Below are 72,089 nucleotides of genomic sequence, written 5' to 3' on the forward strand. Positions count from 1 at the left end.
GACCCCCGCGTGGCCGCGCTGCTGGGCCCGCCCGGCAGCAGCTACTCGCTGTGCGAGCCGCTGGCGCCCGGCGGGGACTGCGCCGCCCGGGTGAGGGCGGCGCGGCTGCACCAGCGCCTGCTGCACCAGCTGCGCCGCGACCCCCTCCGGTGGTGCCAGCTGCGCCGGCTGCTGTGCTACGGCCCCGGCGGCGGGGCGGGCGGCGTGGAGCACGGCTTCCTGCTCCACGACCCTGGCGACAGCCCGGACACCCGGCGCGCGCTCTTCTCCCTGCTCGGCGAGTCCCCGGAGGGCCCGCGTCTGGGCGAGTTCGTGGGCGACGCGCAGCAGCAGGTGTGGCAGCACCTGTGGGAGCTGCGGGACGGCGCGGGCTGGGAGCAGCTCGCGAGCGCGTCGTGGCCGCCCCGGAGCCCGCCCTGCACCCGGTGGTGCCCGACCTGCCCAGCTCCGGGGTCTTCCCGCACCGGGAGGCTGCCCGCGCCGTTTTGGAGGCGTGTATACCCTTCATTCCTGAAGCCCGAGCCGTGCTTGACCTGGTTGACCAGTGCCTGGAGCCGGTCCAGAAAGGGAAGTTCTCGGTCATTGCCATCGAAGGCCTGAATGCCACAGGCAAAACCACTGTGACCCAGTCAGTTTCAGACTCACTCAAGGCTGTGCTCTTAAAGTCGCCACCTGCTTGCATCAGCCAGTGGAGGAAAATCTTTGATGATGAACCGACTATCATTAGAAGAGCTTTTTACTCTTTGGGCAATTACATTGTGGCTTCTGAGATAGCTAAAGAATCTGCCAGATCTCCTGTGATTGTAGACAGGTACTGGCACAGCACGGCCACCTACGCCATAGCCACCGAGGTGACCGGGGGGCTCCAGCACCTGCCCCCGGCCCATCATCCCATCTACCAGTGGCCCAGAGACCTGCTCAAGCCCGACCTGGTCCTGCTACTCACAGTGAGTCCCGAGGAGAGGATGCATCGGATCGAGGGCCGGGGCATGGAGAGGACCAGAGAGGAAGCTGAGCTGGAGGCCAACAGCATATTCCGTCAAAAGGTAGAAGTGTCCTATAGCGGATGGAGAACCCCGGCTGCCATGTGGTTGATGCCAGCCCCTCAAGAGAAAAAGTCCTCCAGACGGTTTTAAGAATAATCCAAAATAATTGTAATTAATTGTAATGACTCCAAAATGTAATTACCCATTTTGCTAGATTTGGTGTTGTTTGATGCATCTAGGCCCATGACTGGTTGCTTGTTTTTCCCAGATTTCTGTTGCATAAACAGAGCGTGTCCTAGAAAAATGGAGACCAGACATTTTGGTTTTACTTAAACCATTATCCTTCCTTCTGACCAATGGACCCATCAAGGCTGAGACTGTCATGTTCCAGCCAGAGATCAGTGGTTGCTTTTTCAAGTATAACAAACTTTTTAAAATATATATATATATTTTAACTACATTCCTACCAAATACTTCCAAGTTTTGTCTTATCCAGAAAGCATGAGGGACACAGAGGCAACCAGGATGATCTCCCAAATCAACAGAAGCCCCTTCAGCCTCTCCCATGCCTACACCTGGGCCACTGATGGGATCTTGATGTAGTAGACTTGCCTTTTTCCCCATATGGCCACACTCCATCAATGGGGACTCTGGCCTGATCCTTGAGCCAAGTGCCCCTGAAGAAAGGGTCCATGTGTCCTGACTGTCTGTGGACACACCCACAGAGCCATCTTTGGGTAGGGGACACTTACAAAGAAGACCTGGGACTTGTGCCCTACTGGCCCTGAGATCATCCTCTTGGTTAGCATCTGTAAGAGCCAACCCAAGATGGCTCTAAGTACAAACACACCAGGCTTCTTTGAATTATGTTCTCTTTATTTATATTTCTTTCCTTCCCCCTGAAAACATGGTTTTGGATATAATGAGTGTTTTGGACTGAGTTGGATGCCTTAAACTTAGCCAATCGAGCAATATAATTGTATTGATATTTACATCATGTTTCTCCTCAGCGTAAGGGCTCTGCTTACTAATTAAAATTGAAGCCAAGAAGCTAAATGCAATGTTTGTTGTGTATTTTCATTACACAGATTTAATTGATCTCACTAAATAAGCACAGTGGATCCTGGAATGAGGTTTCTTAGTAAATTATCTTGCACTTGAATGTCTTACGCTTACGCATGAAATCAGCTTTGAGGTCTGTTTGCCTAGGGAAAAAGAAAAGCTGAGGAAAGAGGAAATTCAATAACTCTGTGGCCTGGTCACTTGACATCAATAGTCCATGTAACTTGATCTAAAAAGTGATAATAATTCTTTATTTGTCCTAAGGAGTTTGCTGAACCAGGTGATGACCTAAAATTCCTTCCAGTTCTAAGACAGGTGAAGTTTGTGAACTGAACATTCCCCCCAAATAATTACATTTAAGGCCTTATCAGGTTTATCATATAGAATTTTAGATTGTAATCAAGTTTAGTATTAATAACTGTATCATACTGTTTTTCAAGAGAATTAGAGGTAATTTTTACATAATATATTTACATATATAAATATGTAATTGGTTTCAGTTGAAAATGTTTCTTAAAGCTAATGAATAGCATCATGAAAGATGGGATATCTAACTACGTCCTTGGTGTTACTTACTTTTAACAGTTTGAAAAGTCTCTGTTGGCAGCCTGGGAAAACAAACACTTTATGCTTTCTTTTTGCACCTTGCAAAGGAATAAAGTTGCTGTGATTTTCTAATTTAAAAAAAAAAAGAAAGAAAGAAAAAAAGAAAAAAGCTTAATGTCACAGGTGACCTCCTCATTCCCTACTTCCTTTCCCAAGATGATAGCAGAACATATCTGGTGTCAGCTGGTATCTTACTGACATGAGACAAAGGTGGAGGGAAACTCTAGTATCACACAGGTCCCAAAAGTACATGGATAGCATCATCAGGCCTCTGGTAGGATGGCTCAGGTCTATTGTTCATTAAATTCCATACTTGCCTTGTGCTCACCCCTGAGAGTGAACAGTTCGATGGGTTTTGGTCAACTCCCTCAGGCTGACTTGGCTTTTTTCCATCCTTGACTGCTGCAGATTCTTGGGCGTCTGCAGCATGACCCATCCAACCTTCCAACTTCATAATCCAACCCTATCCTCTCCTGCAGTTTCAACTCTCCCTGCCTTACTTGTTTGAAGGTGGCATCGCTTCCATCTCTTCATTTTCTCCCTGGAAATTATGATTATTTGATATTAAAGAGATGTTGGAATAAAACAGAATAACATTCAAATATACTTGACACTTGGAAGACTCCAATTTCATTACTTCAAACTTCCGTCACTCATTGCTCATGCTTTCCTGTCTTACCTTTTTTTTTTTTTTTAAAGTGCTATTCTTTCTTTTCTTTTCCTGGAAATTTGAGGATATAAAACCTATTATTACCTATTGTTTAGGTAAAGAGGCAAAAACAGATTGTATCAGTTCTTGTTTTCGCTGCTTCTAGGGCCAAATCACCATGTCAGGATAAACCCAAAAGAGATTTGCCTGCTTGAGTTCTCAGTCTACAATAAGAGGAGAGAGAGCTTTTTGAAGGAAAGTGTATGAAGATAGAGATACAGAAGTTTACCATGTAGTTGACACATGTGGATATTTAAAATTATCTATTTAGACATGGGGTCGGGGTTGATAGTTATTTTCTAAAAATACTATTTTGGAGGGAAGCAGAATTTGTAAAATTGCAACCTAAAATCAAATGGCTATTAGAATTTTCAAGGCTATATTTCCTAAATGCTAAAGAGCAGGGAAAAAAAACCTATATTCCTATGATTATTTATTTATATAATTTAAAATTTAATATTTATAATTAATATAATTAGTATTTATAGTTTAAAATTGAAGTTTCCTAAAAATATCATAATCTTTCATAGAATATAACACTTTTGGCAGAAATGCATTTAAAAAATTTTGGTAAGATAAGTGTATAATTGTGTGTGTGTGTGTGTGTGTGTGTGTGTGTGTGGTGTTTGTAAAGAAAGAGAAGGAATTAATCCTGGCTGAAAATAAGGAAGTTAGACTACAAAATCACTCAATGAGTCAACATCACCGTGCAAATGAAAACTCTTTGCGTATTTGCTTATTTAAAATCACCCCAGGGTGCAGACTCAAGCAGTAAGAATTAATTAGACAACACAAAATAGAACACCAATGACCAAGAACAATTCAAATCAACTAAAGATGAAATTTTAAATATCTCTTACTTGTTATCCTAAAATTGTGTATACAATACATATATCCAACCAGCAAAAGCAACTAATGTCTTTCATTGTACAAGTTCTATAGCCCATGTTTTGTGGCTCTGGTCTATACTTCAATTTCCCCAGCTATAATTTAGAAATCTTAAGAAATCCTTTCTCCCTAGCTCCCTCATTGAACCCACAGTATGGAATTATAAAGATAAGGTTAATACACAATTTGCCTTTGCTCTTTTGCTGATTATATATGGGAGTGCCTAGGTGGCTCAATTGGTTAAATGTCTGCCTTCAGCTCGGGTCATGATCCCATAGTCCTGAGGTTGGGCTCTCTATCAGTGAAAAGTCTGCTTCTCTGTCTCCTTCTGCGGCTCCTCCTGCTTATTCTCTATCAAATTGATAAATAAAATTTTTAAAAAATCATTTTATATAAAATCATTACATAATCATTATATATGATATATAGAATGTTTTATATATGTTCTATATATGTCTTATTATATTTATATACATTATATATATATATATAATTTATGTATATTTTATAAATACAATGTCCACATATTTTTTAATGGCCTGAGTTTGTGAACCTCTTTTTTTTTTTTAAGATTTTTAATTTTATTTATTTGACAGAGAGCGACCACAAGTAGTTAGAGAGGCAGGCAGAGAGAGAGAGAAGGAAGCAGGCTCCCTGCCAAGCAGAGAGCCCAATGCGGAACTCGATTCCAGGACCCTGAGATCATGACCTGAGCCGAAGGCAGAGGCTTAACCCACTGAGCCACCCAGGCACCCATTTGTGAACCTCTTAAAGTGGTTCCCAAATGCCAAAAGTTTGCTTAGCTACATGACGTTCTGGTTTATTTATAGTTCTATGCTAAAAATATATTTTTAAAAATACATAACTGGCTAAAAAAATCTCATGAAGCTACCAAATGTCTCTGTTTATCACTGATAGTGACTTGTATGAAGAATAAGTTGTATTCATTGTAAGACTGTCTTTTGATGTATCCAGCTTCTCTATCATTCACCAGAAACCAACCTTAAGGAAAAGGATTCTGAGGAAAAAAACAAACAAAAAAACAAGAACACACAACTGCAAGATGTACTATTTCCAAATGAGTCCATGGAGTTTCTGGATCATGCTGCCATTTGCCATGTTCTCTGAAAAAGTCACAGAATTATCTATCATCTGCCACCAAACAGGAGATTTAGGTTCAACTTTGTGATAAATGATTCAGTCACCAAGTTGATAAATCTGAGGAGGACTTGAGGGGGGAACCGAAGCAGTTTCTCCAGCCTAAGTGATTAAGTCTGCTCAAGAACATTGAAAGAATGGATTTGGGGATTTGGATAGGTCAGATGTTCCCACTCAGCAGGAGGGAGTGTAAAGACAAGGCCCTGAGGTCCTTTCAACAATGATTTCCCACGATTTTTATTATCTCATTAATTCTGCCAATTTCCTTATGAGGCTGGTATGTGGTATTATTAGATCTATTTTACTGAAGGAAAAGCCCCAGGAAAGATGAAGTGGAATTATGTGTTTACAGTCATATGAGTCATCAGCTAGGCCTGGAATGAGCCACTTACACACCTTTCACATTAATTTTAGTGTGTGTGATCTCTCTGATAATAGAAGTTGCAGGGTGATTGAACTCTAGACCCAGTTCTCTCCAAGTTGATCTACTTTTTTTCAAAAATACTAATGTATTAGAAATTAGTCGCAAATGAGCAAACATCATGCATGGCTCCCTAAACCAATTAACATGTCAGATCTAATTTACTGTTAGACAAATAATTTGAAATATTTGCAAAAGAGCAGCATGAGAATTTATTCTCTGCAATTAGGCAGAGATTTCAGTAAATTCTTGATATTCCTTGAGGGAGCTCACAACCAAGAAAGAACCACCCTGTTTTGCTGCCTCAGGTTGTGTGAGGAGAGGGACAATGCTGGGAAGCTTCACAGATTCCAAGTCTTAGTATTAGGAAACAAACATGTCATTGGGTTGATAAGCAAACTTAGCCAATCAAGAGAAGTATCTAATGTGGTCATAAAGTTCAGCAGAGAGAGAAGTTAAAAATCCTTTAAATGTAGGTTCTAGAGATGGCATAATGTTTTCCTTGGGTCTTAAATTAAGTTTCTTCTACTACAGGTACAGCCTATTTCTTTGAATCTTATGAAATGGAATGCCTAGGGAATCTACAATTTCAGATTCAGTTCCTAAAAATATTAACCAAATTTCTCCCAGCATAAATAATACCAAACTCCTTTTACTTCCTTCACCAATGATATTTACCAATGATTGGTATTTACTAATTATTTTATCATTTTGATGATAGAAGTTCTGGAGATACATTGTAGTCTGTATCTGTATGATTATAGCCTATAGTCTTTCTGCTGTTGACCTACATGTTTTCCTGGTCTGAACAGGTGGTCACCTAAAGGTCAAGTTTAAAAGGAACTGAAAGAACCATCATAAACATAGATCTCCTTCTCACTATTCTCTTATAGTCTAAAATAGCCATTCTATTTATTTTAGGTAAGGTGTAAGAGTATCTTGTTAAAATGAAATTACTATCTAGAATGAATTAAAAGCTCAGATATTACCCAGAAACTATCTATTATTTTGTTAATTAAAGACTTATTATGATTTAGAGATTTTTTTTTACAATATTTAATTAACTCTCATGACATTTTTGGCTCTGAAAGTCTGGGACACTGAACAAGTGTATTTTAAGGGAGGTCAGAGAAGACACAACATGCCCACATGGAAAATTCCTAGGAGTCTTGAATGAGTGTACCTGTACCTACTAGGTGCACTAATAGGACTGACCCAAACGGAGACTAAAAACCAATGAAAAAGGAATGATAAGTTTTTAAAAATAATCTCACTTACTTTATACTTTTGCCTACATTTGGTCATTGGTGTTACATATCCTTAACTGAAAGAGCAAATTACACATTATACACAGTGAAGATGGAATTAATTGTTCTCTGTGATTTTCTTCACTTTAGTTCCAAGGTTTTGAAAATTGTACAGGTAAAACAAAGGCAGCTTGATGCTTTCCCCATTTATTTCTCTCTTCATCCATTTCCTCCATCCCAAAGATTTCCTGTCGTCTCCACTTCCAAGTCCACAATTCCCTTACCAAACACACATGCTTTTTATAACTTTGTTTTCTCTGACACATGTTAATCTAGGAGATTCACACTTATTGTCAGAAAAATAGAATTTACCAACTCTAAAACCTGAACTTCAAGACCCCACACTGAAGAAAAAGAAACATACTTTAAAAAAAAAAAAAAGGGCGCCTGGGTGGCTCAGTGGGTTAAGCCGCTACCTTCAGCTCAGGTCATGATCTCGGGGTCCTGGGATCGAGTCCCGCATCGGGCTCTCTGCTCAGCGAGGAGCCTGCTTCCCTCTCTCTCTCTGCCTGCCTCTCTGTCTACTTGTGATCTCTCTCTGTCAAATAAATAAATAAAATCTTTAAAAAAAAAAAAAAAAGGACCCAGAACAGTATAAATTGGCATCACTCTAGTTTAAACTTCATCCTTTATGTTCCTACTCCTTTCTCTCCTTATTGACAGCCATAAATAGTCACAGAGAGCAGGGTTTTTAGAATGATTTGGACCATAAAACCAGCAGTTTCAAAGGTAAAGGAAGGAACATTTCAAAGCAAACATAGTAAGCTCCCTGTTTCCTATTCTTCAGTCATTTAAGACAATTAGACCCAGGAATCTAAGCCCCAGCCACATGCTTAACCCAAGGTTCAATTATTGTGTACTGAGCAGGGCCACTCATTAACTCGCCTTCCGCTGACCCCTATGGGGAGGGCTTGTGAGGCTGACACTTCGCAGTTCCTTGTTCCCTGATGAAAGTTCACCTCATACATTTCATTAACTACTCCAAAGAATAACACATGAAACAATGATCAGATATACTCAGAATAGAAGCCAAATATGAGTTCTTTTTTCAAGATTTTATTTATTTATTTGGCAGACAGAGATCACAAGTAGGCAGAGCAGCAGGCAGAGAGAGAGGGGGAAGCAGGCTCCCCGCTGAGCAGAGAGCCCAATGTGGGCCCAATCCCAGGACTCTGGGATCACGACCCCAGCCAAAGGCAGAAGCTTAACCCACTGAGCCACCCCTGAGCCCCCAAGTTCTAAATAATGTTGGACTGTTAATGTCAACAATACCCTGAACTTGCTGAGCTCACAGTGAGTGCGTGTGATACTTTCTCCATTGTCTTCTTTGCATTATTTACACTTTATCAAGCATCAAGGCAGTGCTAGCTATGAGTAGACCTTTACATGGAACTGAGTGGCAACCATATAAGAAACTGACATTATTTTAGCATGAAAAATATTTAATAACTAGTTAATGGCCAATTAAGGAAAACATAGAACAAATAAATCATATTGCATCGAAAGATGCACTTTTAAACAATCATTTCTCATTGGTTTTCTTTCACAAATTTAATCTGGAGGGAGGAAAAAAAAAAAAAAAGAAGACGCCTCAGTGACCATCACCAATTTAGTGGATGTCGAATAATGAGAAAAAATTATCCGAAGCAGTTGGCCTCTGTTCCTTCCCCTGCATTTAAGTGTCGAGAGGTTTTAGTTTTACTAGACTGAAGACAGTTTAAGTATGGACATTCCACACTCTCACTTGTTCTGCCAACAGCATAGAGTCATTTTTTAACTTTTTCTCTCAGGCTAGATCCAGTTCATCAAGAGAGTCTGTTGGCTCCATCTTTAGAATATACCCATAATGTGGATATAATATTGATATATTGTGGATATAAATGTGTTATATCCATGTATGGATATGCATGAATATAATGTAGATATATTCTGAACCTGGATTTCTATTTTAATATAGTTGGCTGCCTTTGTAAAAACATTATTCAGAGGAATAGTCCACAGGCTTCACCAGACGGCCCAAGAGATTGACAGCACAAAACATTTTAAGATCCTCTGATTTAGAAGATCTGGAGTCAGTTTCTACGTTGGACCCTACAGAAAGCTAATGTTCAAACAATAATGTTCACCACCTCAGCTATGAAGGAAGACCTTTGTTTTATTAGGATATGAGTTTAATTTTAATTCAAACAATCTCAACCTATTTCACCACTTCCCTAAGACATTCTTTCTCTGTTCTACATTCTTAAATATCCTTAAAATAATTTCTCATTCTGAAAGTTTTCCAGAGTATTATTCATTCTTAATATAGTTAAGACCCTAATCTCAGAACATACGCAAGAACCCAGAACAAACCTTGAATCCAATGCAACTACTTAAATAAAAGGAAAGTAGACATACAATCCCAAGCAAGGAAACTACCCAAAGGTCCCTAATGCTCATAGCTTCAAAGTTGGAAAGAAAATTAAGGTGATTTTGTATATCTTTTGCAGGGGGCCAATCACCAGATTTACTGTGTGTGTATGTGTGTGTGTGTGTGTGTGTGTGTGTGTGTGAGAGAGAGAGAGAGAGAGAGAGAGAAAGAGAGAAAAATTTCTATAAGGGGTGTCTGACCACTCACTGTAGCTACAGAGAACACTTGTTAGCATTCCTTACCAGATATGAACTTCCTATGGCGCATCAATATTCAAAGAAACCTTAAATTTCCTTCAGAAATTTTTGTAAAGCTACTAAAACCAGGGCCTGTTTTCTGTGTGTGTGTGTTGTGTTAACCGTTTTCAGTCCTAGCTTGTTTTCCCACAGCTTACCTCTCTCATCCCTGTCCTCCTTTTTAATTCTGGTGGTATGTTTTTTGCAGCCTGCTTCCTTAAGGGGTCTATTAGTTCAATCTCTTCAGTTTAACTTCTACTTGTAACGTGTATTTTCTACATTTAACTCTTTCCCAATTTTTTTTAAAGATTTTATTTGTTTATTTGACAGAGAAATCATGAGTAGGCAGAGAGGCAGTCAGAGAGAGAGAGGAGGAAGCAGGCTCCCCACCAAGCAGAGAGCCCAATGCAGGGCTCTATTCCAGGACCCTGAGATCATGACCTGAGCCACAGGCAGAGGTTTGACCCACTGAGCCATCCAGGTGCCCCTCCCATATTTTTTGAGCAGCACTCAGCAGGTTGTATGTTTACATGTGTACATTTATATGTTTGAGCTTTAAGGGACTAAGATCTCTGAATAACCTAGGAATTATACATAGTTTAGATGCTACAACTTGGAAAATCATTTCTTGGCCCCCTACAGTGTGAGCAGGAAGATGGCTGCTTTATCTTTTCCATCATGTGGTTTAATCATATAAAAAGTTTCAGTACTATTAGGTACTTTGATTTTAAGTAGCTCCAATTTAGGCATGCATAGATATGACATATTTTTTTTTTTTTTTTTTTGGAATCTAACTTTTTATTTTTTATAAACATATATTTTTATCCCCAGGGGTACAGGTCTGTGAATCACCAGGTTTACACACTTCACAGCACTCACCAAAGCACATACCCTCCCCAATGTCCATAATCCCACCCCATTCTCCCAAACCCCCTCCCCCCAGCAACCCTCAGTTTGTTTTGTGACATTAAGAGTCACTTATGGTTTGTCTCCCTCCCAATCCCATCTTGTTTCATTTATTCTTCTCCTACCCACTTAAGCCTCCATGTTGCATCACCACTTCCTCATATCAGGGAGATCATATGATAGTTGTCTTTCTCTGCTTGACTTATTTCGCTAAGCATGATACGCTCTAGTTCCATCCATGTTGTCGCAAATGGCAAGACTTCATTTCTTTTGATGGCTGCATAGTATTCCATTGTGTATATATACCACATCTTCTTGATCCATTCATCTGTGGATGGACATCTAGGTTCTTTCCATAGTTTGGCTATTGTGGACATTGCTGCTATAAACATTCGGGTGCATGTGCCCCTTTGGATCACGACGTTTGTATCTTTAGGGTAAATACCCAATAGTGCAATTGCTGGGTCATAGGGCAGTTCTATTTTCAACATTCTGAGGAACCTCCATGCTGTTTTCCAGAGTGGCTGCACCAGCTTGCATTCCCACCAACAGTGTAGGAGGGTTCCCCTTTCTCCACATCCTCGCCAGCATCTGTCATTTCCTGACTTGTTGATTTTAGCCATTCTGACTGGTGTGAGGTGATATCTCATTGTGGTTTTGATTTGTATTTCCCTGATGCCGAGTGATATGGAGCACTTTTTCATGTGTCTGTTGGCCATCTGGATGTCTTCTTTGCAGAAATGTCTGTTCATGTCCTCTGCCCATTTCTTGATTGGGTTATTTGTTCTTTGGGTGTTGAGTTTGCTAAGTTCTTTATAGATTCTGGACACTAGTCCTTTATCTGATATGTCGTTTGCAAATATCTTCTCCCATTCTGTCAGTTGTCTTTTGATTTTGTTAACTGTTTCCTTTGCTGTGCAAAAGCTTTTGATCTTGATGAAATCCCAATAGTTCATTTTTTTCCTTGCTTCCCTTGCCTTTTGCGTTGTTCCTAGGAAGATGTTGCTGCGGCAGAGGTCGAAGAGGTTGCTGCCTGTGTTCTCCTCAAGGATTTTGATGGATTCCTTTCGCACATTGAGGTCCTTCATCCATTTTGAGTCTATTTTTGTGTGTGGTGTAAGGAAATGGTCCAATTTCATTTTTCTACATGTGGCTGTCCAATTTTCCTAGCACCATTTATTGAAGAGGCTGTCTTTTTTCCATTGGACATTCTTTCCTGCTTTGTCGAAGATGAGTTGACCATAGATTTGAGGGTCTATTTCTGGGCTCTCTATTCTGTTCCATTGATCTATGTGTCTGTTTTTGTGCCAGTACCATGCTGTCTTGATGATGACAGCTTTGTAATAGAGCTTGAAGTCCGGAATTGTGATGCCACCAATGTTGGCTTTCTTTTTCAATATCCCTTTGGCTATTCGAGGTCTTTTCTGGTTCCATATAAATTTTAGCATTATTTGTTCCATTTCTTTGAAAAAGATGGATGGTACTTTGATAGGAATTGCATTAAATGTGTAGATTGCTTTAGGTAGCATAGACATTTTCACAATATTTATTCTTCCAATCCAGGAGCATGGAACATTTTTCCATTTCTTTGTGTCTTCCTCAATTTCTTTCATGAGTACTTTATAGTTTTCTGAGTATAGATTCTGTGTCTCTTTGGTTAGGTTTATTCCTAGGTATCTTATGGTTTTGGATGCAATTGTAAATGGGATTGACTCCTTAATATCTCTTTCTTCTGTCTTGCTGTTGGTGTAGAGAAATGCAACTGATTTCTGTGCATTGATTTTATATCCTGACACTTTACTGAATTTCTGTATAAGTTCTAGCAGTTTTGGAGTGGAGTCTTTTGGGTTTTCCACATATAGTATCATATCATCTGCGAAGAGTGATAATTTGACTTCTTCTTTGCCGATTTGGATGCCTTTAATTTCCTTTTGTTGTCTGATTGCTGAGGCTAGGACCTCTAGTACTATGTTGAATAGCAGTGGTGATAATGGACATCCCTGCCGTGTTCCTGACCTTAGTGGAAAAGCTTTCAGTTTTTCTCCATTGAGAATGATATTTGCGGTGGGTTTTTCATAGATGGCTTTGATGATATTGAGGTATGTGCCCTCTATCCCTACACTTTGAAGAGTTTTGATCAGGAAGGGATGCTGTACTTTGTCAAATGCTTTTTCAGCATCTATTGAAAGTATCATATGGTTCTTGTTCTTTCTTTTATTGATGTGTTGTATCACATTGACTGATTTGCGGATGTTGAACCAACCTTGCAGCCCTGGAATAAATCCCACTTGGTCGTGGTGAATAATCTTTTTAATGTACTGTTGAATCCTATTGGCTAGTATTTTGTTGAGTATTTTCGCATCTGTGTTCATCAAGGATATCGGTCTATAGCTCTCTTTTTTGGTGGGATCCTTGTCTGGTTTTGGGATCAAGGTGACGCTGGCCTCATAAAATGAGTTTGGAAGTTTTCCTTCCATTTCTATTTTTTGGAACAGTTTCAGGAGAATAGGAATTAGTTCTTCTTTAAATGTTTGGTAGAATTCCCCCGGGAAGCCATCTGGCCCTGGGCTTTTGTTTGTTTGGAGATTTTTAATGACTGTTTCAATCTCCTTACTGGTTATGGGTCTGTTCAGGCTTTCTATTTCTTCCTGGTTCAGTTGTGGTAGTTTATATGTTTCTAGGAATGCATCCATTTCTTCCAGATTGTCAAATTTATTGCCGTAGAGTTGCTCATAGTATGTTCTTATAATAGTTTGTATTTCTTTGGTGTTAGTTGTGATCTCTCCTCTTTCATTCATGATTTTATTTATTTGGGTCCTTTCTCTTTTCTTTTTGATAAGTCGGGCCAGGGGTTTATCAATTTTATTAATTCTTTCAAAGAACCAGCTCCTACTTTCGTTGATTTTTTCTATTGTTTTTTTGGTTTCTATTTCATTGATTTCTGCTCTGATCTTTATGATTTCTCTTCTCCTGCTGGGCTTAGGGTTTCTTTCTTGTTCTTTCTCCAGCTCCTTTAGGTGTAGGGTTAGGTTGTGTACCTGAGACCTTTCTTGTTTCTTGAGAAAGGCTTGTACTGCTATATATTTTCCTCTCAGGACTGCCTTTATTGTGTCCCACAGATTTTGAACTGTTGTATTTTCATTATCATTTGTTTCCATGATTTTTTTCAATTCTTCTTTAATTTCCCGGTTGACCCATTCATTCTTTAGAAGGATACTGTTTAGTCTCCATGTATTTGGGTTCTTTCCAAACTTCCTTTGGTGGTTGAGCTCTAGCTTTAGAGCATTGTGGTCTGAAAATATGCAGGGAATGATCCCAATCTTTTGATACCGGTTGAGTCCTGATTTAGGACCGAGGATGTGATCTATTCTGGAGAATGTTCCATGTGCACTAGAGAAGAATGTGTATTCTGTTGCTTTGGGATGAAATATTCTGAATATATCTGTGATGTCCATCTGGTCCAGTGTGTCGTTTAAGGACTTTATTTCCTTGCTGATCTTTTGCTTGGATGACCTGTCCATTTCAGTGAGGGGAGTGTTAAAGTCCCCTACTATTATTGTATTGTTGTTGATGTGTTTCTTTGATTTTGTTATTAATTGGTTTATATAGTTGGCTGCTCCCACATTGGGGGCATAGATATTTAAAATTGTTAAATATTCTTGTTGGACAGACCCTTTGAGTATGATATAGTGTCCTTCCTCATCTCTTATTATAGTCTTTGGCTTAAAATCTAATTGATCTGCTATAAGGATTGCCACTCCTGCTTTCTTCTGATGTCCATTAGCATGGTAAATTCTTTTCCACCCCCTCACTTTAAATCTGGAGGTGTCTTCGGGCTTAAAATGAGTTTCTTGGAGGCAACATATAGATGGGTTTTGTTTTTTTATCCATTCTGATACCCTGTGTCTTTTGACAGGGGCATTTAGCCCATTCACATTCAGGGTAACTATTGAGAGATATGAATTTAGTGCCATTGTATTGCCTGTAAGGTGACTGTTATTGTATATGGTCTCTGTTCCTTTCTGATCTACCACTTGTAGGCTCTCTCTTTGCTTAGAGGACCCCTTTCAATATTTCCTGTAGAGCTGGTTTGGTATTTGCAAATTCTTTCAGGTGTTGTTTGTCCTGGAAGCTTTTAATCTCTCCTTCTATTTTCAATGATAGCCTAGCTGGATATAGTATTCTGGGCTGCATGTTTTTCTCGTTTAGTGCTCTAAAAATATCATGCCAGCTCTTTCTGGCCTGCCAGGTCTCTGTGGATAAGTCAGCTGCCAATCTAATATTTTTACCATTGTATGTTACAGACTTCTTTTCCCGGGCTGCTTTCAGGATTTTTTCTTTGTCACTGAGACTTGTAAATTTTACTATTAGGTGACGGGGTGTGGGCCTATTCTTATTGATTTTGAGGGGCGTTCTCTGAACCTCCTGAATTTTGATGCTCGTTCCCTTTGCCATATTGGGGAAATTCTCCCCAATAATTCTCTCCAGTATACCTTCTGCTCCCCTCTCTCTTTCTTCTTCTTCTGGAATCCCAATTATTCTAATGTTGTTTCGTCTTATGGTGTCACTTATCTCTCGAATTCTCCCCTCGTGGTCCAGTAGCTGTTTGTCCCTCTTTTGCTCAGCTTCTTTATTCTCTGTCATTTGGTCTTCTATATCACTAATTCTTTCTTCTGCCTCATTTATCCTAGCAGTTAGAGCCTCCATTTTTGATTGCACCTCATTAATAGCTTTTTTGATTTCAACTTGGTTAGATTTTAGTTCTTTTATTTCTCCAGAAAGGGCTTTTATATCTCTCGAGAGGGTTTCTCTAATATCTTCCATGCCTTTTTCGAGCCCGGCTAGAACCTTGAGAATTGTCATTCTGAACTCTAGGTCTGACATATTACCGATGTCTGTATTGATTAGGTCCCTAGCCTTCGGTACTGCCTCTTGTTCTTTTTTTTGCGTTGAATTTTTACGTCTTGTCATTTTGGCCAGATAAGAGTAAATGAAGGGGCAAGTAAAATACTAAAAGGGTGGCAACAACCCCAGAAAAATATGCTTTAACTAAATTAGAAGAGATCCAAAATCGTGAGTGGGGAGAAAGGGGATAAAAAGAGGTTCAAAAAGAAAGAAAGAAAAAAAAACAAAAGAAAAAAAATTTTTTTTTTAAAAAAAAGAAAACACCTGAGAAAAATGTAAAAAAGAAAAAATATATATATTAGATAAACTAGTAAAAAATCGTTAAAAAAGAAAAAGGTAACAGTTAAAAAAAAAATTTTTACCCGAAGGCGAGAAGAAAAAGAAAAAAAAAAAATGAAAAAGAAAAAATTGAATTAACTGCAAGACTGAAAAAAAATCACAGGAAAAAAGCCATGAGTTCCGTGCTTGGCTTTCTCCTCCTCTGGAATTCTGCTGCTCTCCTTGGTATTGAAACCGCACTCCTTGGTAGGTGAACTTGGTCTCGGCTGGATTTCTTGTTGATATTCTGGGGGAGGGGCCTGTTGTAGTGATTCTCACGTGTCTTTGCCCCAGGCGGAATTACACCGCCCTTACCGGGGCCGGGGTGAGTAATCCGCTCGGGTTTGCTTTCAGGAGCTTTTGTTCCCTGAGCGCTTTCCATAGAGTTCCGGAGGACGGGAACACAAATGGCGGCCTCCTGGTCTCCGGCCCGGAGGAGCCTAGAGCCCAGGGCCCCACTCCTCAGTGCGCCCTCAGAGAACAGCGCCCAGTTATTCCCGTCTGCCTGACCTCCGGCCGCGCTCCGAGCTCACCGAGCCTGCGATCGGTTCAAGGTAACACCGAGCTGTGAGCTTACTGTCGGCTCTGTTTCTGTAGCCGGCTTTCCCGTTCCAATATCCGCAAGCTCTGCGACACTCAGACACCCCCGATCCTTCTGTGACCCTGCGGGACCTGAGGCCACGCTGACCCCGCGTGGGCTTCGCCCCGGTTTAGCCTCTGGAGCGATGTCCCTCAGCGGAACAGACTTTTAAAAGTCCTGATTTTGTGCGCTGTTGCTCCGCTGCTTGCCGGGAGCCGGCCCCTCCCCCCGGGGTCTATCTTCCCGTCGCTTTGGATTCACTTCTCCGCCGGTCCTACCTTTCAGAAAGCGGTTGTTTTTCTGTTTCCAGAATTGCTGTTCTTCTTCTCTTCGGTCTGCCGATGGATTTTCAGGTGTTTGCAATCTTTAGATAAGCTATCTAGCTGATCTCCGGCTAGCTGAAGCAGTCTCAGCTTGCTACTTCTCCGCCATCTTGAATGAGTCATATATCTGGGTGGCTCAGTGGGTTAAGCCTCTGCCTTCGGCTCAGGTCATGACCCCGCATCCGGCTCTCTGCTCAGCGGGAAGCCTGCGTCCCTCTCTCTGCCTGCTTCTCTGCCTACTTGTGATGTCTGTCCAGCGCCGGGGACACTTCCACTTCACCCAGAGCCTCCACAGCAGCGGCGGCGCCAGCGAAGCGAGGCGTCTCCGATATGACATATTTTAAATGGAAAATTTAAGTAGAGACTTTCGCCACATCTATGATGAAGATGGCTAAAGTTTTTCATTCTAACCTTTTGTGTTCAGTTAATGACAAACTCTATAAAGAGCTCTAAATTGAAGAAAGATCTTCCTTGTCCTTATCTTGGCTAAGGATGATGACATTTTGAGTTCTTCCTGGGTGTATTTTGTTCTCTTTGTTAGAGAACATTACTTCCCAGAGATACAGGGAAATTAAAACTTATATATATATATGAATAAGGAGAAAAGGACTATATTAAAGCTTACATCTCTATATATCTTTATACAGATATAGATATAAAGAAAAAGGAAAAAGAAAAAAGTATATGTGTGAAAAATTTCAAGTTAAAAAGTTACTATGGAATATGTTGTACTAAGAATCTAGTTGAAATGGTCAGTGTGTAAAAAGAAAAAAAAATGTTGAGAAAGAATTTTAAAAAAAGAAAAGAAAAGTCAAATCTAAGAAATAAACAGGCCATGAGGCAATACCAGGAACTTAATATACTATTTTCCCCTGGTGTTGGGGCTGTACAGTTTTATGATGACCCTTGGGTTGTTGTCTCTTGTTCTTCCAGCTTGTCTTCCAGGGAGAGGGGCCTGATGTATTGTTTCTGAAAAATTTGATGAAAATTTTGATAAAAATTAATTCAGCAAATCTTACAACTGAAGAGAAGCAAAAGCCCATCTTCTGATAGTAAACTCAAGAGCCAGTCAAATGTCAACTGATCCAAACTGCTAAAAATCAAATGTCAGAATTGGTAGCCATTACTGAAAACATGGCACTTTAACGAGCTGTCAGGAACAGGACTCTTAGCAGTGACTGTGGACTTCTGGGTACAGGAAAGCACACTCCAGAAATCAGAGAAGTAGATATATGTTTCTCCTTCTGCAAAGGACAGACTTGCTCAAAAACCACATACCTCTGGGCTTTTTGGTTTCCTCCTTAGAATGGACCATTTTCAGGGCCCATAAACAGGGCGGGCAGACTCCCTGTCATCAAAAGTGTGTGCAGCAAGCTCTGAAACCTGACACCAGTACCAAACACACACACACACACACACACACACACACACACACACACACACGCCCCCAGTCAACATATGCTCTTGTTACTAACTAGATGCAATTTGTTAACTTGTCCTGTACTGTTTTTCTTATTTTTATCTGAGGACAGTTAGTGTTTTCAGCTTTTGTATACTTCAAGTTCAGACTTTCCTTGCTAAACCCCAAAGCCATTTGTTAATTTCAAGTGAAACAGCTCTCTCTTGTGGGTCCCCAAAGTCAATTCTGCTTTTCTCTCTCTCAATTCTTGATTCCCTTGATTCTCCCCAAACCAATTTTAATCAAGTTTCCCTGCTCTAATTTTTTTAAATAGTATCTCAAATAGCAACACTCTGTGGCAAATCTGGCAGAGTAATCTAGTTTGTCCTTGGATGATTCTTTGCTCTTCTTATTTCTACCTTAAAACAAAACAAAACAAAACTCACATGAAAATAAATTGGTTCTGAAAAGGATATTGATTTCTTTCTTCTAGAGCCAGTCACATTTTCATTTTCCCTATATCTTACTTTGGTTTTATAGTTTTTGTAAAAAAAGACCAAATACAGATTTTTCACCTTCATTGTCTTTAAAGCCCAATTAAATCACTGCTATTTTTCTCATACCCAAAGAGTGTTACTTCAATTCATCTAGAATAAGGGCCAATGTGTTCATCAGGCTGCACTACATATGTTCTTAGAAGCTGAAAATTGAGGGTGCCCAGGTGGCTCAGTCACTTAAACGTCTGCCTTTGGCTCAGGTCATGATTCTGGGGTCCTGGGATCAAGTCCTGCATCAGGCTCTCTGTTCAGCCAGAGGTCTGTTTCTCCTTCCCCTACTCCTCTTCTCTCTCACATGCACTCTGTCTTTGTCTCTTTCAAATAAGTAAAATCTTTTTTAAAAAGTTGAAAATGCACTTATAGTTTTGAAAACTAGTCACAGTGCACTTAAAAAGCTCATCAAAGCTGCTTTAAATTTGAATTTTACCACAATTTATCTTCATTGTGAATATTAATAGTAATACATTTGATTATTATAAAGCAAGGCCCAGCTGTACTTAATTTATAAGGACTTTGAGATGCTAACGATAAAGGCATCACTTCCTACTTTGACTCTGCTCTGCTCACTTTGTAAGGTAAGGATTCCCAAATGTTTGGGTCTCAGGATTCCCTAAAATTCTTAAAAATTATGGAGGATCCTAAAGACCTTTTCTTAAAACTCAAAAAATCTAAAAGCATGTATTTACAAATAGCCTAAAATAATAATAAACCTACCACATGTTAATACAAACATATTTTATGAAATATCACTATATTTTCCAAAATATTACTTAAAAATTAATAAGAAGATAGGCACTGTTTTACATTTTTGCAAATTTCTTAATCTCTTTAATGTCTGTTAATAAAAGATAGCTGGAATCTAATATCTGCTTCTAATCTTTTAAATGAATAAATTAATTAAAATTATCAATGAACTCATTAAAATCAATTTTAAAAATCTATGGAACACTTCATATTGCTTTTGGAAAACTCTACTGCACATATATAAGAGGATAAGAGTAGAAAAGACAAATAACATTACAAAATCATAGGTCTGACCATGAGGACCTCCTGACAGGGTCTTGGGGCTCTTCCAAGAGCCCCCACATAACACATTGAAAACTGCTATTTGTTCTAACTAGAAGTAAATAGAATGGGGGAGAGTAGTGCAAACTATCATTACAGAACAGCTTACTGTAGTTGAGAGATGACAAAATTATATTAAGGATGGAACAAATTTGGTGGCGATTGACTGGCAGAGTCATGCTGAGATATTTTTCTTGGGCTCAGTTATAAACAGGGTTGGAAGACCTATTCAATGTAAGGGATGGCTGGTATGGGGTGGTGGGACGCCCTAGGAAGTTGAAGTCTGTCCTTTCTTGTTTCTCTGCATTTCTGTGAGGAAAGATCACCACCTTCTACTGACCGAGGCTATCCTGTCTGAAAGAGTTCCATTTTACCAGATTATAGTACTAGATTATTTTCTTAAGGATATGATGTTCCTTTTTTTTTTTTTTTTCCTTAAGGATATGATGATACTTGTCATCACCAAGCACTACTCTGCCCTTTGTTCCAGACCATGGTGGGAAAAAATACTTCTCTTGCACAGTAAACACAAAAACCAAAGTAACAACACAAAGTGAAGCAAGCAAGGCAATACACTGACACAAAAAGCCCTTTTATAACCTTCTTGTAGAAGAGAAAACTCGGGAGCATCATTAAGTTTCATTAATTTCCATTCAACAAATTCCAGCTTGACATCATAATTTTCTATTGCCTTATTTCTCCAGTTGCTGCTTTCTTTTTCACTATGGAAACAGAGAACACCTAAATAAACCTAAGTGCAACAGAAATCAGATGTTTTCCTGCAACGATGTACCATAGCCTTTTTCTCACCCTTTGATCTTTCTCTTTGTAGGCTTCTGATTTCACAGAGGACAACACCAGTGGGGAGAGTGAAATTTTCCAAATTTGGAGATGAAGGGAGGGCCTCAGTTGTAGAGCAGGTCCTGCCTGGGTCAAATGTGCACACCTCCCTTTCCACAGCTACTCAAAAGTCACAGGAAACATACGCCATGCCCTACAAAGTCCCTCGGTGGGCCTGGTTTTTTAATAATGTATTTAGAAATGAGTTTCTCCACTGACAGGATTACACAGAGGCATTTTTTCCCTACAGTCCTTATAAAGTGAGGAGCAGTAGTTACTTAAAATGTTTAATCGTTAAAATCCTGTATGCATATGTGTGTGGTGTGTGAAAAAGAAAGAGACAATGAGAAAGAGAAGAAAGAAGGATGATTTTGTTGCCAGGATTAAGAAGCTATGTTGAAAAAGATTGACTGGACTAACTTGCCAATGCCATTTATGGCTTGGGCTAAGAAAAGCCAATCTTTTGTTGAATCGCCTAGTGTAATAAATTGCATTTGGAGGGCTACAAAATTCTGTACAAACTTTTCAACGAGATCTAATTCAAAGTGCTACTCACATAGCCAGGAGCATTCTGAAAAAACAGCGCAGTAGATTAACACCATTTTTAAAAGTCAGGAAGTCCTTTCTTCCCTCGAAGGAGGGTTTTCCAGACATTATCTTCAACTTTCAAGTATTCTAAAGAAGGTCTCCAGCTCTCTCTTTCTCCCTTAAGCCTATAGTCTTCCTCCCTCCCTCTCTTCTTCCCCTCTCCTTCTTTCTCTCCATCCCTGCCAGTCCTCCACCCCACTCAAGCCATGAGTGAGTGCTGTATGGGAAGCAAGACTTATATAGTAAGTGACTTATCAATCAGCTGTGTCCTAGATATTGTTGATGAAAGCAGCAGGGATTTCCTTCAACTGGTTTCTTATTCAATTGATTCCCAGTTGAATAACAAATGTTCAAACATGTGTCTGAAGCTTTTGTTAAACTAGATAGTTAGAGGCAAGGATTACTGTATATACAACTACAAAAACATCTTTTCATCCTTTCTCCTAACCTATGAAATTTCCTTATGTAGCAACATTCGGTTTGCCAGTCTATATGCATCATCTGAATAATAGCAAGTAGACATAACCAAACTCAAAATGACCACCTTAGAAAGAGAGATTTAAATGAAGGAGAGCAAAAACTTCTCCAAACTTTCTTCTTATTCTCCCTCATTCCCACCCACCACTACATCCTCGCCAGATACTGGAGTGGATCCAACAAGTGTCTTATGATAATAGGAGCCAGGGTAAGACATCAGCAGTTTCAAGTTAACAAAGTAAAGTTTTGAAAATGAGAAGTAATACATAAAAGCAAAAGTCTGTCTTCCAGCATTTGTGTTTTCTCTTCATGAGATTTGCATCATGTGCAGAGGATTTACAACATAGAAACTTGAATGTTTTGATTAATCACAGAAAATATAAGAGATGGCAGAGCTTGCCAGAGGAAAACTGAACACATGAAACATTCAAAATGGGTGACCCAAACCCCCAAATATTGATGTATCCTCAATATTCTTAGCACGTATAGATTTTGAATGAACATTTTATTTTCTTGTCAGTGATTCAGAATTTCCACTGCTTCTGTTGAGCAATGAGGGAAAATCATGCCAACTGGGAGAAAGCTTTATTTTAAGGTCGAAGGCATGAAATAAGCACTAAGAAGACAATTGTACACCTGTTTTCAAGAGTAAAAAGGCATCTCAAATCTGCTTTGCTTTTGAAAATTTGGCCAAGGAGTGTATTTCAAAGGCCCAATAGCCCATAACATTATTCCCAGGGCTCTGTGCTCTCTGCCTAATTGGGAGTCTACACATTTGTATAAGCATGATACTTCATGATTAATGCATAAGACCCAGCACGGAGCCCAGTATCAATCCGTCTGTGGAGGCTTTTCCCCACACTGAAAACAATCACTGTTCCTAAAATATAATCCATCAAATGTGCAAGTATGACTACTCTGTAGAATATCAGCCTACTTAAATGCCATGACAAAACCTTTAGAGAGTTGTAAACCTCTTCTATGTAAGAAAGATGTTTTATTTTAAGATGCCCATGCCACTGCTGCCTTGGGACCATCATCATTGCCAGGAAAGGTGTATTTGCAAAACCAAGTGTCAGGCCTGCAGATTGTTTCCTGTTTGGCCTAGGCAATAAATATAAAGGGAAGACTATTAAAATGAACACCTTATGATCACTTTCGGATTATGAAATAAACAATAGCTCTTCCCCTTGGTATCTTCAAACACCAACCAACAGCAGTGATGACTTCTAGTGTGAGGACTCCACAATGGTGAGGGGAAACTTAGTCAACAATGCTAGAAGGAAAAGGGGTTGCACTTCAAAAATGAAGTCAATTCTCTCTTTGATGGACGACCTCCCAGTTAAGGAATGGAACTCCTGGGATACATCTAGGTGTTCCAAATGGTGTTGCCAATACCTTCCCTGCAGGCTGGGTCACTTAATTAAGCAGGAACCCATTCCCATGGGAGGAAGTGGAAACGTGAAGTTCGCCAACAGATCCCAATATGCTCTGGGAATCAATGTAAATGAACTTTTGAGAGACTTCTTTCTAAAAACATCTGAGATGGAGTTTTTTAATTATTAAAAATTAATATATGATTATGAAAAGAAATAAGCCATTTAGAATTCTATGAAATTAAGGGAAATAGTCTGACATTTCCTTTTTTTCCCATGCAGCTTCCCAGTGATGATCTCTTGAGTGAATTATGTATTCTTCTAGATGTTTTATTTTATAGGCACGAGTGTGTGTGTGTGTGTGTGTGTGTGTGTGTGTATCTTGACAAACTTTGGGGTAACACTATATTATGCATAATTAATGTGACTTGTTTTTCCGCTGCACGATTGTTCATGAACTTTCCCAAAAGTACATTCATGTTTATCTCATTTTCTTTAATAATTTCATGGTATCATGTTGTATGGATTACCAACACACAAAAATTCTCCTAACATCAAGTTTGTTTGTTTGTTTGTTTGTTTGAAATCACTACAAGCAATGTTACATTTTGGCTAGCAGATACCTTATGGACAAAGACTTTCTTGATAACTTTTGTATCCCTGGTAGTGAACACAGAGAACAGCACATAGTAAGTGTTCAATAGATTATGTGTTTAATATATAAATGAAATACGCAGGGAAATCTCCATTGTTCCTTCATGGGATATATGAATTTAAGGTGTGCATCAAAACTGCCTATTTACCTCCAAAAACATTGGACCATTTTATACTTACACCAAGTATATTAGTCACTGTATTCTATTTACAAACAATGGGATTATAGACTTGTTTCATTTTCCCTAATGTGATTAATGATTAAGTGTGTTTCATTGTTTCCAATTGCATTTCATTAAATTTTTTTTAGATTATTTATTTATTTATTTATTTGACAGACAGAGATCACAAGTAGGCCAAGAGGCAGGCAGAGAGAGAGGAGGAAGCAGGCTCCCCGCTGAGCAGAGAGCCCGATGCGGGGCTCGATCCCAGGACCCTGAGCCGAAGGCAGAGACTTTAACCCACTGAGTCACCCAGGCGCCCCTGCATTTCATTAATTTTGAATAATTAATTAACTTTAGGACTATTTTAACTTTAGTACTATTCCTAAGGTTATTAACCACTTATATTTTTCCCTTTGACTATTCATATCCTTTGACCATTTTTCTGTTAGATTGTCAGTTAATCTTTTTCACATTGATTTTAATGAGCTTTTCTGTCTGTTGAAAGATTCAATCCTTCTGCTTGATACATTTTATAACTATTTTTGATAGTTATTTATATTTAGTTATTTTCATTACATATAATATTTAGTTATTATATTAAATATAATAGATATAAGTTATATATATTATTTAGTTATTATATAGTTATTTTAACTATAACTATTTTTTAATCTGTGAAATAATTTGTCATTTGACTCTATTCATCCATCCATCCATCCATTAATCTTACTTAACAGAAAAATTTTTTAATACTTATGCTCAAAATATATCAGTTATTTTCCTTTATAGTTGCTGGGTTTATTCTTAAAAGAGCTTTCTCTTCATTCAAAGTATAAAAACAAACTTACTCATATGCCCTTCTAATATTTGTAATTTTCACTTACACATTACTTTTTTTTAACTAGTTTGGAATTTATTTTGATATAATAAGAGAAGAGGGGATCAGGACTCATTTAAATTTGTGTCATTCAAGTGAGCTAATTATCCTATTAGTATATATTAAGAAGTGCATACTTTCAAAGATTTGAAAAGTCATCTGTATCATAGGCTGACTCTCCTAGGTACATGAGTTTATTTTGAACTTCCTGCTCTGGTTCATGGTCATCATCAGCTTTATTCCTGCATCAATGCCATACTGTTTTAATTACTGTTGCATTCATGGTACATTTTATTCTTAGATACCATTAGACCCCCACATTTCTTTTTTTGTTCTCAGTATTCACCCAAATTTATATTCACCCAAATTTGTATTTTAGAATTATTTTGTCAAAATCAAAAAGTTAAAAAATTAAAATTAAACATTCCAGTATTTTGATGAGAATGTATATATGGTTTTAGCAGATTATTTTACAAAGGATTGCTATCTCTGCAACGTGAAGCTTGCTAACCAAAATATAAGATGCCTCTTTTCATGTCTTCAGTCTGCTTTTTTGTTTTGTTTTGTTTTCTTTATTTATTTGAGAGAGAGAGAGAGTCAGAGAGGGAACACAAGTAGAGGGGGCAGCAGAGGGAGAGGGAGAAGCAGGCTCCCCACTGAGCAGGTACCCACCCCCCCCACCCCCACCCCGAGGCAGGGCTCCATCCCAGGAACCCTGGAATCATGACCCAAGGGAGTAGAAGGCAGATGCTTAATGACTGAGCCACCCAGACGCCCCTTCAGTCCTTTGTCTACGCCCTGGTCAGAGTTCTAAAGTTCTCTTCATGCAGGTTTGCGCATTTTCAAAAGCTTTTCTCTGGCTTTATTTTTTTCCTTGCTTTTGTAACGAAGATATTTTCTTTCGTATCAGTTATTGTTTTTAAAACCAAAAGCTAATTATTTTATAGATTAATTTTGTAACCAGGCACTTTATTAAATATTCATATTGTGTCTAATAGGTTTTCAGCTGATTCTTTGGGGCTATATAAGTACATTACAAAGAAAAACAAATTTGTCTCCATCTTTGGAAAATTTACACCTGTTATTTCATTTCCTTATCCTCTTCCGACATATTGATATGACAAATGACTTTGAGATGAGCCCCAGTTATTCATGATTTATTACTTATAGAAGTATTCATTAAACTCTGTTTTTAATATTTTATATAACATTTTATTTAGAAGGTTTGCACTGACATTCATTAATAAGATCAGTTTGACATTTCCTTTTTATGCTGTGTTTGTCAGATTATGAAATCAATTTGAGCAGCTTTATAAAAACAACTCAAATGCTTACCTTCTGTATCCGTCAGATTCCAGTAAGAAGCAGGGGAAGCATTCAGGATATTTCCAGCAGAGAGGGAGTTGAAATAGAAGTCCAGTCTCAAGATGTTTGGTAGGGCTGGAAGAGCAAGATCTCACCCTGAGATCAGGACCTACAAGAAGCAGCTGCAGGTTGGAAGAAGTAACCACGTAGTCGTTGTGGCCACTGCTGCCTTTGGACAACTACCACCCCCTTCACAGCTACTCAGGAGCCCGCTCACACCAGCCCTGGACAGGCCACCACTGCCAGAAGGAGAACTTGGCTTCTCCATTCTTCCCCCTTCCTAATCTTACATTAGTGCCTCCAGCTGGCAGAATTAACCAGAACCCTGCTAGCAAGAGCCCTGCGTCCACATCCTCGAAATACAGAAGAGAATACAGATGGTCAGATAAGAGGCTGGATACCAATAAATAATAGCTGGCATACCCTTTTCTCAATTTTCTCGGACCATGTAGATGACATTGGATATCATCTATTTCGTGACGTTTCAAAAAAATCAACTGTGAAACATTTGGACTGGTGCTTTTGTAGGAAATTTGATAGTCTTAGTTCCCTCCCATGGAGAGATTTTTGCCTGCCTCTTTTCATGATAAATTTAGTAAATTATGTTTTCTTACAAAATTGTCCATTTCGGTAGGTTTTCACACTTATTTGCATAGATCCGTGCTTTAAATATATGTTGTGTTTTTCTGCATCAGGGGTTATTTCTCTTTCCTTATTTTTTTTATAGTACGCAGATGAATGCTCAGTCTCTCTGCCCCCTTGCCCAGTGCGCATGCCCTAACCCCCCGAATTTTTTAATATGTTATGGTACTTGCAGATAGGATAAGGCTATAGACCTTGAGAAGGGAAGAATTTCTTGGATTATCCTGGGGGACGCAATCAGAGCACGGAAACCCTTAAAAGCACAGAACTTTCTTCGACTGGAGTCAGAAAATATGGTAGAATGAATGTGGCATGAAGAACATGGGCAAGATTAGAAGTATGAGAAGGATCTGACACACAGCTGCTGGTTTGAAGGAGCTGAGTGAGGCTCCTCACTGGAAGCCAGCAAGGAAGCAGTAACCTCAGCCCTTCAACCACAAGGAAGTGAACTTTGCCAGCACTTAAATGAACTATGAAAGCAGACTCTTCCCCAGCACCTCAGAATGAGAGCTCAGGTTGACACCTTCATTTCATCCCTTTCAGCTCTGGGCCAGAGGAACCTGATGATCATCTAAGCCCACCTACACTTCTGACCTACAGAATTGTGAGATAATAAGTTTGTGTTGTTTTAAGCCACTTTGTGGTAATTTGGGACACCGGGGTGGCTCAGCTGATTAAACAGCTGCCTTCAACTCAGGTGATGATCCCAAGGTCCTGGGATCCAGTCCTGCAACAGACTCCTTGCTCAGTGGGGAGTCTGCTTTTCCCTCTCCCTCTGCTGCTTCTGTCAAATAAAGAAATAAATCTTTAAAAAGAGAGAGAGAGAAAGAGAAAACAAACAAAAAAACCTGTGGTAATTTGGAAAAGCGGCAACCAAAAACGGATATATTTTTAATTGTATATATATTTGTGTTTCTTCTGTTTTGTTCTTTGATTACTTTAGACAGCTTTATCTAGTTTATGGTTTGGTTTTGATTTTTCAAAGATGCAACTCCTATATTTATTCATTGATTCTGCCACTATTTTTTCCAGCTCAGTAATTTCGGAGAAATTGATTCAACCTTTGCTTTGCATACAAATAGAATCATATCCTATGTATCCTGCCATGATTTGCTTTGTTCCCCTCAAAATTATGTTCCTGAGATTTTTTTTCCATGTTCTTATAGTAGAGGCAGTTTCTTCCTTTACACAGGTTTCTAGCATTCATGGAGTGCATCCACAAAGAATTCATCCATTATCTACCTGAGCGGTATTTGGTATTTCCAGTGTCTGTGTGTCCATTTGCTTTAACTTCTAGAAAATGTGTTGCTGCAAACATTCTTATATCATGTCCTGGGGCTGAGGTACATCATTTTCTCTAGGGCGTATCAAGGAAGCAGGGTAGCTGGGATTATTCATGAGATAATACAAACTGTTTTCCAAGATGGCTGTACAAATTTATATTTCCACCAGCAATGCCAAAGAGTTCTGATTACTGTAAACCTTTGCCAACACCATCTTTAAGGCGTCCTTTGATAAACAGCAGTCCCTGGTTTTACATGAGTCAAATTTATCCAAGTTTTTCCCTGTATGTTGTACCCTCTTTTTATGTCTTAAGAACTCCTTCTTTACCTAAGATATTGTAATTTTTCTTATTTCTTTTTTCTTTTTAAAATTTTATTGGGCAGAGAAAGAGAGAGAGAGACAGCGAGAGAGGGAACCCATGTCTAACCAATCATCCTAGCACAGTTCAGAAGTCCATTCTAGCATAGACTGAAAAGTCCATTCCTCATCACTGACCTGCAGGCCAACTCTGTCATAAATCAAGTTTCATTATAGAAGTTGCTATGTTTAGGGATCATCTACTATGTTATACTTCTATATCTCTTCCTCCTATGCCAGTGTCATATGGTCACAATTATTCTAGATAATTGTAGCTTTGGAAGTCAAGTCTCTTCCATCTTATTCTTCTTCAGGAGGGTTTGGTTATTATTTACCCTTTGTGCTTTGGTATAAATTTTAAATTCCTTGTCAAGTTCCATGTAAAAATCAGCGTGTACACACATACATGTGCACAAACCCATTCAGGCAATCTTCAGACTTTTGGTAGAATAACCTTAAATCTATGGGTCAGGTTGATTATTTATCCTTGAGGGAGATTTCCATTTTCTGAATTTAAAACAAAGACTTTTTTTTTTTTTTTTTTTTTTTTTTTTGGGTAGGGGAAGGGGTTTGATATCCAATTATCTTTCCCAGGATGTGTGTTTACGTGTTTTTTGACAACAGTTTTTCCTGGTTCAGAGGGACACATTTTTGATGTATAGGGTCATATTTTCTTTCATTTCAGGGGAGTCTTCTATTACATCTTTGAAAATAGACCATTTTCTTCCTATATTATTCTCTACTTCAGGAAACACCAATTATCGACACAATTATCTCCAATTTCTGGCTTCATATATATTACAGCCTCTTTTGACATCATTTCTTCATCTTCTCTGCTCTATTTTGCTCATTTTCCTAAGAATCTCCCCATGTTACTGATTTGATTGGTACCCATGTTGATTCTCTACTGCTCTATTTCTAATTTATAAATTAATCCCGTAATGTAGCTATTTTTACTAAAGGTCTTTTTTTAAATTGGCTTAGCAATATCCTCTTTTAATTTACACTATCTTTTTATTCTTTTCCTTTGTGTATTTAATCACCTTAAATCTGACAGTTCCCAGCATTTCCTGTAGAAAATGTTCTTCTTTTTTATAACACATGTTCTTCTGGAATGGTCCTTTACCTGCAATAATTATATATTTTCTTTTTCTAGGCTTTTTTCTTTAAAGACCTTATTTATTTATTTGAGAGAAAGAGCACAAGGTGGGAGGAGAGGGGGTGGGGCAGAGGAAGCAGCAGAAGAAGCAGGCTCCCCACTGAGTGGGGAGCCCAGCATGGGACTGATCCCAGGACCATGGAGATCATGACCTGAGCCCTGAGCAGCAGGCAGACACTCAACCAACTGAGCCACCCAGGTGCCCCTGCTTTTTTTTTTTTTTTAAATAGTTGCATGTTTCTTTCACCGTGCACATATTTATTCAAAACTTCCATAGCAGCTGTTGACTATGCTTCCCCAACACCTCCTACCCTGCTTTTGGGATGTGTAGTGCTCTGCTCTACGAGAGGGCTGTGGTTGTTTTAGACTAATTAGAACCTTCCTATATCATCTGTTGGAGTTATTGGTCACAGGTATATGTCCGGTAATGGACACTGAACCCAATCTGTAACAGTTTGTTCTGAGAAAAATGTTTCCTGGAGGTTTTATCTCTAGAACGTTTCTCACAATTCTGAGAAAACTACTAGTCCACAGCCATATCCTTTCTTCTAAAGAATTGTGCGTTTGTGAAGTCTGGAATTACTGAAGCCATTTTGCTGCTCTGAGGGAAGATTTACAGCTGACACTCCAAAAGAGAAACTGTCTTGATTACAGAGTTGAACCCCCAAAACAAATCCAGAAACCTAGCCCCATCATCTATGGATTTTACAGCTAATAAGCCAATAAATTATTTCGGTTGTTTCAGGCTGTTAGAAATAGGGTTTCTGTCATTTACAACACAAAGTGCCCAAACTGATGTAATTGTTCCTTGTAGAGATGTGGGTAAATTGTCCTCACAGCAATCCCCACCTTCTCTTGGTCCTGTCTATATGCTGCTATTATCAGGGGCTCTATATGAAGGTTTATGTCCTATACACCACTTTGTATTGTGTTTTTTAAAATACCAGACCTGGGGGCGCCTGGGTGGCTCAGTGGCTTGAGCCTCTGCCTTCGGCGTGGGTCATGATCCTGGGGTCCTGGGATCGAGCCCCGAATCGGGCTCTCTGCTCAGCAGGAAGCCTGCTTCCCCCTTTCTCTCTGCCTGCCTCTCTGCCTACTTGTGATCTCTCTCTGTGTCAAATAAATAAATAAAAATCTTAAAAAAAAAATACTGGACCTGTTTTTTGTGTGTATATGTGCATACATGCTTTTACTGAATATTATCTACCCTGTATGAAAATGTGTACAGTCTTAAGATAGTATCCTCTGTCATCTTCCCCACTCAGTGAGAGAAAAAAAAAATGCCTTCATCTAATCCACAACTGAACTGAGCTGAGCTGAGACTGATTTCAATCTTAGTAAGCTTCAATTTACTCTCTTCCCTCTGCCCCCACTGTTCTGGAGTATAGCCTCCAAGAGATCCTGACTGAAAGCCTGGGATTAGGGCCCTTCTTCAACATATCCTAAACCCTATTTTCTTCCTTCTCCTTGAGGCTATGAAGATGCCAACAACTCCACATTAGCTGTCAGTACATTTTTGCTTTATTTCTTAAGTTCTAATCCTGAGCAACTTAAGAATTTAGCAAGTTCCTGGGGCACCTGGGTGGCTCAGTCAGTTAAGCATCCAACACTTAATTTTGGCTCAGGTCATGATCTCAGGGTCAGGAGATCTGGCTCTGAGTCAGGCTTCACACTTAGTGGGGAGTCTGCTTGAGATTCTCTCTCTCCCTCTACCGCTGCCTGTCCCCCTGCTTTCTTTCTCTCAAATAAATAAATCTTTCGCTCGCGCACGCGTGTGTGTGTGTGTGTGCGTGTGTTTCTTTTTGAGATTTTAACATGTTCCAAAAACAAACAACAAAAAACTGAGAGTCAGGCTTACTTCTCTGTGCTTTTCTTTACTTCAGGAACTTGGACCTTCAAGTCCTGGCTGTTCTAACTGCCCTAAAATCTGAGCTTTGCCTCTCCAGCCCCACATGATTGCCAAAGCTTTGCCAGCTCCTGTGTCTCTTAGTAAGAGCTGCCCCAGATTCTCAAGCACAGAACTCACAGCAACAATCAGCTGATCTCCAGAAGGGACAAATGAAGTATAAGATGCTATTTCCTTCTCTCCCTAATCATGTCCCTCAAATACCAGCTGGTTCTCACCACCTCCTTCAAACAATTATTTATTGTATTGTATCTGATTTTCTAGTTATTCTCAGTGGGAATGTTTGGTTGATGCCAGCAGCCCTGACACACCTAGAAGTGCAAGACCCAACTCTAAACTTCTCAGAACCTCTACTTTGTTTGTCTCATTTACTTTTCTAGACTTATCTCTCACTACTCTTGGCTTCAGCAGCACACCTAAAAATTGTAGAACACATAATCATACAAGTTTAGAACTAAAAGACAATGATTATCTGACTCAAGTGTCTTATTTTCCAAATGAGAAAGCTTGAGGCCCCAGAAGATTGTGTGTTTTATTTCGGACCACATCATACAACTGAACTCAAGCCCAGGTACCCTTGGCCCTGTACAGGAGCTAGCAGAGAAAGGTAAAGAGCAAAGCAGAATTGAGAATGGCAATTCTCAATGGCTTCACATCAAGAAGAAATATTTCAATTCTGTTTCCCCAGCGAGTCAGATCTGCTGCTTTCTAACATACACCGCTACTGACAACACATTTGTCTTCTAGCATAAACTATGATTTTTCCCCAGTTATTAATTATAACTGTCATTCCTGAGCACAGAGCCAGAGGTAATCATCATACTGAAAAGTAAGCTTTTTACACCAAGAATGAGGGAAACTGGGAAGACATCTATAAACCACCTCCCAACCTATTGTAGTCAAAGAAATCTGTATCTCTCATATTTGATAGCCAAGCTTGTAAGGGGTCAAGATGGTCATATAATTTATTGTCTAAATGGGACAGTTTTTGAGAGAGATAGTAGATGATATTAATAATTACAGCAGGACAATAAGCATATACCTATCCAGACCTGGGTATCCCCCTCATCACCAGATAATTTATCCCTGACTTACAAAACCAGTTCTTTTTCTCTTTTTCTTTTTTTAAGATTTTATTTATCTATTTAGTTTAGAGAGGAAGAGAGAGAAGTGGTGGAGGGGGGCATCACAGGGAGATGGTGAAGAGAATCTCAAGCAGATTCCCCACTGAGCATGCAGTCCAACATGGGGCTCAATCTCATGACCCCAAGATCATGACTTGAGCTGAAATCAAGAGTTGGATGCTTCACCCACCGAGCTGTCCAAATGCCCCAAAACCAGATCTTTTCTAATACTTCCTTCAGGGTTCTAACCACTTTCATATGAGGAAAAGAAGTATTCATTGTCAGAGAATGCATTCCTTAAAATTAATAGACTTTATTTTTTTAGAGAAGTTTTAAGTTACAGAAAAAAATGAGCAGAAAGTGCAGAGTTCCAGTATACTCCCTGATCCTCCAATTTGTTTTCCCCTATTGTTAACATCATGCATCAGTGTGGTGCATTTGTTATCATTGTTGAACCAATAAGGATACATTTTTAGGGCGCCTGGGTGGGTCAGTGGGTTAAGCCGCTGCCTTCGGCTCAGGTCGTAATCTCAGGGTCCTGGGATTGAGTCCTGCATCGGGCTCTCTGCTCAGCGGGGAGCCTGCTTCTTCCTCTATCTCTCTCTGCTTGTCTCTCTGCCTACTTGTGATCTCTCTGTGTCAAATAAATAAATAAATTAAATCTTTAAAAAAAAAAAAAGGATAACATTTTAAATTAAAGTCTGTAGTTGACATTGTAATTTACTGCTTGTGTTTGTATGTTCTATGAGTTTGATAAATGTATAATGTCATTCATCAAGCATTACAGTACCACACAGAAGAGTTTCACTGACCTAAAAATCCCATGTTTCCTCTATTCATCCTCCCTCCCTCCCGCTAAGCCCCTGGCAACCCCTAATGTTTTTACTGTCTCCATAGTTTTGCTTTTTCCAGAATGTCATATAGTTGGAATTATATAGTATGTAGCCTTTTCAAATTGGCTTTTTTCCAGTCATTTGTTTTTAAATTTTTAAATCTTTGGTGTTAAGTGGAATCTCATCATAATGAAAAAAGTAGAGGCCATTTCAAATGAGATCATAAGATTTAAAGTTTTCTGTGCAAAAACTTAGGTAGTAGAAGTATTTTCTAAACAAAGAATAAAAATGTGTAAGACAAAAATAAATGAAATAAAAAGACAAACCACAAATTAGAAGGTATTTATAATCCTTAGCGCTAAAAACATTATAATTCAGAATATATAAAACTACCATGAATCAATAAGGAAAAGACAAGTAACACAGTAGAAACAAAGTACCAGAAAAGGGCAAAGATATCAGGAAACACAAGCAAAAGAAGCATGACTTGTTGATAAAATACTTGAAATTTTTCAACTTCACTAAAAGCAAGGACATAAATATTCAACAATGAAAACACCATTTCATACCCATTGGTTGACAAAATGAATAGCCTAGTAATGCTATGAAAATAAGCACATTGGAATATGGAAATTTTGGTAAGAGTGCAAATTGGTACCACCATGTTGGTAAACAATTAGGAATTCCCTTGGAAGGATATTGGTGCACATACCTTAAAACCCAGAACTTACTCTTCTTACATACCTACCTTAAAGTCTCTCAAGTGTACGGAAAAGGAGACATACTAAGGGTATTTACTGTAGCAATGTTTGTGACAGAAAAAAGCACAAACACCCAAGCTGTCTCAATTAGGAAATGTGATGTGGCTTATTCATGCAATGAAATATTGAACAAGAGTGTAATGAATGAATTAAATCCTCACACCATGATGTCAAAATGAAGAAAAAACAAGTTGCCAATTAAGACATATGGCATAATGCTCCCACCCTCAACACACAGACTTAAATACATAAGTTTGTGAACCCAAATAATATAGTTATTATGAAAGACATTAAAAGATATAAAACAATTGGAAATAATCTATTACACTTCAGAATAATTAAGGAATAAGAAGAAAAAAGGAATGAAACCAAAAACCTTAGACATTAATATTCTATAGTATTAACAGATATATTTAATGATGGAAAAGTGAAGTGAATTTTGCAAAATATTAATAATTTACTTAAATTGACAGTTGATACATTGATGTCTATTATTTTCTGTACATTATTTCTTGTTAATTTGGTATGTCTCATATTTAAAGGATTTTGAAAGGTCTAACCTCTCTTCCCCTTATAGCCCCTGCTAGAACTGCATTGTAATGCATTGTATAATTGGATACACAAAGATAACAGAATATTATTCAAGAAAAAAAAAAAGAAACAGTTGTGAGATCTCAAGTCCTAGCTCTTATACTTGTTGGACAGAAAGCCCTTGAGCCAGTCACTCCACAGTTAACTTCCTCATCTATAAAATGGGGACATAATACTACTAATAATATTAATATCTACTTTAAGAATGTTGGCAGAATCAAGTAAAAAGATAAATGTGGGGGCGCCTGGGTGGCTCAGTGGCTTAAAGCCTCTGCCTTCGACTCAGGTCATGATCTCAGGGTCCTGGGATCGAGCCCCGCATCGGGCTCTCTGCGCAGCGAGGAGCCTGCTTCCTCCTCTCTCTCTGCCTGCCTCTCTACTTGTGATCTCTGCCTATCAAATAAATAAATAAAATCTTTAAAAAAATGTGAAAACATTTAGTAAGCTAAAAGTCAGACATAAACACTGATTTTTGTTATTGCTCTTGTAAGACAGAATTAAATTGCTTGGCTGCACCTTTTTATTTCTTCTGCCTGCATTCTGGTGGAGATGTTTATGATTGAAGAAGTGACAAAAATAAATAACAGAATAAAGAAAAATTAAATTAAAAAGGGATATGTAATTTATAAACTATAACTATAACATGATTCTGTTACATTTGTTATACATAATATCTAATATGACATATGTAATATAATAGGTATATATATAATATAAAGAAAAATTATCAAGGGCCTATTTATTTTTAAAATTTCAGACAGGTTTAAGATTCTCTCACATATACCTTGCAAAAATTGCCAACTATTGTTACTATGTAACATACAAATCTTTGGAAAATAAACAGAAAACATTTTCTGCATTTAACTTGGTTCTTTTTATTTTTTAATTTAAAATAATATTGCAAAGACTTTATTTCTGAAAATTTTCAGCTATGATTAGATTTTCTTTGTTTATACCTCACAATGCATGCCATGCTGTAACATTTTGAAAATACACATAAATACAAATAAAAAAGTATAATAACCTAAAATTATAATTATGCCTTGTAGTACGTCAGATATAAGTTATGGACCAAAATAAGAGTTGTGGTAGAAATTTAAAAAACTGAAAACTCAGTTGATTCAACAAGGACTGTTGAAAGAGCAAGGTATTAGCACCACATTCACTTGCTTTACCTCATGTATTTTTCTTCAGATCTCCACTTCCACTGCTTCCTTTTGGCACCCTCTAGGGCAACAACGTCAAAAGGTAGGCATGGAGACTCCAGGGATTCCTATGATGATTCCCTGGGCTGTGGGAAGAAAACACTAGATTGTCCTATTTTTTTACCCAAAGCTAGAGAAAAGACTGAGCTTTACTTTTATATAATATACAAATTTATTCTGTACCCTTTCTTGGTCTGCATATCAGATGTTCACACATCATGTCAGATTGGCAAAGAAATCTTGCAGAAAGAGTGAGCGTTCTACAACACGGAAGGGTTGGCATTGTGCTACGAACATTTTTATTTGCTTTCAACTTACCCAAGCATCATAGTACTCAAGTGGATTTCCATATCATATTATCTCATTTTAACAAAAGCAGGTCTCACTGCATGACACAGGGCTTAAAAGGATTACTGCAGAAAACAAGAATGTACAAAAATTTAAAGTAATCCAAAAACACAAGCACAAGCAAACCTCAAGCAAATGGAAACATGAAACCTTCCCTATTTCTAGAACAAGGTCTTTGTTAGCAGCATGAGGAGGTATAAACAATGGACATCTAGCGACATCTGACAAAAATTCAGAAAGTTTCAAAATTATAAAGACTCTCCGAAATAAGGATTTACACCCCTATCTTCCCAAGGTATGTATTATGCTTTGAGATCCTGGTTAGTTATTATAGAAGAGAGCATGACAGAAAAACATTGCGAGCTGGGTTTGCTTTTTTGTTTTTGTTTTTGTGGTTTTTTCCCCATTTTCATGGCATCCTTTCTTATTTCTGTTTCTGTGTGTTTTATGATGCATATAGTATATGAATCCATGAATCCAAAAATGTGGCAATCAATGCCACATTTATGACATAAGTCACAAACTTACATAGATTGGGTGGGGGTGGGTGTAAAGTCAAGAGTTTTATTCTGTATGATCAAAGTTTTTCAAGACAATTACACTTAACCACTCCCCTTGACTTACCTCTTTCCAACTTATCCTGCACACGTCAAAGAGGGTGCTTTTTAAAATCAAAATTAATGAATTATATGTTGAGTGCCCATCATATGCCAGATGCTGTGGTGATGGGTAGTGAACATTTACTGCTGGGAGGAATAAGTGAATTGGCAGTGAGGAAGTGTGAGAGGTGAAGAGATAGATGAGTTTTGGAGTCTCAGTAATTTGCATCTTGGTTCTAGCAATAAGCAAAAAGTGGTCTCAATAATATCAGCATAGCAAAAATTAAATAAATGTTTATTTTTAATCCATTATAAATTGGGGCATTACTTGGGTTAGACTTGCTGATTTTGGAGTGGAAAATGGGAAATCAATAGAGCAGTCAATAAACATTTATTGGGAACCCACTGTACAGAAGTGGACCCAAAGCACAAGAAGAGTCAGATTTTAAAATATAGATTTAAGGGTACCTGGGTGGCTCAGTTGGTTAAGCAACTACCATCGGCTCAGATCTTGATCCTGGAGTGCTGGAATCAAATCCCACATCAGAGTCCCTGCTCAGCAGGGAGTCTGCTTCCCCCCCCCCACCACAACCCTCACCTCTCTCATGCTCTCTCTCATTCTCTGTCTCTCAAATAAATAAATAAAATCTTTTTTAAAGTAAAGCAAAATACAGATTTAAAGTAATATCTTTTTCTTTCTATGTTGCCTTATTCTTTTTTTCCCATTCACCAGATAAATTGGCTGGTCTGACTCTTAAAACAATAATGCAGTACTTCCTACTTATCCCCTAGTTCACTTTGTTTCTCTTGTTTTGGCCTGCCAACTCATTTATTATTCATTCAACAGTGGTTTAAGAAAGAAGAAAGCAAACAGTATCTTCCTGTTACTGAGCTTAAAATCCTGTTATTTAGATGATAGTCATTAGAGATAATAAAATTATAACCCAGTCTTATAACAGTCTTGATCTGAAAAGGGGATCTTCCTTAAGTATTTGGAACCATGTCAATTGAAACTTTATTCAGCAATTATGTATTATTTCCTTTAATCTGTTGGTGTTCACTTAACCATTGTCTCAACAAATACAGACTGAGCACTTGTTATATGTCTAAACTGCTTAGACATTAGACACAAAGCAATGAGCAGAAGAAAGCCTCAACCTCATGGTCCCTACCTTCTGGTAGGGAAGCAGACAAATTTTGTCAGGAGATGTAATTCAGAGGTAAGTACTCTTACCATAATTCTCTAAGTTTATTTTCTTCCTAATTTTTAATTGATCTATCTTCCAACCATATTCTGCTCCATGTTTTTCCCATTTTTTATCAGTTAACTATTAAAAGATTAGATAAGAGTTGTAACTATTCCTAATATTATTTGATTTTTATAAACCCTCTTATGCAATAAAAATGACAAAAGGCAGAAATTTCAGGCACTACTGTCTGTCCTGAGGGATACTAGAATGTATTTGGTTCTTTAAGAGCTGTTTTCCCAGAGCCGTGCAATTCCCAAAAGGTTGGTTGCAGACAGGCCAGTTATTTTAAGAGAATGTTTGGGCTCCTTGGTCAACAGCTCATAAAGTCTTGCAGGTTATCATGGAATCTTTCAAATATGGATGACTACACATTTACCTGGTTCTCATTTTTTTATTTTAGCCAATTAAAGGAAAATCACTCAGTGTTACTCAAATATTCAGTGTCCAAATCCAGCTGAAAACATAGCATATACACTTTTGACTGTTCTTTCTCTTTCATCTGATGCATTTAGGGTTTTACATCAGATCTAACACTTCAACACATCTACTATATTTGACACAAAAACAGAAAACTGGAAGCTAGCACAGTTTCTACATCTGAAAAGGTTTATTTATCAGGTGAACCTGGGTGGCTCCATCAGTTAAGTGGCTGCTTTCGGCCACTGTCATGATCTCAGGGTCCTGGGATTGAGTGCCATGTCGGGCTCCCTACTCAATGGGGAGTCTGCTTCTGCCTCTTCCCTCTGCTCATGCACTCTCTCTCTCTCAAATAAATAAATAAAATATTTTTTTAAAAAGGTTTTTCATCAGAGAAGCCATTAAATCTTAGTATTACAATAAACACTATTCAATCTTGCTATCCTTCCTATTGCTTAGGTTGAAATCCCAGCTGCATAGCCTACTAGCAGCATGACTTGGGCACATCACTTTCCTCAGCTTCCTCATCTGCACTATGAGGCAAATAATAGTATCCACCTGTAAGTACTGAATAAACCATTGCATGTAAAGGGCTATGAAAAGTGCCTGCTCTCACTATTGTAGTGCATACATTACCTCATTGGCCAGGATGCATGAGACATTGAGGGCAAAGATTTTTATTTGTACTTCTTTCACAGATGTATCTCTAATACTACAACAGGGCCTGGCACAGCATAGAAGTTTCATAAATATCTTTAATAAATGAATGGCAAAACATAATGCAATTAGACATGTGGGCAGGTTTATCTAACGTGTGGAGCTGTAAAATGAATTGTGGTTTTGTCTCTCAGATATAACAAGGGCTGCTCAGTGTGACAGAATGGCACCTGCTTCAGTGTGACAGCTGAGCTCCCAAGGCAGAGAGGAAAACAGCAGAAAGGAACGTGTAAAGGCTAAAGAGAAACAGCAGTCTCTCTCCCCAGTTCTTTTAGAACAGTGAAGTAAGTGCCTTGGAATAGAGGAAGTGGAGAGACCAGGAGAACTGAATCTAACTCCCCCCTCTCCACTATAGCAAGCCTATGCCTGTTCTTGCCAGAAGCCCAGAAAATTGGTGATGACCTAAACTGATTTCAGTTTCCTGCAAGATAAAAAGTGTGTCAAGAGAAGTCTTGATGGCAGATCTAGCCCAAGAAAATCATATTGATAGACATCAGCACTTTGGTGATGTCCTACCTCCCCTTTGAACACCAAGCTTCTCCATCCACCAGTACCTGTGCTCCTCAGCACCCATCTAGGATTCTTTACTCAAGACTCTCCTGAGATCTACCACTTGACACAGTGAAAATCCACCTGCCCTGCATCTTACTGGATTGAATTTTCCTCAGCTTTCTGATCCATTCAGAGAATTTCACAAGCTACCAGAATAAAGTAGACATGAGTGATAACAAGCTTCTGTTGATTGCAAAGGACTCAGTCACTGATGACTTGGCTCACATCAATGATGAAAGGCTGGGAGTGAGGTCCAAACACACAGGAGGCCCTCTGTGTTAAGGGAGTCCTTCCTGGACTCCCAAAGCATGCTGCACTGCCAATAATCTGGCCTTCTTAAATCATATCACCCTGCTTCTGAATATAATCAAATCAGGAGAAAAGGAAAAAGATGAACCTTACAGTCAGGATATGACCTGGGATAGTTCTGATGAGGTCTGCTGAAGAGCAAAGAGTACAGCACACGAGTTTCAAGTGGACGTGTTAGAAACAATGGTGTCCCATCTGAGCAAGTTTGTCCTCCTGTGAAGGGGAAAATGTACCACCACATCAGTTATCTGAGAATTTATATGGAATCTGGTGATGAGGAGTTAGTTCTCTCAGTTGCAAATTGTATTGGTGAAAGAAAATATTAGAAAAAACTATTTGCTACAACTCCTAATCCTAAGGGGAAATACTGTTGCTGAGACGTTCATCCCCAGATCCAGAATGGATTAGGCATATGTGCCTGGAAATACGAACTCTCTCAGCCTAAGACACAATTCTGGCTCAAAGACAGAAAAGCCCAGTAGATGGGAGAATCACCATGACCACTTACTAAAAAGGTCAGACTCGCTGGAAACCATTTCTAATCCTCAGAAGAGCCTTGTTAAGTATTTTCATCCCCATTTTCCAGAGGAAGAAATGGTGGCTCCAAAAGTTAATTTACTGCCAACTGAACCCACATCTTACTAGCTCAGTGTAAAGTCAAATCATAAACACCCCTCCCACCTAATTCAGATGATATGAGGATAAAGCAAGATAACACCAGTAAAAACACTTGGAAAATTAAACTTCTATATACCCATGAGAAGCATTATTATGTACAAACTTTTCTTGGATGGGAATAGACATTAAAATCTTGGCCATGTGCAAAATTGTTCTTAATTTACGAAGTCGTTCAACCCTGTTTTTAGCCCCAGGATTCTATGCTTCTATGTATGAGGAGGAAAATGAAATATAGTCATGCAAGAGGCTATTTCTTTAATTTTCTAGATTGTCACATTCATTCAGCATGAAATTTTCTACAGAAAGTCAATTTTGGAAAGTTCCAAACTTAATTAGATCTTGCAGTTGTGATCTTCATTATAATTATCAAATACTGAAGAGCTAATAAAGGATCAACCTCTGGGCTGCAGAATACCTAATCTATTCATACCTCAGTGACGTCCTGAATTAGAACTGGGGGCTGATGAACTCCAGTGCGCCAGTCAACCAACCATAGTTAGCAAATTGCAATACACAACTGAGCCTTGATCAGACCAAGATGAATACATGATATGTAAAATAATCCAATAAAGTTTATCAATAATACATGGGCAATTCAGATGAGACATACAGTGGTGTAGCAAGTCTAATTAGGAGCATTTCTATGAGAAACTGAAGCCCTCCTGCTATCATGCAATTATTCATTTGAGTCTATTGTTACTAGAACAATGAGCAGTGAGCATTTCCTTATTAGTGATCCTTCTTCCTGATACTGGCAATAATAACCAAACAATACATAGCACCCTTTTAATATTCCAAAGGGTATTTCAATGCCCAGACATTTTCCTTAATGTAGATTCTGTCGGAGACAGAGTGGTAAATTCCAGATCATTTGTTTTGGTTTTTGTTCTAATATATATATTATATAGAAGATTATTGCAGATACTTCTCAGAAGCATTCTGTAACTTTTCTTGGCTAACAACATCTTAATAATAAATTTTACCACAACAGAGCCGTTATTCTTGCCAAGATTCTATCACAAACTTCATTAACTCCTTCAGGTCCTTAGCACCTTGATTTAGTATTACCTCTGCAGTTATCTCCCAGACTTCCCCCCCCCCAATTCTTAATGCTTAAAAGCCAAAGAAGAAACCCCAAAATTGCACAGTAAACATTGTAACTAGACTAAATCTAAGAATGTATATTAGTGGAAACTTAGATTCCAATTTGGGGGGAAACTTTGAAGATTGGAAAAGGGCTGGGTTAAAAAAAAACACAATTATTTTAAAATTTATCTTTTCTCCTTTAGAGGTATAAACTTCACATCTGGAAAAACTAAGTCCTTTGAATAAGCCATTGCATTGTGTTTGTACTAAGTGTTTTTCTAACTGTAAAACAAGTAAACTGAATTATCTCTAATATAGGCGGACTTAAATGGTCAAGCCAGGAGCAACTCCTAAATACTTTATCCTTCTGAGAGGTGAGTAGGAAGAAGAGGTTAGAAATTCTTAGGGGAAAGGTCATGGCGCTTTCTTTGTACATGGATAGAAAAAAATACTGTGTCTGAATTGTTGTTTGCTCCTATGCCACACATATGGTTTGTTTTGTGTTGCTTGCATTTGTCTGTTTGTTTGTTAGAAGTATACATTTTTTGGCAGGGGGGTCATTGAAAAGTTGCTTGCAGGAGCTAGAGAAAGAAGAAGATACTAAAAAGTCTTTGTGAAAAAAAAATTTTTCAGATGTTCAACAACAGTATTACTTTGGTTCCAAGAAAAAAAGCATGCCTCAGATCCAGGTGGAAGACTATTCTCCCATCACCATACAAAATTCAGTATATATACTACCCTGAGGAGCCGAGCTTTGAAAGAAAGGAATAAAGCATCCTTGGCATGGACACTGGCCATCTCCTGAAAGTTGTATCAGAAATGGCAATATAAATAAATAAATAAATAAATCTGCTTCTGCTACTTTTGAGATAGGATGACCTTGGCCAAGGGCAGATTAAGTAGCAGTGGAAGAACATGGCAGATCCCTAAGGTTGCAGTCAGCCATGATGGCTTAAAACCAAACATGAAGGGCAATATGGGAACTTACCTAAATGGAAAGGTGAGATTTTGTTCATCGGAGATACTAGAATCAGGCAATACATCTACTTGGGTTTTGAAGTAGCTGTAACTTGGCCCTGAAAGCTAGTTGTAATGTTAATGAGTAATCATAGGCAGGTTTCATCAATGATTCCAAAGCAGATTTTCTAGCCAATCTTTATGTGTATTTACTTGAGTAAATTCCAAAAGATGGCTGATCTGTTAAGCCAATACATTTTTTATCTAGCATCAATTTCTCCCAAAGTGTGAATTTCAAACTATAGTTTAAGTGCTTCTCAGAGAATGTCCCTTTCATTAATTTAAAGGTGTTTTACTTTTCTTATAAATAGGCCATGAAAACAATTATTTTGTTCTATTCAGTCAAACTGATCTGCTTGCAATTTCCTGAACCGAAATAACATTTTTTACTCTTGCTGGAAAGAATGTTTTTCTTTTTCTTCCTTGTATATCCAAGCCTGTTATGTCTACTTTAAAATTTGACCTATTCAATAAAAAACCCAGTACCAACTCATGATAAATTCTTTCTGTCTCCTCATAACTCATTCCTTTATTCATTCGGTATTTATTTTAATGAGGATGACAATGTGCCAAATGTTCATTAGGCACTCACTGAAGCTTTTGGATTGTCAGTTATCTTGTTATATGTCTGACTTTTGTTCCTTTCAGCTAGATTATAACCTGTGTTTCACCTATCTTTGCTCATTGTTTTAGTACCTAACTTCTCAGATACAGGAATACTTCAACAAAGTTATGATGGATTTGACTCCAATTTCAGTCTTCAGGTTAAAGAAAATGGGAACTTAACTACTTTTCTTTAACAAGGGTTAGAAGACAATACTTACCATTGATTGAATACTTCTTGTGTATCAGGGACTTTTCATAAGTGATCTCTAATCCTTGTGGCAGTCCACCAACATAAAAGTTTGCTAGCCCCAATGTGTCTGGGAGGGAAGAGATTCTAGAAGAAAATATATTACCTTGGGTTTCACTTCTGGCCCACTAGAGAACTGGCTCTGGAAGAGGCCAAGAGGTCAAGAGGATTCTCAACTATGGAGATATTCTGTCCCTGCAGTTGTCACTATGACAGATTGATATAGATGAACCAAGGGAAATACATCTTAATGTCATTTGGAAAATGTCAAATTTGTCCAGTTCTTTCTGTTCTTTTGTCTTTTTATATTTCCTTAGCTAAGATTCCAATGAGATGTATCTTTTTTAGAAAACTGAAAGCCACAAAACAATAAGTATAATTCTCGGGCTGTAAAATAAAACCACTGAATAAAAGAAAAAAATCTTAATAAAAAAAGAGAAAACTTTCTTTAATCAGTGAATACATGCTAAATAATGGAGTGTTTTCTATATTGCTTGCTGTAAATTTATTCAAGACAATCATACACATCAAAATATTGTATCTAGGTTATAATGACTGGATTTGTTATAATTGTTTTGCAACTGCAAAAACATAGGAAATCATTTTATATAATCAAAATGTATACATTGAAATGAAGTGAGATGCTAAATTGACTTTCAAAGTAGCTGCTGCTCTTCATATATAATACAGTAATAAGATGAAGATTAACAATTAAGTAAGAATTTTACCAATATAAAATAATTCTTAATTATTTGTGGTGGAGCATTTGTAACTACAGATCATTGTTTCTAATGAGTTCCTTTATAAATGTAAAGTTTTCAAATGATTTCTATAATTGTTGCCAATATCTGCAGAAAGTTGACCATAAGGACTTCAATGCTTCAAAAGATACAAGAAGAATGACATAAATGATAAAGGGTTAGTATCCAAAGTCTATAAAGAATTTATCAAACTCAATACCTGAAAAATAAATAATCTAGTTAAGAAATGGGCAGAAGACACAAGTAGACATTATTCCAAAGACATACAGATGATGAACAGACACATGAAAAGATGATCAACATATCAAGGTAATACAAATCAAAACCATGAGATAACACCTCACACCTGTCAGAGTGGCTAAATTTAACAACATAGAAAACAGTAGATATGGATGAAGGTGCAGAAAAAGGGGAATCCTCTTACGCTATTGGTGGGGATGCAAACTGATGCAGCCATTCTGGAAAAGAGTATGGAGTTTCCTCAAAAAGTTGAAGATAAACAACCCTATGACCCAGCAACTGCACTACTAGGTATTTACCCAAAGGATATAAAAATACTGATTCAAAAGGGCACAAGCACCCTGAAGTTTGTAGCAACATTATCAACAACAGCTAAACTGTGGAAAGAATCCAAACATCCACCAACTAGGGAATGGATAAAGAAGTGGCATATTACTCAGCCATCAAAAAATGATGAAATCTTGCCACCTGCAATGATATAGATGGAGCTAGAATGTATTACGCTAAGCAAATTAACCCAGTCAGAGAAAGTCAAATACCATATGATTTCACTTGGAGGTATAGCTCAGGGTTAGAGCATTTGACTGCATATAATTTCACTCATATGTGGAATTTAAGAAACAAAACAGATGAACATAAGGGAAGAGGGTGGGGAGAGAGCAAGAGATGGAGGAAGGCCATAGAAGACTCTTAAATATAGAGAACAAGCTGAGGGTTGCTGGAGGGGAGGTGAGTTGGGGGATGGGCTAAATGGGTGATGGGTATTAAGGAGGGCATTTGTGATGAGCACTAGATGTTATATGTAAGTGACAAATCACTAAATTGTACTCCTGAAACCAATAGGAAACCAATATTATGCTATATGTCAACTAACTAGAATTTAAATAAAAACTTGAAACAAACAAACACCAAATCCAAGAAGAGATGGACTCTATCAGGTATACGCTTGGTGAGGGGAAAAGGGAAATGATCTGCAGTTCCCCATCACAGCATCTAGAGAGGCACAGAGAACTTGGCTCTATCTGAATAATTCACGTTTTCTACTGAAGGACTCTGACTCAGTGGGTAAAAATTCGGAAATAAGTACTTCAAGGTCAATGATCCCCAAATGAAAGAAGTCAGTAGCATATTAGAATTAACTGGGGAGACTGGGGGCATTTTACTAAGCTATTCTTTTTTTTTTTTTAATATAATTTTTTATTTTTTATAAACATATATTTTTATCCCCAGGGGTACAGGTCTGTGAATCACCAGGTTTACACACTTCACAGCACTCACCAAAACACATACCCTCCCCAATGTCCATAATACCACCCCCTTCTCCCAAACCCCCTCCCCCCAGCAACCCTCAGTTTGTTTTGTGAGATTAAGAGTCACTTATGGTTTGTCTCCCACCCAATCCCATCTTCTTTCATTTATTCTTCTCGTACCCACTTAAACCCCCATGTTGCATCACCACTTCCTCATATCAGGGAGATCATATGATAGTTGTCTTTCTCCGCTTGACTTATTTCGCTAAGCATGATACGCTCTAGTTCCATCCATGTTGTCGCAAATGGCGAGATTTCATTCCTTTTGATGGCTGCATAGTATTCCATTGTGTATATATACCACGTCTTCTTGATACATTCATCTGTTGATGGACATCTAGGTTCTTTCCATAGTTTGGCTATTGTGGACATTGCTGCTATAAACATTCGAGTACACGTGCCCCTTTGGATCACTACGTTTGTATCTTTAGGGTAAATACCCAATAGTGCAATTGCTGGGTCATAGGGCAGTTCTATTTTCAACATTTTGAGGAACCTCCATGCTGTTTTCCAGAGAGGTTGCACCAGCTTACATTCCCACCAACAGTGTAGGAGGGTTCCCCTTTCTCCGCATCCTCGCCAGCATCTGTCATTTCCTGACTTGTTGATTTTAGCCATTCTGACTGGTGTGAGGTGATATCTCATTGTGGTTTTGATTTGTATTTCCCTGATGCCGAGTGATATGGAGCACTTTTTCATGTGTTTGTTGGCCATCTGGATGTCTTCTTTGCAGAAATGTCTGTTCATGTCCTCTGCCCATTTCTTGATTGGATTATTTGTTCTTTGGGTGTTGAGTTTGCTAAGTTCTTTATAGATTCTGGACACTAGTCCTTTATCTGATATGTCGTTTGCAAATATCTTCTCCCATTCTGTCAGTTGTCTTTTGATTTTGTTAACTGTTTCCTTTGCTGTGCAAAAGCTTTTGATCTTGATGAAATCCCAATAGTTCATTTTTTCCCTTGCTTCCCTTGCCTTTTGCGTTGTTCCTAGGAAGATGTTGCTGCGGCTGAGGTCGAAGAGGTTGCTGCCTGTGTTCTCCTCAAGGATTTTGATGGATTCCTTTCGCACATTGAGGTCCTTCATCCATTTTGAGTCTATTTTCGTGTGTGGTGTAAGGAAATGGTCCAATTTCATTTTTCTGCATGTGGCTGTCCAATTTTCCCAGCACCATTTATTGAAGAGGCTGTCTTTTTTCCATTGGACATTCTTTCCTGCTTTGTCGAAGATGAGTTGACCATAGATTTGAGGGTCTATTTCTGGGCTCTCTATTCTGTTCCATTGATCTATGGGTCTGTTTTTGTGCCAGTACCATGCTGTCTTGATGATGACAGCTTTGTAATAGAGCTTGAAGTCCGGGATTGTGATGCCACCAACGTTGGCTTTCTTTTTCAATATCCCTTTAGCTATTCGAGGTCTTTTCTGGTTCCATATAAATTTTAGAATTATTTGTTCCATTTCTTTGAAAAAGATGGATGGTACTTTGATAGGAATTGCATTAAATGTGTAGATTGCTTTAGGTAACATAGACATTTTCACAATATTTATTCTTCCAATCCAGGAGCATGGAACATTTTTCCATTTCTTTGTGTCTTCCTCAATTTCTTTCATGAGTACTTTATAGTTTTCTGAGTATAGATTCTGTGTCTCTTTGGTTAGGTTTATTCCTAGGTATCTTATGGTTTTGGGTGCAATTGTAAATGGGATCGACTCCTTAATTTCCCTTTCTTCTGTCTTGCTGTTGGTGTAGAGAAATGCAACTGATTTCTGTGCATTGATTTTATATCCTCACACTTTACTGAATTCCTGTATAAGTTCTAGCAGTTTTGGAGTGGAGTCTTTTGGGTTTTCCACATATAGTATCATATCATCTGCGAAGAGTGATAATTTGACTTCTTCTTTGCCGATTTGGATGCCTTTAATTTCCTTTTGTTGTCTGATTGCTGAGGCTAGGACCTCTAGTACTATGTTGAATAGCAGTGGTGATAATGGACATCCCTGCCGTGTTCCTGACCTTAGCGGAAAAGCTTTCAGTTTTTCTCCATTGAGAATGATATTTGCGGTGGGTTTTTCATAGATGGCTTTGATGATATTGAGGTATGTGCCCTCTATCCCTACACTTTGAAGAGTTTTGATCAGGAAGGGATGCTGTACTTTGTCAAATGCTTTTTCAGCATCTATTGAGAGTATCATATGGTTCTTGTTCTTACTTTTATTGATGTGTTGTATCACATTGACTGATTTGCGGATGTTGAACCAACCTTGCAGCCCTGGAATAAATCCCACTTGGTCGTGGTGAATAATCTTTTTAATGTACTGTTGAATCCTATTGGCTAGTATTTTGTTGAGTATTTTCGCATCTGTGTTCATCAAGGATATCGGTCTATAGCTCTCTTTTTTGGTGGGATCCTTGTCTGGTTTTGGGATCAAGGTGACGCTGGCCTCATAAAATGAGTTTGGAAGTTTTCCTTCCATTTCTATTTTTTGGAACAGTTTCAGGAGAATAGGAATTAGTTCTTCTTTAAATGTTTGGTAGAATTCCCCCGGGAAGCCGTCTGGCCCTGGGCTTTTCTTTGTTTGGAGATTTTTAATGACTGTTTCAATCTCCTTACTGGTTATGGGTCTGTTCAGGCTTTCTATTTCTTCCTGGTTCAGTTGTGGTAGTTTATATGTTTCTAGGAATGCATCCATTTCTTCCAGATTGTCAAATTTATTGCCGTAGAGTTGCTCATAGTATGTTCTTATAATAGTTTGTATTTCTTTGGTGTTAGTTGTGATCTCTCCTCTTTCATTCATGATTTTATTTATTTGGGTCCTTTCTCTTTTCTTTTTGATAAGTCGGGCCAGGGTTTATCAATTTTATTAATTCTTTCAAAGAACCAGCTCCTACTTTCGTTGATTTGTTCTATTGTTTTTTTGGTTTCTATTTCATTGATTTCTGCTCTGATCTTTATGATTTCTCTTCTCCTGCTAGGCTTAGGGTTTCTTTCTTGTTATTTTTCCAGCTCCTTTAGGTGTAGGGTTAGGTTGTGTACCTGAGACCTTTCTTGTTTCTTGAGAAAGGCTGGTACCGCTATATATTTTCCTCTCAGGACTGCCTTTATTGTGTCCCACAGATTTTGAACCGTTGTATTTTTATTATCATTTGTTTCCATGATTTTTTTCAATTCTTCTTTAATTTCCCGGTTGACCCATTCATTCTTTAGAAGGATGCTGTTTAGTCTCCATGTATTTTGGTTCTTTTCAAACTTCCTTTTGTGGTTGAGTTCTAGCTTTAGAGCATTGTGGTCTGAAAATATGCAGGGAATGATCCCAATCTTTTGATACCGGTTGAGTCCTGATTTAGGACCGAGGATGTGATCTATTCTGGAGAATGTTCCATGTGCACTAGAGAAGAATGTGTATTCTGTTGCTTTGGGATGAAATGTTCTGAATATATCTGTGATGTCCATCTGGTCCAGTGTGTCGTTTAAGGCCTTTATTTCCTTGCTGATCTTTTGCTTGGATGATCTGTCCATTTCAGTGAGGGGAGTGTTAAAGTCCCCTACTATTATTGTATTATTGTTGATGTGTTTCTTTGATTTTGTTATTAATTGGTTTATATAGTTGGCTGCTCCCACGTTGGGGGCATAGATATTTAAAATTGTTAAATCTTCTTGTTGGACAGACCCTTTGAGTATGATATATTGTCCTTCCTCATCTCTTATTATAGTTTTTGGCTTAAAATCTAATTTATCTGATATAAGGATTGCCACTCCTGCTTTCTTCTGATGTCCATTAGCATGGTAAATTCTTTTCCACCCCCTCACTTTAAATCTGGAGGTGTCTTCGGGCTTAAAATGTGTTTCTTGGAGGCAACCTATAGATGGGTTTTGTTTTTTTATCCATTCTGGTACCCTGTGTCTTTTGACAGGGGCATTTAGCCCATTAACATTGAGGGTAACTATTGAGAGATATGAATTTAGGGCCATTGTATTGCCTGTAAGGTGACTGTTATTGTATATGGTCTCTGTTCCTTTCTGATCTACCACTTGTAGGATCTCTCTTTGTTTAGAGGACCCCTTTCAAGATTTCCTGTAGAGCTGGTTTGGTGTTTGCAAATTCTTTCAGTTGTTGTTTGTCCTGGAAGCTTTTAATCTCTCCTTCTATTTTCAATGATAGCCTAGCTGGATATAGTATTCTGGGCTGCATGTTTTTCTCATTTAGTGCTCTGAAAATATCATGCCAGCTCTTTCTGGCCTGCCAGGTCTCTGTGGATAAGTCAGCTGCCAATCTAATATTTTTACCATTGTATGTTACAGACTTCTTTTCCAGGGCTGCTTTCAGGATTTTCTCTTTGTCACTGAGACTTGTAAATTTTACTATTAGGTGACGGGGTGTGGGCCTATTCTTATTGATTTTGAGGGGCGTTCTCTGAACCTCCTGAATTTTGATGCTTGTTCCCTTTGCCATATTGGGGAAATTCTCCCCAATAATTCTCTCTAGTATACCTTCTGCTCCCCTCTCTCTTTCTTCTTCTTCTGGAATCCCAATTATTCTAATGTTGTTTCGTCTTATGGTGTCACTTATCTCTCGAATTCTCCCCTCGTGGTCCAGTAGCTGTTTGTCCCTCTTTTGCTCAGCTTCTTTATTCTCTGTCATTTGGTCTTCTATATCACTAATTCTTTCTTCTGCCTCATTTATCCTAGCAGTGAGAGCCTCCATTTTTGATTGCACCTCATTAATAGCTTTTTTGATTTCAACTTGGTTAGATTTTAGTTCTTTTATTTCTCCAGAAAGGGCTTTTATATCTCTCGAGAGGGTTTCTCTAATATCTTCCATGCCTTTTTCGAGCCCGGCTAGAACCTTGAGAATTGTCATTCTGAACTCTAGGTCTGACATATTACCAATGTCTGTATTGATTAGGTCCCTAGCCTTCGGTACTGCCTCTTGTTCTTTTTTTTGTGTTGAATTTTTCCGTCTTGTCATTTTGTCCAGATAAGAGTATATGAAGGGGCAAGTAAAATACTAAAAGGGTGGCAACAACCCCAGGAAAATATGCTTTAACCAAATTAGAAGAGATCCAAAATCATGAGGGGGGAGAAAGGGGATAAAAAGTGGTTCAAAAAGGAAACAATAAAAAAAAAAGAAAAAAGAGAAAGAAAAAAAAAAGAATTTTTTAAAAAAAGAAAACACCTAAGAAAAATATAAAAAAGAAAAAAATATATGTATTAATAAACTAGTAAAAAATCGTTAAAAAAGAAAAAGGTAACAGTTAAAAAAAAAAAATTTTACCCGAAGGCAAAAAAAAAAAAAAAAAAAAAAAATTAAATTAACCGCAAGACTAAAAAAAATCACAGGGAAAAAGCCATTAGTCCGTGCTTTGCTTTCTCCTCCTCTAGAATTCTGCTGCTCTCCTTGGTATTGAAACCGCACTCTTTGGTAGGTGAACTTGGTCTCGGCTGGATTTCTTGTTCATCTTCTGGGGGAGGGGCCTGTTGTAGTGATTCTCAAGTGTCTTTGCCCCAGGCGGGATTGCACCGCTTTTACCTGGTGCCGAGGTGAGTAATCTGCTTGGGTTTGCTTTCAGGAGCTTTTGTTCCCTGAGCGCTTTCCGTAGAGTTCCGGAGGACGGGAATACAAATGGCGGCCTCCTGGTCTCCGGCCCGGAGGCGCCGAGAGCCCAGGGCCGCACTCCTCAGTGCGCGCCCAGAGAACCGTGCTCAGTTACTCCCGTCTGCCTGACCTCCGGCCGCGCTCCGAGCTCACCGAGCCTGCGACCGGTTCAAGGTCACCCCGAGCTGCGAGCTTACTGTCGGCTCTGTCTCTGTAGCCGGCTTTCCTGTTCCAATACCCGCAAGCTCTGTGACACTCAGACACCCCCGATCCTTCTGTGACCCTGCGGGACCTGAGGCCACGCTGACCCCGTGTGGGCTTTGCCCCGGGTAGCCTCTGGAGCGAAGTCCCTCAGCGGAACAGACTTATAAAAGTCCTGATTTTGTGCGCGATTGCTCCATCGCTTGCCGGGAGCCGGCCCCTCCCCCCAGGGTCTATCTTCCCGTCGCTTTGGATTCACTTCTCCGCCGGTCCTACCTTTCAGAAAGTGGTTGTTTTTCTGTTTCCAGAATTGCTGTTCTTCTTCTCTTTGATCTGCTGATGGATTTGCAGGTGTTTGCAATCTTTAGATAAGCTATCTAGCTGATCTCCGGCTAGCTGAAGTGGTCTCGGCCTGCTACTTCTCCGCCATCTTGACTCCTCCCCCCCTTACTAAGCTATTCTTTGTTCCCCAGAGATTTTGACACTCCTCCTTCCCTGCCAGTAGCTATTCATCCATAGCTATTTATTGTCATAGTGATTCACTATTCTTAATATTCTGGTATATTACAGATGAAAAAGTTATAGCTGGTAATTACTAGTCTAGTCACTAAGGAAATGTGTAGCCAAATGAGTGCCATGGGTAATAGTATCCAGGTTGCAGAAAATGATGCTGATTTAAGGTAGGACTATAACCTTAGTCCATCTCCTCTGAAGGAGGAATTGACAAAAGTAACAGGACACCAGACCCAGAATGAGAGGACTTGGGCAAGTATCAATTCCCAACAGTTTGTGTCTCAGGAAACAAAGGTTTTAGAAGAAAGACAGAGGGTCAGAGGCTTTCATACAGACTCAGGACAACATGTAATTCCCAATTCACCAAATGCTGGAAACGTGCCCTATAATATATTTCTGAAATTGTTTGTAGAGAATTAAATATAACTGATTCTGTAAATTGGGATAGTTGAGAAGGGTTGAGGGAGGGAGAACTTAAAGATAAACAACATAAAGTCTTGATCATGATCATTACTATGACAACACAAAATCTCTGGGGAGCAAAATTTTTTTTGTAAAAATGTATGAGAGTCAAGAAAATAATGTTTGCTGTCACTATTTCTATACGAAACTTCCTTAAAGTCCCAGGCACTGAAGAAAGATAAGGTAAAATGGAAATAATTATCAGGATTCAAAGGAAAAACAAAATTATTCTCTACCGGCAGTAGGATTTTCTATATAGCAAATCAGAGACACTCTGGAGATAAATAGTGAGAATTATTAAGAGAATTCAACAATGCTACTAGATATAAGATAAACACACAAAGAACAGCTGCATTCCTGAATACTTGCAACAACTAATAAGAAATATTCCACTCATTAAAGAAAGAATTACCATTAGGTATGTAAAGAAAAAAATAAGCAAAAAAATGTGGAGAACATGTATGGAGGAAATTAGTTCAAGAAGATAGGTCTAAATAAATGGAGCTATTTATCTATGCTATCATAAACAGGCCAACTCTTCCCAAATTAATCTGAAAATTCAACCAAAAATTTCAAAAAAGGGTGTCATAGATTTTTAAGAACACAGAAAAGCAAAGAAATGTTTGAAGAATAATATTAGAGACAGCTGAGGACTCATTTTACCTTATGTAAAGACTTACTTACCATTAAGCCACAATAATTTGGTAAGGTAGTTTGGGCACAGATGTAGATTAAATAAACCAACAACATAGAAATTGCAGCAAAACAAACTACACAGAGTTGAACAGTGCTCCCCTACGAACTTCAGAATATAAACTTATTGGAAATAGCCAGCAGATGTAAATAGTCAAAATGAGGGCACACTGGACTGGGCTGGGACCTAAGCCAATGACCAGTGTTTCTACCAGAAGGTCATGTGAGGACAGGAGACAGTCAGGAGAGAATACCACGTGATGATGGAGGCAGAAATTGCAATGATGCATCTACACAAAACGCCAAGACTGCTGGCATACACCAAAAGTTAGGGAGAAACGAGGAAGTATCCTTCTCCAGAACCTTAGAGATAATATGGCCCTACCAACACCTTGATTTAAGTGTTTAGGTCACCCCCACAACTGAGATTTCTTTGTTTTAAGCCATGTAGTTTGTGATCATTTGTTTTAGCAACCCTGGGAAACTAATACACAAGCAATCATATCAGATATTTATACAGGGCTGTCACATCCCATAGCTCCAAGGGACAGCGTTTACAATATATTCTATGTGCTCTAAGGCTGTGCCATTCACATAGCATATGTTATGAATGGTGCCCCCTGGAGTTGTGTAGAGCAACAGCTCTCTTTATGTAGGACAGAGGAGGCAGTACAAATTATTGTGGAAAAGACCAACATTTGAATGGTATGTGCCAGAATGAGGGCTAGGCGTGTGGAAAAAAATAAAGTCAGAACCTGGTCTCACTTTATATAAAACAAACAAAAAAGCCAAAAACAATTCTAGACAGAGTGATGGTCTCTCTAAACTTTATCCTTGGTAAGGTTTGAAAAAATGTAAATTTTAAAAGAAAATATTAAAATAACCTCATACCATTGGGATCAAAAAAAATTTTTTTAAAGATTTTATTTATCCATTTGACAGACAGAGACAGAGACAGAGATCACAAGTAGGCAGAGAGGCAGCCAGGGGGTGGGGAGAGCAGGCTCCCTGTTGAGCAGAGCCCAATGTGGGGCTCAATCCCAGGACCCTGAGATCATGACCTGAGCCAAAGGCAAAGGCTTAAACAACTGAGCAACCCAGATGCCCCTGAAAATTATTTCTTAAACAAAATACAAGAAAACCCAAAACACTGTTTTGATAAGTTTGAGTATATTGAAATTAAAATTTTCTGTATGACAAATAACATCACGAACAAAGTGAAAATACAAGCAACAAAACAGAAGACATTTGCATTATGTATTCCTTATCAAAGAGTATATCCAAAATAGTTAAAGAACCATAAATAAGTAAGAAAAGGTAAATAGGCCAAAAGAAAAAAAAATTAGCAAAATGTATGAGCAGGTAAGTGGAGACACCATGTTTATGAAAAAATGTTAAGTATTTTTTATGTTCAATAAAACTACTCTACGATCCAGTAATCCCACTACTGGTTACTTATCCAAAAAATACAAAAACATTAATTCAAAGGGATACATGCACCCTTATGTTTATTGCAACAATATCTATAATAGCCAATTAAAGAACAGCCCAAGTGTCCATCGATAGATGAATGGTTGAAGAAGATGTGATATAATTTACACATTGTTATATATTATATAATAAATGTGATATATCACATTAAGTATATATACGGATATATACGTATATATATTTGATAAGTATACTTATATATACTTATATACATTTAATGTGATATATCACATTTATTATATACGTATAATTATATATTATATATGTATATATACGTATTATATACGTTATATGTTTATATACGTATATATAAGTATATATTTACTTATATATATTTAATGTGATATATCACATTTATTATATAATATATAATAATATAATATAGAATAGAATAAATATATAATAAAATATTACTCAACAATAAAAAAGAGTGAAATCTTGCCATTTGCAAAAACATAGATGGAGCCAGAAAGTGTACTGCTAAACAAAATAAGTCAGAGAAAGATAAACACCCTATGATTTCACTTATATGTGGAATTTAAGAAACACAACAAAAGAGCAAAGGTTAAAGAGAGAGAGAGAGAAAGACCAACCAAAAAAACAAACTCTTAAGTCTAAAGAAAAAAACTGATGGTTACCAGAGGGAAACTTATATAGTTTCTGGATAAATACATTATGTTTTAACAATATAAAAATGGACTGGAAGGATTCATACTAACTTTAGGATAATATTCATCTATAAGAAAGATGAGCAAGGAATGAGATGAGGTGCCTTTAATTAGATATGTAATATTTTGATTATATTTTTAAAATCTAAAGTAAATATAAAAAATATTAACATTTATAAACTCTGGCATTAGGCAGTACATGGATATATCATTTTCTAATCTTTTAGTATGGTTGAAATATTTGGTAAACAAAATAGAGACAAAGAAAGAAAGGAAAAGGAGAAAGAGAGGAGGCAAGAGGAAAAGGAGGGAGGAAAGTGGATATGGTCTTTGGACACAGACAGCTCTGCAAGCTAATTGTGGCAGTGTGGTTTAGTAGAAGGAGCTTGGCTGTGGGCTCAAATAGACTTAATTCTGGGTCTTTCAACTTTCAATTATCCTAGGACTCCATTTACCCGCCTCTAAGATGGACAGATAGAATGTAACTAACCATGTTCTGTGAAGACTGTTGGGGAGTTATGTAAGATACCCTATACAGTGTCCACCAAGCACACAGAGTGCTCCCTGAATAATGCAGCCTCCTCTCTCTTCTTTTTAGCAGTGGGAAACAATAAAGTCTGCAGAAAGTATACCACCTTAATTCATTGGATGGAACTGAATTCCTCCTTCTGATGCAGTCTTTTTTTTTTTTTTTCATCTCAGTAAAAGTAATTTTGAAAAGAGATTAAATGCCTTTGGCATGAACAAAGATGCAGACTATAGAGAAAATTGTAGGGCTTCAGCTTCCACCAAAGTATCCATTATAAAGGTAGGTGAGAAGTTCCCATGGCTCCGCATTTCAGCTCAAGTCACTTATTTAAGGAGATCATGGCACAGGCCCTTCACCCTTGTCTGTTAACGACCTTACTTTGAAGTACTGAATGGAACACCCAGTAGGGTCAATTGCAGACTCAATGACAAGAATTAAAGCGCAAAGCTCCCTAATGAGATCTGTGCTTATTCCTTGTGGTTCAAGGAACACAGGAACACGGTGGTTAATAGTTTACAGCCTACAGGGTCAAACCCCTTGCAGAAGCAAGGCATTCCCTGGGCTGTATAAACAACACTGTCTGTAGTAGAAAGCTTGACCCTCCTTTTATCATGCCAGGAAATTCTTGGAATGTAGCCACTGTCTGATATTTATGGTTCCAGAAGCATTTGACTCTGAAAAGTCTCTAATTCTGGAAAATGGCTGCTTGTCAGTTGTGAAGACACAAGCAGTGGGGGGGAAAGTCACCTCTTAGAAGGAGAGCGAGGACAAAAGGAACAGCTTGTGAGGTCAGAAGTGTGGCAAGAATGATGTCTACCTATAGAGGAAGTGTATCTGCATGTTTAATAACACACATACCAAAGTCCTATACGTGTATTTCCACAAAGAGAAACTAAAATAGTAAAACGTGCTTAAACACATAATTTTGTTTAATTTACCTTTTGTCTATATAAAAAAATTGTGGCTTATAGTATTTAGCAAAATAGTAGAACAAAACAGTCTAAACTTACATAGGCTTCTGTCGCTGTGTAAACTTATTTTTTTTTTTTGAGCTCTTAGAACTGAAAGGAACCTTGAGAGGTCCTTTCATCTATTTCTTTCTTCTTTGCACTAACAGGGATATTCAGGGCAACCCAGGCAATTGTTCACCTTATTGTTTAAAAAAAAAAAAAAAAGAGAAAGAAAGAAAGAAAGAAAGAAAGAAAGAAAGATTGATTTTTAAAACTACCTTGGATATACATATCTCCATGTCTAAAAAAAAGAAAAAAAATCCTCCATTCTGAAATTCATTTCCAATCCTTTCTAAAGGATTTATAAATTAAGCATAGAGAATCCCATTAGATACCTAATAACTGAATCAGAGGTAGTGGTTTCATACATTTTCCAAACATCTTGTCTCCAAGGTAACCTGTTCCTTCCTGACAGGCTGGAGGGCTAGAGAGAAGTGAGAAGATGGAAACATGATGAAGTCACATCCAAGTATGAGGTGGCCACTGACTGATGGATCGATTCCGACAAGAATAAAACAATTCATAGAAATCAATGTCACCGGCCCACAGGTGCATCTCACAACTGCTGCCGCGCTGGAGATGAGTTGCAAACCCTGCATTCTTTTCTCAGTAACACTAGCGTCCAATAGTCAGATACAACCTTTAAGCCTGACCTCCATAAAGGGAAAGGGGGGGGGGGATGCCCCTGAACTCCATAGTAAGAAGTCACCCAGAGATCTTCAGCAGGTTATTCTGGTCTACAAAATCCAGGCAGGTGATGAAGAAATCAGAGGTACCTTGGTAGAAATTGAGTAAGGGACAGACTGGGCTAGAAAGAGAGAGGTAGATAGTGAGCCCTGTGATCAGGATCACAGAAATCTCAAAACTGTGGAGGTGCTGGGAAAAAAGAGATAAGGGAGCAAACCTGAACATCCTGCTCTGCACCTGCAGGGTTGGTGTCTTTTTTTATGATAATCACGTGTGACCAACAAAGAATAACCAGACCCTACAATGGAAGTAAGCCATAGAAGGTGTGATCACTAGTCCCTGTTCAATGGTGTTACCAATAGAAATGCTAAAAGAATTTAAGTTCCCAGGTTAGCTTTCTATTGAAGACCGACTTTAAATGCCCTCAGTGGTGACCCTGTAAGGTCCAGGGTTTTCTGTATCCTTAAAATTTTGTCTCTTTACTAACTGTCCTTTGTCCACGAAATTCATTCTTCCACTCCTTGAGACAAGAACCTACCTCTCCCGCTTCAAAAATAACTGGTATTTTGCTAGGAGTTCCTGGTATTATTCAAGGAAATGTGAAATCTCCTTTCCAAGAGTATTTGAAAATATCCAACTACACGGAAATGCTGTCACCTGGGAAGTGGTCCAAGTTTGAACAGTGGAGATTCGTTATTATAGATCTGTTCAAGGTGGAACCCCCCCAAACCTGGCCCGGTGTCACACATTCTGCACTTTTGGCGGGTTAAAAGACCCAAGCAGGGTTTGTAATAAAAGGAAACTTAGTTCTCCACCCAGTGGGACCCAGCAATTAATGAATTTACACATGGTGGTCCTTTCCTGCTTCAAGTCGGTTTCCACTACTACCCCTGTGTCTGCTTCCTAACATCTTAGTCCTATCTACACTACCATCAGCACACCAGTCTGAGGGGAGTTAGGGCATCCTGGAGCCAACTGGCCTGAAGAGATAGAATACTCATTAATACCAGTTTCTGTTTCCTGAGCAGCCAATACATCCCTAATACTGGGCATTAGGCTGCATGCCAGTATTTGAAGAAGATCCTAATAAGGAAGTATTAACATTATACTTTAAAAAAAAAAAAAGATTTTATTTATTTATTTGAGAGAGAGAGAGAGAGAGAGAGCAAGCAAGCACGAGGAGTAGCAAAGGGAGAAAGAACAAGCTGACTTTGAGCTGAATGTGGAGCCGGATTCAGGGCTCGATCCCACAACCCTGGTATCATGACCTGAGCTGCAATCAACAGTCAGTTGCTTAACTGACTGAGTCACCCAGGCTCCCCTAGCATTATTTTCATTTCAAGAAGGAAACTCAGGCTTAGAGAAGCCAATTTATTTAAGGATATGCAGTGAAGAAGAAGAGCCGGGAATCCAACCTTGGCGAGTATTACCTTCAAGTTCATATTCTTAATACCATGTTCTACTGCCTATATTTAATAAGACTTTGCCACGGACTAGATAGGGAAAGTTGGGCCAAAATCTCTCTGAATCGCGACCTTTTTATGCGTAAAATGTCTCTTCGTTTCTTCAAAAGAATTTTAAGAAGTCTACGTAAGACACCCGCGGTACTTACTGTGTTACGGCACCGGACTGGATCCTGGCGGAAGAACCAAGCGGCACTGGGAGACTTTGGCGGATCGGCTGTTTACTTAACACCGGTGGGCTCCGAGGATGTTGTTCTCCGAAGGTCTGAGCCCTGAGCATTAGCCGGGAGGGAAATTGATATCTTTCTACTTCCGCATACTCGGTACTTTTCGCGCACGCCAGAAACGGGGTAGGAAAGAACCCGGAAGGGCTTTGAGACAGGGCTGAACTCCCTCGCAAGTTTGGTCGGCCATCTTAGAGTGCGGTTTTTCCCTATCAACTGGAATTAACAAGTGTACAAAGTAGGAGGGGGAAAGGTAGAAAGAAACGGAGGGAGGGAAGGAGGGAGGAAGGAAGAAAGAAAGAAGAGAGTTTGAGGGTGAAAAAGATGCCTTTGTTAGTTAATGACTAGGCTGGACACGTCCCAAGATCACCTAAGGGTGGAGGCGGGTTACCTTGAGGAAATAACTGAGCGATTGGAAGGTTGGAACTTTTAGTCGCACCCCCCAACCCGCAAGAAAGAGAGGGGGTCTGGAGGTTAAATCAACTGCCAATAGTGAATGACTTGATCCGTCTTGCCTATGTCATGAAGCTGCTATTAAATCCCAGGGCAGGGTTCAGAAAGTTTCTGGCTGGTGAGCAGGAGTGTGGCCCGCCTAGAGAGGGCGTGGAAACTTTGAGCCCTCCCCCTACACTTTTCCCTGTGCATCTCTCCCATCTGGTTGTTCCTAAGTTATAGGCTTTTATAATAATCCATAAACCAATGTTCTAGTAAGTAAAATGATTATCTGTGTTCTGAGAGCTGCTCTGGCAAATTAATCAAATCCAATGTGGGGGCCACTGGAATCTCTGATCTATGGTGGACAGTGAGAGGCACAGATGACAGCCTGGGCTTGCGACTGGCATCTGAAGTGGGGGTGGGGCAGTTTGGAAAGAGCCCTCAACCAGTGGAATCGCTGCTATTTCTGAGCCAGTTGTGTCAGAACTGAGTTGCATTATAGCAAACCCAGCCGGCGTCCACACAGCATCGCTCATTTATTGGTGTGAGGAAGTGCCTCCCAACCACTCTCACAGGTTGGAACTGGGTCCAAGAAGCACACACACAAAAAAACTATTCCTGGCAGTGGGGACGCCATATGCAAAAACCCTCAAAATGGGGAGAAGTCAGAGTAGCTGGAACAGAATCTCAAGTAGGACAGTGAGGGGCATTGAGGCTAGAGGGTTCTGGAGGTTATTCTGGGGAGTTTGGGTTCAAATCTATCCTATTCTATTAATTCAAAGCATGTTGATCTATTGCCTAAATTTATCAATACAGACAAGATTCTCGGAAACAGTAATGAAAAGTGTCTGATGTAGAATCCTAGAGATGTAGAAATTGAGGGTGAGAGTAGAAATGCTTTGGGAAAGCTAAAGTTTTAAACCAGTTTAGGGGCACCTGGGTGCTCAGTTGGTTAAGTGTCTGCCTATAGCTCATGTCATGATCCCAGGGTTCTGGGATTAAGTCCTGTGTTGGGCTCCCAGCTCAGCGGGGGTCTGCTTCTCCCTCTTCCTCTGTGCTCTCTCTCTCTCTCTCAAGTAAATAAATAAAATTCAAAAAATAATAATAATAAATAATTTTTTAAACTCAGTTTATTGTATTTTGGGGGGAAAGGGGTTTTTGTTTTACTTTGTTTTGTTTTGCTTTTGCTCTTCTCCCTTTCATTGGAGGAAATACACAGATTGAGGTGGCCGCCGGTAAGGTACATTATTTCAAGAAGAAGCCCTGAAGGTGTTGTGGCTCTCTAATGCCAGGCTCCTAAAACCTTCATTAATTCATCTGACAAAGTTTTATTAAATGTGTGACAGTCACTGACACCAACTGGCCTTGTGTTCCTCGCTCATGGTACCCTGTTATTTTGTGACTTAGTATTCTCTGCCCCCAACAGCGTGCTCAATTACACAATTCCCCAGCTTCCTTCCCACGTAGGGAAAACTGTATGACCCAGTTCTGGAGAGCAAGATGTAAATGGAAGGTTTCTGGAAAAAAAGACAGCTTACCTAATATTAAAGTGCCTTGCAGACCTCTCACTATAGGGGTCATAACTGACTGAGGCCCCATCTGCTGCACTCTGAAATTTATCTCGATGTTTCCCAGGAGTCCATGCTATCCCTGGCTGCTTCCAGATCACAACCCAGTGCGTCAGGGACATTCCTGGGAGACTGGAGACTCTGAAGGGTGACTCTAGCCAAGGGCTCTCTGAGATTCTTACCAGATTGGATTACACAAGTCTGGTAAGGACACACCCATCCAACTTTCCTTCTGTCTTCTTCACTTCGAATCAGACTTGTACTGTGATCTGACAACTACCGTACACCCTTTTCCCACATTCCTTATGATGAATACTATCTTTTCATGATGAATACTATCTTTTCATGATGAATACTATCTTGGCATCTACTTCTCACAGGACCCAGACTAACACAGAAAATATGTAATGTATGTTATGTTATAAGAAAATCTCCATGATATATTCAGTGAAAAAAATTAAGGTTCAGAACAGTATGTAAAATGTGCTACCTCCTCTGTTAAAATGAAGGAGAGATAAGAATAATATGCATGTGTATTTGTTTTTGTATGCAAACACAGTGGTTACTTATGATGGTGCGTTAGAGTAGGACCTGGAAAACAGATGGAAAATGGAGAGGAGAGAGAGGGATTCTCTATTTTTATATACATTTTTGGTTTTTAACTAAGTGAAGATATTATGTATACATTTTTTTAAAGATAAAAGAGTCAATGTCTTAAGAAACTAATACAGATTTTCTGGGTTCTGATTGCTCTGGAATGTGTGACACGTATTCTTAATAAGGCAATTTAAGAGTTGGAAAATCTTTTTGTGAGCTATAAGGAGACATCAATTACTCAACGCAGTTGCATGCTAGAGCCCCAAAGCAGCACACTCCTCGAGAAGCTGAGAAAACTATTTAACACCCTTCTAACAGGATTCTGCCACCACTCCCAGTACACACAGCCACATCAACAGAGCCTCTATTCAGAATCTGAAGCTAACGTCTTCTGAATCGATTCCCTGCTTAAGTTTACATATGTGGCCATATAACTTCCCATTCTAATCCACAAATCCTAAAGATAGCAGGACTCATGATGACCTGGATGAATTTCCACTCCGAGGAGGTGGTTGCTTACCAAGAGCCAATGCTGTCTCCCCTGCTGGGCACATAATCAGGAGCTCTAAGATGGGCTTTCTCATCTACCTCAAACCCATTTGTGAGATTATGATACTTGTAAGAATGGATGTCAAATTATTGATAAAAATGCTTTATTAGTAGGCCTGATAAAAGTTTCATTAAGGCTTGATAAATATTTGGTGGTAGACAGTTTTGGAGAAAAAAAGTTGTTTATGATCTTTTGTGCATTTCACATTAGGACTGATGGGAAAAATTATTTGGTTGGGGGAGACATGATGAGTAACTTATATTGTCAGGTTAAATCTTTCAAAATTTCAGGAATTCATTTAATATATTTGGGAAAAGAGACTGTAGATGGTTTTAAGAGTAATAGTGTAGGATATTTAGACTAAACAATTACTCTTTTTTCCAATTCTCTAAAAATTATCTGTCATGTCTCCAAAGATGAATCCTGTGTATTATAAAGTAGTGGTGTTCCGTTAAAAAAAAAAAAAAAAAAATTACCATCTGGAGCCTATTTTCCTATTAACTCTGTTAAGAACTTTAGAGGGTTTTTTTTTGAGGATGGTATTGGGAATAAGGGTTACTCTTTATTGAGCCCCTACTATGTTCTAGGCCCTATGTTAGAAACTTTAAATGTATTATGTCCAAATTTTATAACTACTCTATGAGCTAAGTATTATTTTTTTGCAGATGAAGTTCTAAAATCAAGTAACCCAGATGGGGCAGAACAAGATTCGAACTCAGGGCAACATGGCTCCAAAGCCCACACTCTTTCCCCTGTATGAATTGCCTTACAGCACAGACAAGGGGCATATACCCCTCATGGCATCTGCCACAAAACTGATGACTGATATTTGTGCTCTATTCCCTAGGCATGGAATTCACCCATCTATCCAGAAGTTGTCCTGACGATTGTATTTTTGTTCACCCCAGTTGGATTTGTGGTGGATCCAGGGAAGCCCAGCAGGTGAATGCCCTCTTCATGTCATTTGGGTCATATATTCCAGCCAGATTGGAACCAGTACCACTGAGTCTCACTCTTTGAGGTGAGGCCTCCACATTGTAGGAGAGACAGAGTCAGGCCTGCAGCCTGACTTCCTGCCTTGCAGGAAGACTTTCTCCATCAACATCAGAAAACAAATGTTCCACAGACAAGGCTGTTCAGCACACCTCAAAGGCATCTCCATGGCCCAGCTCTAGTTATGACCCACCAGTGTTCCAAGGAAACCTGAGTTCATAGGATGTTAATAAGAGCCTCAGGGAGTTAAAAACATAGGATAAAATAACTCAGAATTCCTACATTGGGACACTGGGTACCATTATATGATTATATGGTATGCTGTTTAAAATTTCATTTTACTACATAACACCTCACTACATGGCAATAAAAAAAAAAAAAAAAAAAAAAAAAACCAGAATCCAGAAGGTATGCTCAAAATGAAAAGTAAACACATTATTATCTTTTTGCATATCCTTCTATCTTAAACTTTGTAATCATGTATAAAAACATATCCTTCATATGATAGTCAATATTCTGCATCTTGTGCCAGTCAAGGTTCCCAGTTGTAAGCAAGAGAAGAGAAATCTGTCTAATGGAAACAGATGACACTTGAAGGTAAAACAGACACTTGAAGAATTGATGAAGCCTCAGCACCAGGCACAGAGGCCTCCCCACAGGGGACATTCTGAAACTTCTGGGAGAAGCTGTTCTGCTCAGGACACCACTGCTGGGTGCTTGGGGCCACTGGGACTTCCTCAGCTGCCATCTCAGAGACTGCCTGAGCCCTATGCCTCCTCTGGAAACATTGTCTCTGTTACCCCTGCAGGAACAATGAGCCTCCTCTATCAGCAGCCTCATCAGAATAGACTCCTTACCCCTGCTTCTTTGCCTCACAAGCTATCTGTGGTCATTTGTTCTGAATGGGAGAGTCTAAGACTGGTGCCCACATCACAGTGAAGGGAAGCTCTCCAGAAACCACAAAAAGCCACAGCCTCTTACTGGTGAGGATCTTTCCTCCAAATTATTATTTTAAGTCAGTGTGAGTAAGGGCCAGGTGGGGCCAGGTAGGGAGAGTTAGATAGGGGACTATGTAATCAGGCTCACAGAAATCCCCCAAATCTGGAGGAATGGGGAAACCAGGGATAGGGGAATGAACCAGACCATCCTGCCCTAGGACCACCCTGCCCTAGACAGCAAAGAATAACCAGACCCTAAAAAGGAAGTAAGCCACTGAACTTATTATCACTAGTCCTTGCTCACTGGTTATCAGGAGAGGTGTTACAAGGATTTAAGTTCCCTGGTTAGCTTTCTATAAAAGACCAACCCTAAAGGCCCTCATGGGTAACACTATTGTGACCCCTTTCGCTCCTGAAATCTTTTCCTGTATCCTTGTTAATAAACTTCAATTGTTTTACTCACTCTCTGTTGTACAAGAGATAAATACTTTGACTCCATGAGACAAGAACCTAGGTCTCCTGCATCAAGTGTCACCTGGAACATACTGATTTCAAGTCAGGAACCAGCTGTTCTGTAAAGGCTGGGTTCCTGGAGAATAGCTGGGGAAAGAAAGAAAAAGAGACTTCTTTCATTGAGTCTAATATTTAGCCTTACGATGAGAATAATGCTGCATAAAAGTTTCTCCCTTATTAAAGCTCTCCAATAATTATCAATTTTGTCCCCTTCCCACCTTCTAAAGTGGGGCAGTGAGGAGACACAAGACCACACCAGCTCAACAGCACTACCTCATTTCTCATCCTGTGCTTTGACATCAACAAAATATGTGAAGCTGGGCAAATAGCAAGAGGTGACTTTGCTTGTTTAAGGTGAAGTTCTGTTTGCAACATGCACGCAAGTATCCAGATCGGGGCCGTGGGGGGGGCAGGCGGGTCATGCATCAGTGCACTCAAACTGGGGTTCCCAGGCCGGCAGTGTATACATTACCAGGCAACGTCATAGAAACGCAAATTCTTGAGGCCCATCCTAGACATTCAGAATCAGAAGTTCAGGGGGTTGGAGAGCAGGTCCCAACAATCCTCTTTTTAATTAATTAATAAATTAGTTTTTGAATTTTTACTTTAATGAATGAACTAATTTATTTCTTTATTTATTTGAGAGATAGAACACACAAGGGAGAAAAGGGACATGGGGAAGGGAGAGGGAGGGAATCTCAAGCAGACTCCCCACTGAATGCAGAGCCCGACTTGGGGCTCGATCCCACGTCCCTGAGATCGTGACCTGAGCCAAAACCAAGAGTCCCACACTCCACCTACTGAGCCACCCAGGAAACCCCAACAATCCACTCTAAAGAGACCTCCAGGAGATTCTTAGGCAGGTTACCATTGACAAAGTACGCTGTGTAGAGAAAAGCTGCCATACTTGAGTGTTTATCCCTCCAGTGTCAGCACCTGGCCTCACAGGAGAAGACAGAGGAGGATTCCCTTCCCCCAAAAGCAGCCACAAGTAGTGCCTTGGATAAGCTCGCCCTGCCCAGGACTCATGGTAAACTGCCAAAGCAAATACTTGTAGAGAATTTGACTTTCACCCAAGTTCTTGCAAGTTTTGCTGTGACTGTAACTCGGACATACCTATTTAAGAAAGGGGTGTTCAAGGCATGCCTATTTACACATCCATATACAGAAAACTGTGTCCATTAGTAAAACCACCTGCAGCGCATAGCTGTCCAAGGGAAGTGAGAGATTTGCCTCCATTAAGTTTGCTCACTGTGCTGCAACTGTATTTTTGGACTTTCCTTATCACAGCATGACGTCCATTTGCACAACCGCATTTTTCTAGTGACTGAAAAGTGATTGCCTCAGCTTGGCAGCCTATACTGCAGCATGATCATTTATTTCTCACAGCACTCTATCCTGGACGTTCCCATTGAGCACAGAGCCTTTGAAGGCCACGGTGCATATAATTCAGCTGACAGTGGATTGGATTGGAGTCCATCTAAATAAAGCCCAAGCCTGAGCAGGCATCAAAATATCTCCCCCATAATTGGCAAGCACTATTATTCTACTGAACTATTTTTTTTTTTTTCTTAAAGAGAGACATTTTCTTGGCTACATATTTTATCGACTTTTGCTATAATGAATTTCTCTTTACTTTTGAAGGTGTTTTGTTTTTTCTGAGTCAAAATCTTCTTCCACTCTAACAAGCTCTCAAACTTTGCCTCGGTTTATGTTTACCGATTTGCCCACTGGAAAAAACACAGGAATATTTTCAACTTCTCAGGCTTTTTGACCTACGAAGATCCCTTTGGTGTCCCTTGAGCTTTTCTGTCTAATTTGCTTAAATCCTTTTTAAATTGGGGTTCATTTACTTAATGTTCCATGTCTGCATTGACTTCCTAAAGCTAATTTCAGAAGACAGGGGCGGTTCCAGGAGAGAGCTTCTTCTCTGAACGGTCCTATAAAAATGAGAGAGGACTTGAAGGAAATTAGGAAAGGTGGAGACCAGGGATGCTAATTTATTGCATTGGTTTTGTGGTAAACACTGAAATAGTCACAACAATAACCCATCGCTTTCTATTTCCTCCCCTCACGGACCCTAAGTTAGGATATGAAACATTCTGCCTATGTTAGTATGTTTAACTCTGTGTTGCAATATAAGTAAACCTAGGCTAAGAAATACCTGGGGTAATTTAATAATAAAGCAGGACACAGAGGATGCTAACAGTTGGCACTAGGGCATAAAAACACAGAGAATATAAAATGTAATAGCAATTTCAAAATGTAATACAATTGCATGAAAATGCAATTAAATCAGGTTGGATAAATAGCTTCCAGGATATAATAGCAAGAAGAGAGAGTTCATTTCAATGAAGTGAAAATGGCAAAAAACTGAATAAATAATTTAAAGCTGGAAATGAAAAAAGTTCCGTGTGGAGTTTGGGAGACAATTGAGCTCATCTGACCTTGTGCAAGTCAGTTAACCTCCTGAGGCTTTATTTTCCTTATTAGGAGAAGGAGGGAACAGGAGGGAGGGTGAGGCTAAGTGATCTCAAAGTTCTATTCAAATTCTTAATTCCCCTCCTGGGCATGGGAGGGAGTGGAAATGTAGGGCATCAACACAACAACAGTAGTGGCTCTGGGAAAAAAAATGCACTTAGACAAACTTTGAATTTGGGTTCCATAGGAAGCATTGATTTTATCTGCTGGGATCTCTTATTATTCTTTGTAAAAATAATAGATAAGAACAAATGCCTGCAATGGCTGAATTTCCGTTTCCCTGATAGTCTGGCTGTAGTTTTCCCTTATCTGGGGTTACAGAAAAGGTGGTCTGCATATAGATTAAACAGCCCATGTGGATAATGGTAAGCAGAAGTTTTGGACTCCATCATGCTCTTCCCTTTTTGCCCTTCTGCCACTTTTCATTCACCGGATCCTCCAGGGTAGGAAAGTGAGCTGGGTGGGTGCTGATCAGTGGATAGAGAAGGGGGAAGCCTGCATTATTGCAACCGGGATGGATCATGGATCACTGGTCAAGCAAGCAAGGACTCCAGTTAGAGATTTAATTCATTTAACTACAAAGACATGGTGAGGGAAAGGAATGCCCTCATGCAACACTTAGAGACAGCAATCAATCACAGACCAAGGAGGAAATGTTGCATATATAATGCTTATTTACAGTGCAGGATAGTCAGAAGAAAGGCAGACAGGGGCAAGGGGCCCCTTCCTAAGAGGAAACTACCCTTAAAAGGAAAAAAGACCCCATCCTGTTATTCTACACCACCTTGGAAGGAGCTCTTCACCCTTTCCCACATGAACAACAACCTGATATGTAGATGAGCAGGTAGACAAAAACCTGATTGGGGAACAGGTATGTGGAGGGTTAATCAGATTTAAACAGCCCGCCAACATTCTCATTAAAACCCCTAGACTTAGAAACTCCTGTGCCAACCCTCTGGGGTCCCCTCCCTCCTCGAGAGCTTTGTACTATGGCCCAATAAACTTTGCTTTGTTGCCCACCACTCTTTGTCTGGTTGACCTCTTCATTCTTCAAAAGGCTGGACCAAGAACCACGGGCACTAAAAGAAAAGAAATCCTAAAACATTTATAAATCCACGGGATCTGGAGAAAAAACAAAGAGGTGTCTTTTTGGCCCACATTAAGCTTTAGTAGAAATAAAAAAAAAAAATCAATACTCTGTTCTTCATTGTCTTTTGAGGGTCTATTTTCTACCCTTCTTTACTCCCAAGTAGCTAATCAGCAAACATGAAATTTAAACCCAAACTCTGTAAATGAAAGGCTGTTGACTATGTTCAATGGTTTAATATTTCAATTCCTGATTGAAAATGCACCTATTTGCCAGTTATGTGATAATTACAACTGTTGGAGATGGTTTAATAGTATTAAATTTCTCCTTAGTTGAAAGAAGACAGAGGGTATCCTGGAGATGTACATCACTGCAACGTGATGCCAAGAGACCAGGTGATGAATCCTGACATCAGCTCCCTGGGTTTGAATCTGGGTCTGTCACCAGCTAGACCCCAAGACCTGACTTCTATTGCCCCCGTGTCTGTACTCACCCACCTTTGTCCATTTTTTCTTCAACTCTTCTTTCCAGATTATCTCTTAATTCAGGCAAATGGAAAGTGAAGTCACCTCTTGAGTGGTAGTGGCTGCCCTCACAAGACCTCCAGCCATCCCAGACCCCCCAGACCAGTTTGAGGTTAACCCCTGACTCTCACCTGCACAGAGGGGCCGTGGAGTGACCTCTAGAATGACCAACAACTACCTTTACCTCATTATAAGACTAAAAGCTCTGCCTCAGAAGAAGCACAAGCCTTATTTACACACTATACCATGTGTGTCTAAGTGTGTTTTCTGAAGGCACACGTGACCTTATGCCTGCCTCTATATATGAAGATAAGGCTTCCCTATCTAAATAGTTTTCCTAACTCTAAATAAAAGGAATCCATCCACTCTTTCTCTGGGACTCATGGCCTTAGAAGTTATTCCCTACAATCTCCTTATTTGCTTCAAATAAAGTTTTCTCTGTGCAACAACTCAAGGAAAGAAAGGACTCACTTTGGTTCGCATATAGGTTCCTTCCTAGCTATGTGACCCACGCAACATGCCTAGGTATTAGTGTTCTCAAATGTAAAGTTGGTAATATTAACAATAGCACCTTTCTCATAAATGTATTATGGTGATTAAATGAGCTACTAGAGAACAGATGTTTGGAACAGCGCCTGGAACATAGTTAAGTACCCTGTGTGCGCAATTATCACAAGAAAGAGGCTTTGGGAGAGCCAACAGTAGCTGTAAGAATAGTCCCAAATCTTAATTTCAGGACTCAAATAGTTCTGAATTATGTGCAAAAAGTCACAATTATAGCATACCTGTCTAACATCTTATCCTTCTAGATAAATATTCTCCATCCCCAGTTGTATTATAGATTATTTGCAAAGGAGTTTGAAAAGGAATCCTGTGAGCATATATTATGAGCTATTGTTGGTGTTTTGCTTATGGGAGCGAGACTGGGGAAATTACAGTTCATTCCCAACAGAGACACTTGAGCTTGCCTGCTTCTCTTCAGGATGCAATAACATACTCCAGTTACCAAGGATAGCAGGAGTTAATCTTACAGGAATACAAGGAAGAAATGTAGCTCAGGAAGATGTCTAGCTTTAGAAAACAGAGCTTATGAAGATCTGAATCCTCACTCGGAAGAGAGCCACAATCTAGAAGACTCCTTTTCTCAAGACACAGCAGAGTTCTCTAGCTCCCATTTCTCTTTCCACTTGTTTCCACTGCTGTTTGAAAATCCCACAAAATATGATTAGTTTAGTTAGGTTTTGCATTTCATTTGTGTGCTCTGTTTTGGTAGGAGATAATGCATCATTTGACAGAGTTTCTAATCCAAAGCCTCCCATCAGATCCCCCTCTACCGTCTTCATAGTCTTAAACTCAGGCACCGACCCCTGGTCTAATTGGTTATGCTCAGTGAAAGAATCTGGCAGTATAAAGTACAGCAAAGAATATGCAAGGAATGTTTCCTCTGTTGTGTAGTTCAGAAGGTGGAAGCTATGGGTGTGGCAGACATTCATAATGTCATGGACCCACAAGGTCTTTTGAGAGATTGGACTCAGATTTGGTACCGTATCTTGCTTTGTTGATCATGATAGGCTAAAAGGTAAATGTAAGTGGCCTATAAATAAATTATCTCTAATTCCCCACTATTTTGTTGATTTCTCCAAGGCCACAGCTAACTGAAGTAGGTGTCTTAGCATTAAAATTAACAATGAAAAAAAAAATCCTAAGAGCAGCAGCAGGATAACTTTGATGCAGATGAGTTTTACAGGATTTTACAAAAATGTATAAATCAAGATAAGCTAAGTTACTAAACCAAAAATAGCTGAATTACTCCTAAGTGCAAATAAATATTATTATGAAGCAGGTTCTTTTCAAAAGAAAGAAATCTACCTCTCAAGTTAAAACTTTGAAGTATAGTAAAGGCCAAAACAAACAAATAAACAGGGGGAGACTGTGGCCATATTACTAATTAGACTTTACCTTTCCAGGTTTCACTTGTGCTCATCTCAGAACCTAGTTATACACGGCTTCAAAATATGCAAAACACATGAGATTTGTCCCACTTGGAAAGCCAAAAATTTACACACATGAAGATACTATTATGACATTGAATTTGTCATTATATTATGAGTAAGCATCTGTATCAATGACACGGTTTGTGAATTCTCCAGGACAGTGGTTTTCGGTGCTGACTCTAGCTTAGACCCACCTGAAAAGCTTTTAAACCCTGATAATGGCAAGAATATATGATTTAATTGAGTGAGGTAGTTTCATACATTGATATTTTTATTAAGTGGGAACATTTATCAAAGTTCCCCAGGATTCTTATATGCAACTAGCACTCAGTGAAGTAGAGGAGATTCCTGTGAACCAGAAGAGTCTGAAAAGACTGTGAGAAAAGGTTTTAGAAAAGAACTTTAAAGGATTCTATGAATGTAAAAGAGGGAAAGTTTATTCTAAGATGAGGAAAGTTTGAGCAAAATTGGGAATCATGTTGTGATAAGTGATTTTTTTTGTGACTGTGTGAGGTAGTTATGGTGGAGCAGGAGTATAGAGAAACACAAACAACAAATAGAGGATTTGGAGCTTAACAAACAAACCAGGGAGACTAAAGCAGAGACAGCCGAGGCCTTCAAAGGAAAAGCCAACAGGACTCTCAAACTGATTAGACATAGCTGCTGAAGGACGGAGACATCATCAATTCACTATTGCTTT

General features: G+C 38.9%; 2 long non-coding RNA genes and 1 pseudogene across 4 annotated transcripts in view; 2 read left to right on the forward strand and 1 right to left on the reverse strand.

Moving 5' to 3' along the window:
- LOC309866860 (UMP-CMP kinase 2, mitochondrial pseudogene) overlaps positions 1–1,274 on the forward strand; it is a 1,467-nt pseudogene extending 193 nt beyond the window's left edge. Inside the window, exon 1 of the transcript in view lies at positions 1–1,274. This exon is cut by the window's left edge and continues 193 nt beyond it. The product of the transcript in view is annotated as a UMP-CMP kinase 2, mitochondrial pseudogene (transcript).
- Positions 1,275–17,733: 16,459 nt separating this feature from the next.
- Positions 17,734–36,431, reverse strand: LOC309868192. Of its 2 annotated transcripts, none has more exons than XR_014313568.1 (3): positions 36,358–36,431; positions 26,148–26,286; positions 17,734–17,784 (listed from the first exon to the last, which is right to left on the reverse strand). It is a non-coding gene; the product is annotated as an uncharacterized lncRNA (long non-coding RNA). The 2 variants fall into 2 exon arrangements; XR_014313569.1 differs by lacking the exon at positions 36,358–36,431 and adding an exon at positions 36,010–36,068.
- A 15,435-nt stretch (positions 36,432–51,866) lies between these two features.
- Positions 51,867–72,089, forward strand: part of LOC309867667 — a 720,752-nt gene continuing 700,529 nt past the window's right edge. The window contains exon 1 of the long non-coding RNA XR_014313296.1: positions 51,867–51,942. This is a non-coding gene — a long non-coding RNA (uncharacterized lncRNA). The remainder of the gene's footprint in view (positions 51,943–72,089) is intronic.

Source organism: Mustela nivalis, assembly GCF_964662115.1.
Source record: "Mustela nivalis genome assembly, chromosome: 6".
In the NCBI taxonomy this organism is placed as follows: domain Eukaryota; kingdom Metazoa; phylum Chordata; class Mammalia; order Carnivora; family Mustelidae; genus Mustela; species Mustela nivalis.